This window comes from Euleptes europaea, chromosome 2, assembly GCF_029931775.1.
Source record: "Euleptes europaea isolate rEulEur1 chromosome 2, rEulEur1.hap1, whole genome shotgun sequence".
Classification (NCBI taxonomy): Eukaryota; Metazoa; Chordata; class Lepidosauria; order Squamata; family Sphaerodactylidae; genus Euleptes; species Euleptes europaea.
The window spans coordinates 29,061,538-29,133,626 of record NC_079313.1 but is presented as its reverse complement, the minus strand read 5'-3'; positions in this window follow the sequence as shown (position 1 = coordinate 29,133,626).

Sequence of the window (72,089 nt, the reverse complement as noted above, 5' to 3'; positions counted from 1 at the left end):
TATAAGAGAGGGAAGGTGCAGTGGCATTAAGTACTGCTGTCGCCATACAGGAGACGGAAGGAGACATGCTGGCTTAAGGCTGATGCGTACACAGCAGTTTTCCATGGAAAACAGCTGTAAGAGAAAAAAAGGGCAGTGGCTCTGAAGCACAGGCAACTGCTCTAAGAGGTGTTGCTAAGACAGGCTAGTTCATTTATATAACCTGTACCATGCTTTTCTGCATATAGAACCAATTTAAGGAGGTTTACAAAAATTTAAACGCACACCATTACACTGCTGCATAATATCAACAGCACAAAAAAATTAATCAGGGCTGCCAGATCCAGGGATCAAAGCAATCCTATTTCACGGCCTTTCAAAATAGGAGCATCTTTGGAAGCTGCCTGTATTGAAGCAATACAGCAAAGTTCTTATCCGTAAGTGATGGGACACCAGTGGGTTTTGACTAGAGAAAAGTAGAACCTCACTGGTAAGTCTTAAAGCCTTGGTGTGTTGGAGGAACGATTCACAATTGGGTCTCTTCCCTGCTCTTGACAACACCTTGATATTATGGTCTATTTTTAAAAATATCTATATTTCTCCTTATCCTGTGTTGGATATAAAATCCACAGAAAACACACAGGTCATTTATGCAGGGGAAATTTGCATTTGGTTTGCTGCACAGTTTTCTGCTCCAAATTCTCAAACATCATATGCATGGGGGTTCCCCCCCACATACACACAAATTTCAGGAGTACCTTGTGATTAATTAGGCATCCCCAGTGAATCATGGAGCTTCTGAGTCCCCTTGAGAACGCGGCCTTGTTGCACTTTACTTGGAGGGGGCGTGTCAGCTCTTAAAGGACTGCGTGTGCTTTTGCTGGGTATTCCTCCCAACCTTTCTTCAACACCTCCCTGCCGGGAGCTGCCTTCCAGCCTTTGAAGCCTTCTTCAGTGTCTTCCTGCACGTTTCATGAAGGTTTAACTCCCTCTTTTGTGCTTTGCTTTGAGGGAAGGGGTTGGATGGGAGGGACAAACCCGTGGGAGGGAGAAGCCAAAGTGGGCATGGGGAGAGAAACCCAAAGTTAAGAGCTATGCAAGAAACTGGGGGGAATTTGCATTGCTCTTGCCTCAAAGCAGTATGTAAATTTGTTCTAAAACAGGATCCTAGTACTGTGGGGAAAGAACGAGGCCAGAGTGAAGTCACATTTGAAGGTCGGTAAAATGATGAATCAAGCAAATGAAGCCTCAAAGCAGTCCAGCAGGGACTGCGAACTAAATACCCCTACGAAACGGCCACAGTGTGCTAAAAGTAGCCTTTAAAAACATTGTTTATAAGTTTTATAAGCAACTTTAAAACTACCTGACAGATTTTTTTTTAAAGTTACATATGTATGATTCCTAGGCAGTTCCCCCCTAGGGTTGCCAGCTCAGGGTCAGGAAGTACCTGAAGATTTTCAGGGTGGAGCCTAAGGAAGGCAGGGTTTGGGGAGGGGAGGGACTTCCAGGGGGTATAATGCCATCTAGTCCACCTTCCAAAGCAACCATTTTCTCCAGGGGAACTGATTTCTGTCAGTTGTAATAGTGGGAGATCTCCAGCCACCACCTGCTTGACTTCTTATTTATTTATTTATTATTTACAGCTTTTGCCAGAACATAGTATACAACTACAATCTTTAAAAGGTTTTTAAAAGGGTAGGTATCAAATCAAAAGTATCTCCATAGCTTAACATAAATACATTAAAATGCTAAAATAGTAGCAATAAATATATTGTACTAAAATTGACCTAAAAGTTAGTTGTGACCAATATTGACATTACCATTAGTGGTCTCTCTCAAACAGACCTTAATAGCCACTGAGCAAAATTTAGTAACTTGGGAAAGACTCAAGGTCTTCCCTTCCCACAGCAGAAATTTCATTTCCTCTTCTTCTGAATCAGACTCCCTTAGGTTCACCAGTGGATGTATCAACTTTTGTCTAATGTCCTTATAATAATTACATCTAAGAATAACATGGCCAGAGTCTTCCATTTCTCTGGACCCACAAGGACATTCCCACTGAGCTCTTGGGAGTTTTCTAAATTTTCCATCCAAAGCTGCTGAGGAAAGTATGGAACCTCTAGCAAGGGTTAGAGCTCTCCTTTGCTTGATTACTTCTATAGTATGAATATACTGAGCAGGAGCCAGCTGGTATCTTACCTTGGAAGGAGCAAGGTAAGTTGGGGAGCACCTAAGATCCGTTTGTCTTTCAGTGTCATATAATCTTTTCCTCACTATCAACTTTGCTTGTTCTTTATTGAGTATTATTAATAATTGGGGGAGAGACCCAATAGTTCCAATCTTTTAACCGATTCCATCCACCGTTTAAACTGGTCCAAACAAAGCAAGGGAAGTAAGCCTTCTGAAGCTTCGTGGGTCTTCAGCCATAGTAAAGTTGAGGCTAGGGTAATTCTTGCCTCTACTTTCAGCATGCCTAATTCCAAGCAGATCCACGAATTTGAAACACAGCATGGGCCTTGCAGAAGAGCTCTAAGAAATTTTGATTGCACTTTCTCCAATGGTCTATAGCTTGATTTGGGGAAGCCTAAAATTGTGCCATAGGACATTTGGCTTACTGATTTTGCCAGAAATAATTTAAGGGCTGCAGGAATATAAAAGGCTCCTCTTGTCCTATGAAATTTAAGAATGTTAAATGAAGATCTCTCTGCTGCCAAGGCCACTTGCTTATGATGCTCATTACAAAGGCCATTTGCCTGAAAGGACACCCCCAAATATTTAAAAGATCTCACCTGCTCTATGTTGTTTCCATCAATCCTCCATTTACTTGTTTTCCTATGTTTCCCAAACTCAAGGACTTTAGTTTTGTTGTAATTTATAGAAAGTGATTCATTTTTGCAAAATTTAGCTAATCTTCTTAGAGCTCTTTTCAAGCCCACCTTTGTTCTGGAGAGGATCACCACATCATCTGTATACAATAACAGCGGAATATTGTGCTGTGCAATTTTCGGGGGATGCAGATCCTCTGATTTTAAATAGTCCGCAATGTTGTTGATATAAAAGGAGAACAAGGCAGGAGCCAAAAGGCAACACACCTTTGTTTGTTGAAATGGATTCCGTAAGACATCCAATTCTATTATATCTAACTCTGATGGATGTCTGTCTGTGTAGCGCCTGAATGAGATGTAAAAGCCTCCTGTCTATGGAGGATTCCCCCCAACTTACACCAAAGCCTAGAAACAGAGTCAAAGGCTGCTTTGAAATCAACAAAGGTTGCATAAAGAAAGGTGGCACTTTTTGAGCTGTACTTTTCAATGAGGTGTTGCAATACTAAACAGTGCTCCCCCGTACCTCTTCCTTCTAAATCCTGCCTGGCCTTGCACAATTATTTGTTCTTGATTTAACCATTGTAGAAGCTTTTCAAGTAGATGCCTAGCATACACCTTCCCAATTATATTGAGTAAACTAATTGGTCTGTAATTACAAGGATCTTTTCTATTTCCTTTCTTATAGAAAGGAAAAATTATTGCACTGTTCCACTCCCTAGGAATATAACCTGTTGAATCAATATAGGTAAATAACGCAGCCAGCATCTTGTGTTCTGGACTCTTCCCCTATCTCATCACTTTTTTCTAAATAGGTACTTTGTACATCAGAAAATGAAAAGAGGGTTGTGCTCAGACCCTTCAGGAAGCTCTGCTCCTACCCTGCCTCCCTGTCACACCATCATTGCCATCCTAAGCAGGTCTGCTCAGCATCCTACTCAGGTCTATTCAATGAGGCTTACTCCCAGGATAGTGTTCTTAGATTGCACTGTACATTTGGATCAGCTTTTGTTTGGTTCATCTGCCTCTGTTACATTTGCCACTTCCTTTTTATTTCAAGGGATTCTTCCTTATTAATTTGCTTACCTAACTTTGATTTTAATCCAGAGCTGATTTTGTATGGAAATAAAACGTGATTGATTGATATTTATTGGCTTCAGAAATATTTGTGGAAAATACGATATACACCCTAACTTCAAAAAGCAACTTCAATTTAATACATTCTGATAAAGTACTGGTAGCATTCGGACACGCCAAGGACATCATTTCCTTACAATCTCACAATGTGTTCTTAATTTCGGAGTACCATTGGTGGCAAGCCTTCCCCTGGTATGGTAGGGTTGCCAAACTACTTGCTGTGAAGGCTGGTCATGCACATACCCGGGACTGGAGGTATACCACAGTATAGCAACTGCTGCAAAACAACAACAACAACAAAAACCTTTTTGTGTAGGTGAAAACAGAATTCCAGTAAACTTAATATAAGATGAATATGGATATTCTACAACATACACACATGGAGATATTTGGAAAAGGTGAGAAGAAGAAATCTAAACAAAGGGATTGTCCCACTTTGCAGCATTGGAGCTGCTACACCATTATGTACCGGCAACATAGGTACCCAAGATCAAATAATAAAGTTTAGCACAGTTACTTTATACCATGGGGAGCTGGGATAGCAATTTAGCCATGCAGCTGAGTCATCCCATATGACCTTGAGGTTATGCATAACCATAGCAGAGTAGAATACATCCCCCTGCAGCATATCTCACACTTCTGAGATAACCCTGAAGCAGGCCTAACTTTTAGGAATCACAGGAGACCACAGCTTAATGTTGCTTACACCCAATCTGGACTGTGAGAACATTAGTTTTGACACCAATCAGAGTGGTTCCCATGCTACTAAGGTAACTATGGAACAGACCCTTTGTTGAGATTTCCTCCCACCCTTATCTTAGTGTTTGGGTTGCAGAATATCCTCATCCATCTTGGACCAGGAAAAATAAGGTGCACAAATAAATATTGTAATTTATATGTTAAAATACCTATTCGAACATATGAATCCTTTATACTGAGTGAAACCATTGGTCCACCTAACTGACTACTGACTGGCAGTAGCTTTCCAAGGTGTCAAGTAGGACAACTGTGAAGGACTTCTGCTTGAGATAGGTCTTCTGAGGACAGGAGATGCTAGGAAGTGAAATTAGGACTTTCCGCATGCAAAGCACACACTCCACTACGAAGCTATGACCCCTTCCAAAGTTTCCTTATTTGAATAAGAAAATATCCATCCAGCCTGCTGTGTTGGTGTTTAGTTTGTTTTCCTGTACTGATGTTTGAAGTGTATTTCCCTCCTTGTAACCAGGTGTATCTCCTTCTTTTGGACTTGTAAGAGCATAGGTGTGTCCTCCTTCATTGTTCAGACATGTTTTGTTGGCTGATAATTTTTAACACCCATTCATTTTCTTTCTTTTATTGTTATTTTCCACATTCCATTGAATGTGTAGGGAATGCTGCACCCTTTCCCCTCTACTACAGCAGGAAAAAGTGGGTTTCCTAGCAGCAACTATAAAAAAAGTGAAAAATAACTTTAATCTGATACTTCATCTCAGAATTATTTATGTGCCCCTGGCTCCCACAATGATTGCACACAAGGCCAGCTACACAATGACTGGTGACTCAGAATCAAATTCCTCAACCCTCGGATGCCAGCTAAGAGGCAAGGGTACCCAAAGAAAATGGCCATATGACACAGGAACAGCATGCACAATTATTCTAGTGCACTGACTTAAATATGCCATGGTTCACACTTGAATTACTGGCAACTCTTCACCTCTATCATTTCCCTTTCTGTAAAACATCTGTAAGAGTCCCATAAAAATTATTGCTTGCTGCTCCCTTCACCTGCTGGATATTTTGGCATCCCATGAAGTCATGATTTTCTTTTTCTTAAGCCCCATTTGATTCAATACTATGTTATATTTGGCTCAAGAGCATAGTACTCACTCACTTTATGGCTTACAAAGAGCCACATCAACAAACCCTATCATAAGGCCTGCATAGGGTTGCCAACCTCCAGGTACTACCTGGAGATCGCCTGCTATTACAACTGATCTCCAGCTGATAGAGATCAGTTCCCCTGGAGAAAATGGCCGCTTTGGCAATTGGACTCTATGGCATTGAAGTCCCTCCCCAAACCCCACCCTCTTCAGACTCCACCCCCAAAAACCCTCCCGCCTGTGGCGAAGAGGGACCTGGCAACCCTAGGCCTGCACTTTAGGGAGGCTTGCAGCTTTTCTGTTCCTGCAGCGGTGGTTGTTTCAAGGCAGAAACCACCTGCCAATCACTGTCCCCACCAGGAAAGGGAATTGCCCACTTTCTTAAAACACGGGACACGGTCTACATTGGGGGATGGTGTACAGAAGAGCCACAGCTGACATGTCAAAGAGCCGCATGTGGCTCTTGAGCTCCTGAGTATCACTCCTCTGTAGTCACAGGTTGCAAACCTGTGGGCTAGAGTGGCAGGCTAGGCCGTCAGTGTTCAAACCCCCACTCTTCCATAAAACTTGCTGGGTGACTTTGAGTCAGGCACTCTCACAGCCTCACCTATCACACAGGGTTTTGTGAAAATAAAATGGGGAAGGGAACTGTATTTGAGCGCCTTGAAGGAAGGATGGGATAAAAAGATACTAGACACATCTTTCTAAAATAACCCTTCAGTGAACATACGTGCTAACCACGACCCAAGGAACACAGTGTCAATGGTTTGATATGGGAGCCAGCATGGTGTAGTGGTCAAGAGCGGTGGACTCTAATCTGGAGAAGTGGGTTTGATTCCCCACTCTTCCACATGAGCAGCAGACTCTAATCTGATGAACCGTGTTTGTTTCCCCACTCCTCCACGTGAAGCCTGCTGGGTGACTTTAGGCTAGTCACAGTTATCTCAGAACTCTCTCAGCCCCACTTACCTCACAAGGTGTCTGTTGTGAGGAGAGGAACAGAAGGTGATTGCAAGCCGGTTTGATTCTCCTTAAAAAAGGGAGAGAAAGTTAGCATACAAAAACCAACTCCTCCTCCTCCTCTTCTTAATAGAAAGAGTAGCACCTCTTCTCCAGGAGTATTGGTTTACTATGAAAATGTGTGTGCTGCTTTCTGCCCAATAGGCATGGAGTGTAACTCATAAAATAATAGAAACATCATTTTATCTCCTACCATTTTAGTCATAGCCACTTCCATTGGAGGAAGGCTCCTTGGGCTGGAAGAAGGCTTCAAATTTGTCTGATCAGAGTGGAAAGACACAAGTTATGTTCAGTGAAAAGAACTGAAGCTACAAATCATACAAATCCTATCATTCCACTAAGCAAAGTTTGAGGTCTTCCTCTAGTTTAAGGAACATTCCTCCTACTTAAGTGGCTCTTCCATTGGAGGAAATCTCCTTAGGCTGGAGGAAGTTCCTCCAGCCTACAGTAAGAAACCACTCAAGAGTAGCAATTGAAACATCTTTCAACAGCAGCACAATAAAGTAATTCACAGCACAGGGTAAATAAAGCCATAATGCAAATTAAAATCTAAGGAGTGGGGAGAGAAAGCAAAGAGAGAGAAGATCAATCACTGACAGCACAAAGAACCAGGTCAAACTTCATTTGCCCCCTACAAGGATGATAAAGATACTTTGTTCCTATGTCTCATAACACAACTTAGGGCTGCTTCACATTCTGTGTGGCTAGCAGTTGGGTTTCCTGATGGTTTGTGCAGGTGTCACGTAAGAATGGAAGAGAAGGTGTTCTCAGGGTCATGCAGCAAATGCACAATGAGGAGCTGCCACTGACTATAGCTTTCAAATGCCCATTATTATTTTCTCCTCATGGGTCAGGATCCAGAGGACCACAAGTGGCATTCTGCTCCTGATCATAGTTTTCCTGCATCCCTACCTGAACACATAAAGCTGCCTTATACTGAACCAGACCACTGGTCCATCAAGGTCAATATTGTCTCCTCACTGGCAGTGGCTTTCCAGAGTCTCAGATTGAGACTCTGTCACCTGATACCTGAACCTTTTCACTGGAGATGCCAGAGATTGAACCTGGGACCTTTTGCATGCCAAGCAGAGGCTCTGCCACTGAGCCATGCCCCCACCCCCATTATAACTCCTCGCAACCCCACCCCAATGCATTCCTGAAGGGTAGGGGACCCTTAGATAAGAACATGGGATATGGTGCGAAAGGCCAACAGAGGGAAAGTGAATCCATTGAAAGCGTACACACATACATTTGCATGAGCGGTGGTACCTTCTGGCTTTGGAATTTGGAACTAATCTCCAGTGTACTAGTTCACTGAAGGAAACTTTGGTTTAATAGCTTCCCCACAAAGTATGAAATATATTTTAAAAACAGCTTCTATTCCAAATACGTAGGCCAAATGCCTGATTTGGTTGCAGCCAAGAAACCCATATGGAGCCACCTCAAGAGAGAGGGTTTGGAACAACACAAAGGGCCAAAAGGAAGGAATGTCCTTTCTCTCTCAGTCTGGCCTATCTTAACATACCTCCTTTTCCATGATATGGTAATCTGCTGTTGCAAATAGTGCAGACAGTAATATTCACAGGAGTCCCATTTCAATATGTGGGAAAGAAATTTCATGAGAGCTAGGCAAGATTCTCAGCCAAGAGCAATGTGACTTAGTGGTTAGACAGCCAGTCAAGGAGATCTGAGTTAAAATCTTCATTCTGCTAAGATACTTGCTGAGGAACCTTTAGCCAATCACTCTTGATCAGCCCAACCTACCTCACAGGGATGTTGTGGGGATAAAATAGAAGGAAGGGAAAGCAAACACACAACCCTGAATTCCTTGGATGGGAGGATAAAACTCTACTAGATAGTACTGACTAAATCAAACCTGTCTGATTGCAAAAAAATTCCCCAAAAATAACACATGTGATTTTTATTAAGCAAAGAGATTTGTACCTTCAGTTTGTACGCCTTGCATGGAAGCCTACTTTATTATTTTATAGGGAGAGTCACTCAATGTATGGAACCAGTGCATTGGTCAGAAATATAGGTGTCCCTGAGGAATCACTACACATGGCCTGAACCACACCCTGCGCTTTCCCTGTGGCACCCCTGAATCTTCCATATTTCAGGATGCTCATATTAAATAGGAGCATATACACCAAACACCTAAAAGTCCTCAGATGAGCTGTTCTCAATGGCTTTCCTGTTTGCTTCAAGATAAAATCTTAACCTCTTAATTGCTGACGTGCTACTGGAAATTCTGAAACAATAATGCATCTTTGATGTTAACATATCCTAGACAGCAGTGTGCTTACCCCTCAGGGCAGACACAATTGCGTGAATAACAGTGCCATCCTAGCAGCATCACACCTGTCCAAGCATGTTAAAGTCAATGGGCTTAGAAGGGTGTAACTCTCCTTAGGATGACACTGTAGGGCATGGGGGGGGGACTGCTTAAAAGTGGAGCCATTCCTTCTTTAAAGGGGATGCTCTTTTGAAAACCCAACAGTTTTGTAACTCAATAGTCCCCAGTGTTGGGCCCAGATTGCCCCCAGCTACCTGGTATGTCATAAAAGAATATAGGACCAAGGCTAACACTTAAAGCAGGGCACTGCTGCACAAGGGTGAACCAGACTTCCAGGGACCATGGAATCCGTCTTTGTGTTTTTTTGTGACACCTTGGAGCTGACAGGCAGGGGCAGGTCACTTTGCACTTTCCCAGGCCCAGGGCATGATAATGGGAGACAATGGGAGTACCGCATATACTCGCGTATAAGCCGAGTTTTTCAGCCCCAAAAAAGGGCTGAAAAAGCCGAACTCGGCTTATACGCGGGTCAATACGGTAGGGGAGGGGAGGGGGGAGGAGGGAGGAGGGAGGGGGGAACTTACTGCCGCCGCCGGGCCCACGCCGCTTCCTGCTGCCAAGAGCAGCCTGGGGCGGCCTCCTGCAGCTGCAGGGAGGCTGCCCCGGCCCTCGCCCGGCCGCGCCGCCACTTCTGGCGGCCGAGAGCGGCCTGGGGCGGCTGCAGGGAGGCTGCCCCGGCCCTCACCCGGCTGCGCCGCCGCTTCTCGCGGCCGAGAGCGGCCTGGGGCGGCCTTCTGCAGCTGCAGGGAGGCTGCCCCGGCCCTCGCCCGGCCGTGCCGCCGCCGCTGCCAGGCCCGCGCCGCTTGCTGCCGGGAGCCCAGGTAAGCCTGCGTGGGGGAGGGGTTATAAGCCGACCCTCGGCTTATACGCGGGTGCCTAATTTTTCCCCATTTTTGGGGAGAAATTAGGCACCTCGGCTTATACGCGGGTCGGCTTATACACGGGTATATACGGTAAGCAAAGCCTCCCTCGCATGCTAAATAGAGCGACTCCTAGCAGACACCTGGGCGATAGAGAGAACTCTTCATCCCATCAGCAATCAGGGCCATTCAGCAAAAGTCTGACTAGTCACTTACATATCTGATACCTCTCCAGCACCATCAGGAATTCCAAGGAGACTGAATTAAGCATCTCCTGCATGACCAACACCCATGGGGGGGGGGGAATTCTCATGGACACTTCCTCACATCTCAATATCTATACTAAAGCAATCACCAGTACTAAATCAAGCAAACACAGGTATTCTCTCACTCTGACATTACTTCATACTTTCTCATACTCTATTGTATGGACTACTGGAGAAGTAATTAAGCTCTTTGGCTAAAGTTACTCTTTTGCCAGTTACCTCATGCGCCTCAGGGCTCATTTTTACTATAAACATTGGCTCCTCGCCATTCATAGCATGTGTGTGTTTCTGGAACTGACCACATACCCCTTACTTACATATAAGTAAGTAAGAAGAGGAACATTGTGTATGCAATCTAGTTCTGGTACACAGCATGTTTGGCTAACTGAATGCAGCTAGAATATATAAATTAAAAGCAGTGCTGCCTCTCATGAAACATATGCAGTGTCACCCTCGATGCTGTCAAATTCTATGCTTATGGAAACTGCAAACACTGGTAGAGCTACAGATCTACCAGTTCTCTCCACCTCCAGCCTGTTTAGGAGTTCTGGAGAACCTGAAAGCTTGAATACTTTTTGTGTTGTTTTGGTAAGTCCTACCAAAAGCTATCACACACCTTTTGTTTTTGGAATTGTTCTGTGGACCAAGGCACCGCACCTGGCAGAAGATACAGCACAATTCTGGCCAAATCCAGAAAGGATATGTAATGTGCTGTAGGCTGTGGTGTGCATGAATACACAGATGTCTTGTGTATTCATGCACACCACTAGGACTGGGAAGAATGGGTTCCAATTGCCACTCAGCTATGAAGATAACTAGATAACTCTCTCTCTCTCTCTCTCTCCCCCCCCCCCCGCTCCCCCTAGGGCTGTCGATTTGGTTCATCCGAACCAAACAAACAGCCGAATTTCCCCCGATTCGGTGGTTTTCAGTTTGGATGGAACCAAACTCAAAAAAAGGCAGGAAAACGACGTGCCGAATTCGGCGAGTTCAGGCGATCACCGGATAAATTCGAACCTGCCTTTTCCTGCCTTTAACCCCCCCCCCCCGCCTGGTTTCCTGGGATTCCCTTGAAACTGGGCGGGGGGTCTTTAAACTGCTCCATGCTGGGCAGGCAGCGCGGAGCAGTCTAACCCCCCCCCTGCCTGCTTTCCTGGGACTCCCGGAAAGGGGGGCAGTGGGTTATTCGGCCAAATTTATTCGGGAACGTGGAATTCCAAGCCGAATTCTGCATTCCCAAATAGGGGGAATTCGGAGTTTGGCATTTCCTGAATAAAAACTGGACAAATTTTGCCAAATCCGAATTTTCCTGAATTTTTTTTTTCAACAGACCTAGCTCCCCCCTCCCCGTGTGGCTTGTTGTGAAGTCTCAGGAGCACTGCATAATAACAAGCAGAAATCCAGAAACATCTGAGTCCTTGCCCCCTTGAAAATGCTGCTTTGTAATTGGGTGTAGTGCTTACTGTGATAACGGCACCCCACCCCTCCACCCCGCGAGTGGCCATTTCACAGCCCATTTCTCAAAATAGAGTACTGTAGAATAACCAGCCCAAATCCATAAGCGTCTGAGTCCCCACACATTGAAAATGCAGCTCAACTCAAAGAAGGAAAATGGGGGGAGGGAGATTCTCCGCACGTGTGTGATTCTGTGAACACAACTTGAAACTGACAGGAGAAGATTCTATTGCGGGGGAGGGAGTTCTTCTCTGAGAGCATTTTTTTCCTGCTGGTCTGATGGCACATCAATATAATATTAAATCACCTAAAACGCTAATTGCAGAGAGAGGCAGCAGAGGCTGGGATGGGTCGCTTGCTGCCCCCCCCCACATTTGGGCGATGAGTTACCAAGGGGGGAGTTGAGTGAGCAAATGATCCTCACCTCCGTTGCCTCTCTCTGTGATTTTGATTAATATTTTAGATGATTTAATGATATATCGATATGCCTGGAAAGTTGCTCAGACCAAGTTGGCTCCAATTACACGATTCCCATCTCAAAAGGGCCCCAACTATGGGGCCCTCACAAAACCAGTCAAAAGAAAAGAAAATGGAGAGAAAACACAGAGCCATGCCTCAGAGCAAAGGTGAATAGCCAAACCTCAAAAGCCAAATATCTATTTGGCTTTTTCGGGAATCGCCTATTAGGCTTTGGCTTTATACCAGGTTTTGGCATTTAGTAAACCCAAATCCCGAAATTTACTGAAATGGCTAATTCGGGTTTATTTTCGGTTCGGGTTTATCCATATGCACAACCCTAGTTGTATCTTCCTGTTGCAAATTCAGTTTATTTTCAGTCCGCATTCAGTTCTTTCTGCCAACCACTGGGCCAAATCACTGGGTGGACTCAGAGAAATTAGGGATGAAAAAATTATTCCATCATGCGGTTCATCCTCCCACATGGGCATGATCATACTGGCTCATATAATGGTGGTTTGTTCAGCCTAGTAGTAAAGTGACTCAAGGAAAGGGATTTCTGCTATCACCTTTGGAATACTTTTTTTACAACTGTCTAACAGGTTCATCCATTAGTCCTTTATGAGGCTATTAAATTTTCTGAATGCCACTGAATCACTCCTAATCCTTCATACCCCAAGGGCTCCTTTGAAAAAAAATACCACTGTAGTACTGTGGCTTCTTCCCATGTTGCCACGGCAATGGTTTAAAGACCAGAACCTGGCAATCATGCAGACCCTCTCTCCCAGTCAGGTAACAATTGGATGGAAAGGAACTATATAGTTGGATGCATTGCACGGTGTGTTAAATAGTTGCCATAGGATACCATGGTAGTCTGTGCATGGGAGTTTTACCTAGGGCTCAAAGGTTGCTCAACCCACACTTTTCTGTTGTGAATCCATGCACCTGCAGTCACCAAGCTCAAATCAGGAAGCATTTGACTCCCTGCCCCTTGAAATGCTGCTTTGTAATTGGCTGTAGTGCTTTCTGTGAGAGAAACGTCCCGTCCCCCCAACTCCCCTGTCACACGCTTTGGCTTATGCATGGAGATTTCACCTGGGCTAATCTCAGGAGAGATTGAAGAATTGGGATTTCACAGCAACAGGAAGACCTGGGCTTTGCGAGGGCTGGCTGCAAGGTCATCTCTAACGGACAGAAAACTCATGCATAACACCTAGAAACAACCGAGTCAGACCGGTGGCAAATGTGAACGAAAGTACCCATGCATAAATGACCCATTATTTGGATTGCCTATCACCCAGGGGGACAGGGATTGAAGCTTTCCCTGCATGCTGTTTTTCTGTCCTGAAATAACCCTCATGGGCCTCAAATTTACCTGTATCAGAACCAGCATGTTTGTTCAATGGTGAAAACTGCAGTCCTCCATGATCAAATAATTCAGCCTTGTAGATAAGATAGGGTTATTTGTCAATATAGTTTTGCTCCTGCAAGAATTGTAATAGCTAAAGTTTAGAAGCAAGTGAATAAACCTTCAATTTGTGACTGGAGAGAGAAATTATGGATGTATATGAGGATGGCCAAATTAACTGAATTCCTACATGGAAAAGATATGGAAGAATTTAAAAAAACTTGGGCAAAGGCCGTCACATATTGGGCTAAACTGGCAAAAATGGATTTTACTACTTTAATTAGTGAGTTATAGAAACTAATTTTAATATTCTTATATTTTACGGTTAATGGATATTTTTAAAACTGTTAAGACACTTCTTCGGAAGTCGGGTGATGGGTCACTTTTTTAAGGTGGGTGGAGGGCGAAGGGGTATCTTTTTGGTCTTTATAATTTTGTAACTACGAATCTATTAATAAGTATATATAGATACTCTTTTGTATTTTCTGTTGTTATTTTTTATATATTATTTATATTGTATTTGTTTGTTTTTGTTTTATGTGTTATGTTATAAAAATTAATAAAAAATTATATATATAAAAAAGATAAGATAGTCCTCACATATAAAGAGGAGACCGACAGCCAAGTCACAAGAACATTTACTTAAAGTCCCATCAACTTCAAATAAATTTACTATCACATCAGTGTGTTTAGGATTGAAACCTCCACTGGAACAATTTCTTTGAAAAACAATGTTTATGAATGCATATTGCTGGAGTTACTTAGTGCAGAAAGAAACACTTAGAAAACATAAGCATTACGAGTTTCTCATTGATATAAAAAAAGATTAACAAACAAATTTACCTTATTTCAGAGCAGGTGTTTTGCTTACACATCATCCATGTAGACTTCATTCCCTCCTTCACCCAGGGTATGGGAGTGTCCTCTTGTTCCTTTAATTATGGGTGTGACTTAATTTCTCAAAGCACATTTCTGCTCAAAGCGTTATTTACATTTTGTTTACTTTCTGTTCTTTCCTGGCTACCATTTCAAGAATTGTGTTATTTCATCAGTTTCCTATTCTACATCCTGTCATTCTCTCTGATTCTCAGTAAATATCTCTGTTACAGTTTGGGGCAAATAAATGAACACATAGATAGCTAGGGGGGGTTCAACGTCATTTTCTTACTTTCTACCTCACTTTTCTCCCCAAAGCAGACCCAAAGCAGCTCATAGCATCATTCTCCTTTCCTCCATTTTATCCTCACAACAACACTGTGAAGTGGATTATCCTGAGAGTGTGTGACTTGACCAAGGACATCTAGCGAGCTTCCATGGCCAAATGGGAATTTGAACCTGGTAAATCTCCCCAACCCTAGTCCAACACTTGAACCCAGCCTCACATTTGAATGTTCCTCCTCTCCTTTCCCCTTTACTCCCCCTACTCTTGCACAGGATGATTCAGTTAGTTGCTTCCTGTTTAGCACAATCAGCAATTTGCTGTTACATCCAAACGGTCCAACTATGGTCTGTACTTACCTTCCAAACCAAGGTTGCAAATTCCAGTTTGAAGCTGCTTCTCAGTCCTCGTACAGTGGGCAAGCAAAAGCCATAGTTTGTCACTTTGGATGGAACTGTCAATTACGGGTTGCATTAAACAATACATAATTCATTGAATCTGCATATGCAAAGGGAGGACAATGGGCAGAGAGGAGCATCACACCTAGCACAGCAAGCAGGAGCCACTTTACACACTTTAACAGTTGTCCTGTATGGAAAGGCAGGGCAGTAGTTAGAGTGTCAGACCCATACTTGGCTTCAAAGCTCCACTGAGCCATAAAGCTCACTTGGATAGCCCTTGGCTAGTCAGTCTCTGAGCCTAGGCTACATCATAGGTTGTGAGGATTAAATGGGGAGGGAATTATATACGCCAGTCAGAGATTCTTGGGAAAAGAGCAGGATAAAAATAAAATAAACGAGAAACCTTCTACCAGGGGTCCCCTGCCTTTTTGAGCCTGCAGGCGCCTTTGGAATTCTGACACAGCATGGTGAGCGTAGCCTAGGGTTGCCAGCCTCCAGGTATCTGTTGGAGATCTCCTGCTATTACAAGTGATCTCCAGCCAATAGAGATCAGATCACCTGGAGAAAAATGGCTGCTTTGGCCATTGAACTCTATGGCATTGAAGTCCCTCCCCTCCCAAACCCCGCCCTCCTCAGGCTCCACCTCCAATGGAGGTGGCGAAGAGGGACCTGGCAACCCTAGCGCAGCCACAAAATGGCTGCCATAAAAAAGTCTGCTGCAGAAGGCAGAGGCCAGCCACAAAATTGCCGCCACGTATGGTTGCCAGATCTCTCCGGGCCACTGGTGGGGGGGGGGGGGATAGGATTGCCAGATCCAGGTTGGGAAACTCCTGGAAATTTAGGGGTGGAGCCTAGGGAGGACAGGGACTTCGGTGCAGGTACAATGCCATAGAGTCCACCACCCTCCAAAGCATCCATTTTCTCCAGGGGAACTGTCAGGCCTTGCTCCCTCCTGCAGGAGTAAAGCCTCTTGACATGAGTTAGGTCAGTTTCTGGCTACATGTCAAGTCCTGGTTCTCATGCCTGTAGGCGTCTGCGTACGGTTTCGCTCGTCCTGTTTCCCACAGCTGTGCTGATGTTTAGTCTCCCTTCCTGGGAACTGCTTATCACGGGGCTGCTTGGCCATGTTTACTTTCACAGCCTGTATTGCTTTTAAACATGTAACCTGCCTATGTTTCCTCATTACTAGCCTCACCTGCCTCTAGGCAGTCAGTCCTTTAATCTGTCTTTTTGCTCCTAATAAAGTATTACTGCTTCAGGAATACCTGCCTGGATGGGTTTGCTTATGGGATGGGATCAGACGCCTGATCCTGACAGGAACTGATCTCTGTAGTCTGGAGATGAGGTGTAATTCTAGGGGATCCCCAGGTCCCACCAGGAGTGTGGTATCCCTACTAACACCGCTTACCTCCAGTGACCCAGTGGAGAACCTTGTGCTGTGGTGACAGATGCTGCCAAAGCAACTTTTAAAGAAAATCTGCACAGCTAGTCTAATCTCCAATAGGCTTTGCTGGGCAGAGCCCCACATTGCTTCACCCACTTTCAAAAAACACTTGGTGGGTGCCAAGAAAGGTTTTGACCAGCAACATGGCACCCATGGGTACCACTAGGGTTGCCAGGTCCCTCTTCACCACCAGTGGGAGGTTTTTGGGTCAGAGCCTGAGAAGGGCAGGGTTTGGGGAGGGGAGGGACTTCAATGCCATAGAGTCCAATTGCCAAAGTGGCCATTTTTTCCAGGGGAACTGATCTCTATCAACTGGAGATCAGTTGTAATAGCAGGAGATCTCCAGCTAGTACCTGGAGGTTGGCAACCCTAGGCACCACATTGGGGACCCCTGCCTTATGCAATACTGAGCTACTTGCATTGTGTAATTTTCTCAAAGAGAGAGAAATAGACTGGAACAAAAAGCAGAACCAGAGTTGGAATATTATAGAATATGCTGCCAGCTCTGGGATTCAAGACTTTACTGGGTTCCAAAGCGAACCATCTTTTCACTTTCCTCTCTCTGCAAAGAAAATTTCAGCACATCTATAGCACAATACCAGGAAGAGTGACACTTGAGTCCATCAACATAAATTGGCTTAGACTTGCATTTTACTTTGCATTGACTGCTGTGCTTGCCATCTCTCCCTTTTCTTCCACTGCATCTGGAGGTGCTCAGCTCAGCAAAATTCATCTCATCAGCCGTAAACACCGAGCTTGCTCCACCCTGCCTATTATCTCTTTTATGGCAATCTCTTTTTATTGTTGAGTTGGTGGCTCATTTTACTTTTGCTTAGCCATTTCCTAAGTGCCTGCGAGATGAATATTGGATGAGCAGAAGTGACTATGTGAGGCCCTTTTACATTTACCAAAAGGCTAGCTCAGTTACTTCTACTGTAATAGTGTTAACAAGAAACTCAGGGCTGCTGCCAAAAATGGCAAACCTGTGTTTGCCTCCCTGTAATGCCTAGTAAGCTCATTGCAGTTCCTGATGTCACTACACTGTGTATATTTCCTACCCTGAATCCCACATGATTACCAACTCCTGGTAACAGCAGGGAAATGCATCGTACAGTGACATCAGAACATGGAGTAGGACCAGGCTTACATTACTGGTGACTCATCAAGCTGAACTCAGTTCACCCACCTACCAGGCACTCAACTATTTCCTGCTTTTGCAGTGTCAGGCACGCAACAAAAACAGGAGGTTTCAGTCCCTGATAGATCACCATACCCAGTTGCTAGGCTAAATTTGGATTGCACAAATTTATATAAGATGCTAGAATGGGGAAGGGAAAGGAGTCAACATGATGCTTCTGCCTTTTTAAAAATATAGCCTTCCTCCTCTAAATCATCATCCTAACCAAAGTAACACCCTTGTAAGGCCTCTGAAACCAATCAGCTTATAATGGCATAATTCTGTTTAGGATTGCCTCTCTAGTGTCTTGCATCAAAAACAATGCATGTTCTGGCACCTCAAAGGGTGTGAGATTTGGCACAATGATTTCCACTTTAGTCAGGAAATTTGTCACTGAGGCACAATAACTTACCTAAAATCGAAGTGAGACCACAGCCCATCTGAAATATGAATACAAGACTGATCCCTGGATTCCTCTTTTATGTTTCGTACATAACAAGGTGTCACATTTGTTTTTCTGATGCATAGTTTGAAAGAAAATTGCTTACTAAAGGGTTTCTTGGTGTGATCAATTTATTCTTCCCTTTTCAGCTTGCTTCCTTTTTCTATTACATTTGACCAAGCCTTTCCCTAGAACTAAGGGGCATAACATTCCAGGGGCACCAGTGCAGAGCAGAAGCAAACAGGAAAGCAATTTCTCTGCTCAAAATGTCAAAGGGACATAAAAATTAACAGGCCCCCTCAAGTACTCTGGAGACGTTTGGCACCTGTGAAAGAGAGTTTGCATGGGAGTCTCCAACACCTATTTTAAAAAACAACCTTGTGCCTAAGCTAAAAAAAAGTAGGCTCTGCAGGCGCCCAATTAAGAATTATAATTCTTAATTATAATTCTATTATAATCCCAACCTTGGTGCATGTAGTGGTATGAAGTTAGTCTTATACACTGGTACAGGGCACTACTGACATTCAAGGCACAATGTCTTTCCCATTCTGTTTGAAGCAGCACTTGGGCACTCAAGGTGACATGAAAAGGACCATCAGGGGCGTTCCTTCATTGGACTTGGATATGATCACACAATTTATTTATTCATTTATTCATTTACTTACTTGCTTATTTTATCTATCACATTTATAATCCACCCTCCCCAGCCAAACCCGGGCTCAGGGCGACTCACATAAAATAGATTATAAGGTAAAAATCATGTTGAAACAAGTTAAAACCAGAGTTAAAAACCAGCCCGTACAAACACTAACATCCAAAAAGGTACCACTAATGTGAAATATGGCCACAGCAAAAAAAAAAAAAACAACCCTGCTGTATTCCACATCCCCCACAAATAAGATGATTTGCAGGGGGGGGGAGAGGGGTAGGGGGCCAGCATTGATGGAAACCAACCATAGCTGGCCTCAACCATAGGAAGGCAATGAATGGAAGACGGGATCACAGTACAATGTACCAAAATAAAGCAGAAGTCTCGTGGCAATTTACAAGACTAGCAACATTTATTCCAGCATGAGCTTTCACAAACCAGAGTAAAAAAATTTCAGATGCTATGGAGAGGAAATCATTTTGAATATATTTATAAGACAAATAACAGCAGGAGGAGAAAGAGAAGATGGAGCAGACAGGCTTGGTGTGAATAGTGTCATTGCCAGCTAAAAAGCAGGAAGAACTTCTCTAGTTAATTTAAAAAACAACCTTGTGCCTAAGCTAAAAAAAAGTAGGCTCTGCAGGAGCCCAATTAAGAATTCCCGGTTTGAAATTAACTCAGATTCCCAGTGATGAACAAATGCAGACTCCCAGGTGAATCAGAGTTTGTTTGCTCCCCCTAAACTGGAATTACAAATCAAGATTAAACTGTGGCTTAGACTCGTGGCTTGCAGAATCCTGTTCACCCAGTCACCTACATTCACAAGTCAGAGAGAACCATGTTTGCTTCAAACCAGGGATCCTGTGTTGGACTAGGATCTAGGAGACGTAGGTTCAGATCCGCACTCTGTCATGGAAGCAGAGTTGCTATCCCTGGGTTGGGAAATTCCTAGAGACTTGGGGGAGGACTCTGGAAGGGGAGGGGTTTGGAAAAGGAGCTCAGTGCAGATGTGATGCCATCATATCCAGGGGAACTGATCTCTGATCTCTGTAGTCTGCAGATAAACTGTAATTCCAGGAGAACTCCAGGTTCCACTTGGAGGGGGGCAAGGCTACATGGAGGCACAGAAGCTTGCCCGGTGACCTTGGGGCAGTCACATACTCTCAACCTAGCCTACCTCACAGTGTTGCTGCAAGGATAGATTAGAGAAGGGGAAAATGTTGTACACCACTTTGGGTCCCCCTTGGGGAGAAAAGGGGTGAAAACGGAATAAATAAATGGCAGGAGAGAGGTGAGCACACAACATGGATAGAAGAAGCTGCATGGATAGAAGAAGCGGCAGCAGCAAATAACAGCATACCCCCACTCCCCCCTGCTCCTGATTCTGGGCTGCGGGGCCTTCCAATCCACGCCGCTTGTCGGCTGGGACCTCCACATGGAGGTCCATGCCAGCAGGCAGTGGGGATTGGAAGGCGGGGGTTCCAACCCAGTGCTTATATCACCCTCCCTGCCACCCTCAAAGTTGGGGGTGGCGATGTATGTGCTGGGCTTGCTAGTCAAGGAAGCCACACCCCCACTTCTGATCTAGGCTGTTGAGCCCACTGCGAGTTCACTAGCTTCGGTAGAGACCCCCCCCCTCAATCCCAATCTGGGCCGGTGAGCCTACTTTGGGCTGGTACACATGGCGGATCTGGGCTGGTACACCTGGCCTGGCCTGACCAAATGACATTTATGTCATATCTGGCACTCGTAACAAATGAGTTCAACACCCCTGCTATAAGGAATCCAGTAGCATGCCCAGCCTAGGGAATGGATATAGTGAGACCTGAGAGCCAAGGGGCCATTTCTCAGCCACCTTTCATTTGATCCCTGCCAAGGAGGCTAGTACTGGCAGAAAACAGCGAAGACTTGAAACAACTACTGATAAAGGTTAAAGCAGAAAGTGCCAAAGTAAGATTACAGTTGAACATCCAGAAGACAAAAGCAATGACTACTGAGGAATTGCACACCTTTAAGGCGGATGATGAAAAAACTGAAACTGTTCATGATTTTCTATTCCTTGACTCCATCATCAACAAAAAGGGGGACCGCAACAAAGAAATCAGAAGGAGATTGAGACTGGGAAGGGCAGCCATGAAGGAGCTAGAAAAGATTCTTAAGTGTAAGGATGTGTTGCTGGCAACCAAGATCAAGTTAATTCATGCCATAGTATTCCCAATTACTATGCATGGGTATGAAAGTTGGACAATGAAGAAAGCTGACAGGAAGAAAGTTGATTCATTTGAAATGATCTGAAATTAAATGATTCATTTGAAATTATGCATACCTATTCTCTCCAGGATCAGAGGAGCATTCCTATTATATTAGGTGCTGTGGAACACAGGCAGGACAATGTTGCTGCAGTTGTCTTGTTTGGGGGCTTCCTAGAGGCACCTGGTTGGCCACTGTGTGAACAGACTGCTGGACTTGATGGGCCTTGGTCTGATCCAGCAGGACCTTTCTTATGTTCTTATGAAATGTGGTGTTGGAGGAGAGTTTTACGGATACCATGGACTGCCAAAAAGACAAATCAGTGGGCTCTAGATCCAATCAAGCCTGAACTCTCCATAGAAGCTAAAATGACTAAACTGAGGTTATCATACTTTGGTCACATTATGAGAAGACAAGAGTCACTGGAAAAGACAGTAATGCTAAGAAAAGTTGAAGGCAGCATAAAAAGAGGAAGACCCAACATGAGATGGATTGACTCTATAAAGAAAGAGGATAGTTTAGAGGTTATTAATTCACAGGGTCACCATAGGTCGGAAGTGACTTGGCAGCACTTAACACATGCACACACACACACAAGGAGGGTATTCTGGAAAGAAACAGAATCAGTGGTGGATGGAAAGTAATGAAACAGGTAGGACAGAAGGAAAAGGGAACAGTAGGAGGTGGGTGGGAAGATAAAAATGGGAATAAATAATTCCAGAATTGCTGGTCAGAAACTTTTTAAAAGGGCACAGGGCCAACCTTTGTCAAGCCGAGCAACATTTCCAGGGGCCTATCCTACCTTCGGAAAGGAAGGCAGCATGGTATAGCCTGATCTCATCAGATCTTGAAAGCTAAGCAGAGTACTTGGAAGGGATGCCTCCAAGGAAGGTTCTGCAGAGGAAGGCAATGCCAAACCACCTCTGCTTCATGCTTACCTTGAAAGCCCCTTCCTGGGACATCCGTGAATCAGTTATGACTTAATGGCATGTCCATATACTGTACAAAAGCTGTAGTCTTAATGAATTCAGTGGCACTAAACTTGTTGGTGATCATTTAAAATACCAACCATCTACTAAAAGCAAAGATAAAGAATAAAACTACAAAATTGGTTTGCGATAACAGTAACAGTAATCTGAGCCAACTAGTCCAAAGTCAACATAATTCAAAATAAATAAAACTGGGCAGGGAGGCTGAAAATTTCCCTTCTGCCATGGGTCTAATACGGACTGCTTTTTAAAGGGGGGGGGACTGCTGGGAGCGCCATTCACTCCATTGAATCCCCACTCCTTTACTGAAGCCTGCTGGGTGACCCTGGGTCAGTCACAGTTCTCTCAGACCTCTCTCAGCCCTACCTACCTCACAAGCTGCCTGTTGTGGGTAGAGGAAAGGAATGGGATTGTAAGCTCCTTTGAGACACCTTAAGGTAGAGAAAAGAGGGATATAAAAACCTACTCTTCTTCATCTCTCAGCATCACATTTGGTTTGGTCCTATTCCCCTGGACCACGTCCTTGTCCTTAAAATGTCCCTGTGTGCTGTTTTCATGTTGCAAGACAGGAGTGCCAACCCTTTAGTTCACTGAGCTGATGAACACTCTGAACAACTGTGCCAGCTCAGTGCCACCAGGGCAAATTCAACATAAACATCCGAGAAAGAACACATCTCATAGTGGTAGTTGAATGGTACCATAAAGGTACCACACTGGCTATACGAATGGAGCTCCCACTGTTTTCTTTAAATAACAAGTATACGGGGAGCTGATTCAGATCAAAAGAGCCATTGTGCTGTATTGGTTTGAATGTCAGATTCAGATCTGAAAGACCAACGTTCAAATTCCCACTTTGCCTTTGAAGCCCGTTGGGTGACCATTGGCGAATCACCAACCTAACCTACCTCAAAGGGTTCTTGTTGTGAGAAAACAATGCAGGAGGAGAGAATGATATTGTAAGTCATGTTTTTTGGGGAGGGGGGAGCAGCGCATAAATATCTAAGCAAATAAATACCTGCAAATATTTAACTTACTTAGTATTAGTTTCCCTAGCACTTTTTGTAGTTTATAAGGGATATCTTATTGTGATTTATCAGCTAAGGTTGGTATTATTTTAATCTTTCATTATGAAACCTCAAGGAATGAGCAAGAATTAGTAATGTTATGGGACACTTGCTTTGCTTGCTATATATGGCAAAGGAGGTTTCCTGCTCTGGGGCTTCATATTGCAACTGCAACATGAATAAACATGACTCAAAGCCTAATCTTCAGATAGGCTGGCCTGATGGCATGGTTGCCCCAGAGGAATCTGCTCATGCCATTTTCCAGGGATGGTCTTAGTGATTCTGAGTTCCCGGGCAAAAGTCCAAGATGGGGCCCAAGAATCACTGCTGCCCCCATTGCCCACTTACTGGGGTGAAGCAAGGGATAGCTGTCACCCCATGCAAGGTGGCTGGGAGCTGTACATGGCAGGGACAAGCAGCTGTTGTCAGCAGGAGGCCCGACACTAGGGTTGCCTATCTCCAGGTACTAGCTGGAGATCTCCTGCTATTACAACTGATCTCCAGCCAATAGAGATTAGTTCCCCTGGTGAAAATGACTGCTTTGGCAATTGGACTCTATGGCATTGAAGTCCCTCCCCTCCCTAAACCCCGCCCTCCTCAGGCTTTGCCCCAAAAACCTCCCGCCGGTGGGGAAGAGGGACCTGGCAACCCTACCCGAGACCCAGATGAGGCTGGCACAAGTGACAGTAGAGGGAGCCTACTCATTTTCCTCTTCCCCCTACTCTGTTGGGGGTAGGGTTGCCAACCTCCAGGTGGTAACTGAGCTAATGAGCAGCACGTGGGCTCAGACTAATCAGTGAGTAAAAAAGGAACTGTGTGATATTGATGGCAATTTATTGAAATGCTCTGTTAAGAATATGCCTGAAAAAATATCAAATTAAACTAAGTCTACCCGACTTAAACATTGTCTATAATGCTAGGCATAAGGCATTAGCAAGCACAATTTTACAGACCAAAGAACATTGTCTATAATGCTGAGCATAAAGCGTTTACAAGCTCAATTTTACAGGTATCTCATTATCTTAGTAACCTCCAGGTGGTGGCTGGAGATCTCCTGCTATTACAACTGATCTCCAGCCGATAGAGATCAGTTCCCCTGGAGAAAATGACTGCTTTGGCAATTGGACTCTATGGCATTGAAGTTCCTCCCCTCCTCAAACCCCACCCTCCTCAGGCTCCGCCCCCAAAACCTCCTGCCGGTGGCGAAGAGGGACCTGGCAATCCTACCCGAGACCCATATGAGGCTGGCACAAGTGACAGTACTGGGAGCCTACTCGTTTTCCTCCTCCCCCACTCCATTGGGGGTAGGGTTGCCAACCTCCAGGTGGTGGCTGGAGATCGCCTGCTATTACAACTGACCTCCAGCCGATAGAGATCAGTTCCCCTGGAGAAAATGGCCATGTTGGCAATTGGACTCTATGGCATTGAAGTCCCTCCCCTCGCCAAACCCCGCCCTCTTCAGGCTCCGCCCCAAAAATATCCAGGTAATTCCCAACCTGGGGCTGGCAACCCCAGTTGGGGAGCAGGGCCATGAGTGGTTGAGGCCTCCCAGTGCCAACACATATCAGCCAAACCTAAATTCAAGATTCATAGATTCCTATCAAGCAGGTTGTTTTCAGTGTCCTGAAGTCAGTGTCAAGCCTATTTGCCTATCTAATGGCATTCATGAATACACCATCATTAAATACTACATACTAATTGTGTAATACACTCATTATTTTGATATTTCATGTACTTAAATGCTCTTTGTTATCTACTGACAGCACCAAGGGGTGTACAGCAGGACACCTCCCCAAGACTATGTTGAGCCCCAAATGACACCTCTGTGGCCTTGTTGGGGCAATTTTCCATTTCAGTTATTCGTTTGAAACATTTATATGCTGCCTCTTCAGAGAATTGCCCAAGGCAGCTCAAAAAATAAGGCAAGATAAAATCATGTAAAAAAACATTAAATTTGACAACCATTAAAACTCAACCCCCCAAACACCCAAAACATAAAAATTAAGAAAATTGTTTATGTGTTTGGTAAAATTTGTCTGCCGCAGACCGGCTCAAGGTGGCTCACAACTCAAGCAATTGAGTGAACGGTAAAAACAATTAACACTCCAATAAAAATGAGACAACAAAACCAAGCCAGGGAATAAAAGCACATAAAAGAAAGCAGCCTAAAATAGGCTTACCAGGTCCTGTTGGTCCATGGGCGGGAGGTTTCTTGGAGCGTGCAGTGCACGCGCGCCCCTGGTACAATGTGCCTGCGTGTCTACATCACTTCCGGTTTACTTGGAAGTGATGCGGACGCTCTATCAATCTCAGCCGAAACTCTATGGAAACCATAAAATTTCAGCCAAAGTTGCTAGAGCGTCCACGTAGCTTCTGGGTAAACCCTGAAGCGACGTAGGCTCGTTGTGCGTGCGCGTGTGCCCGCGGTGCCCGCTGGCCCTCAGCTGTCAGCGGGAAGCCCGGTGGATTGGCGGGATTTTACCCACCACCACTGGGCACATGGCAACCCTAGCCTAAAATGATGTTGATAAAGCAGTCCTCAAGCTAGGAGCATACCACAAAACATTTAAAAAATTGAATCCTTAGTTATAAGACTGGGTAAAGGAGAGTAACGTAGGCACCAGGCAAGGCTCAAGAGGGAGGGCATTCCAAAGATGAGGTGCCACCAAAGAGAAAGTCTTCTGGTTGCCACCCATGCTGCCTCCACTACATAAAAACCCAGAACATGAAGCATTTGTGAGTCTAAAATGATCCTCATAACAGTCAGGAATGCCAAGGTCCAAGTGGAGCCTGATGTTCTCCTGGAAATACAACAGATATCCAGACCACAGGAATCAGTTCCCTTGGAGGAAGCGACAAAGAGTGGACTTTATGGTATGGTATCACATCCCTGCTGAACTCCCTCCCTTCCCTAAGCTCCACCCTCCCCAGACTTCAAGAATTTCCCTACCTGGAGTTGGCAACACTAAAATCTTCCTCAGGGTAGATGCAGATTATAAAAACGATGAATAGGTCAACCCTGCAGTTGAAAGCCTAGGCCAAAAGAAATCTCTTGGCCTGTCGACTAAAACCCAGTAGAGTAGGCACCGTACAAACTTCAAGGGACACCTGTTTCACAGGAGAGGTGCCATCACTGGAAAAGCCTGGTCTCCAGTCACACTCACCTCACCTCTCTACAAGTAGGGGCACAGACAGCAAGGATTGTGAGAAGAATCTTAAATGGACGGGCAGTGCAGGAGGAGGCGTCCCCTTTTAAGCTGAGAAAGGTAAGTAGGGGAGGAGAGTTTGACCCTTACATGCTTTGAGTCTTAGAAGAGTTGACAGGAAAGGAGAGTGGTACACAATGTGGCAGCATTCTTAGCAGTGGCTCACTGCTAGGCATCTTGCCTAGAGTCCCCCTCCCTCCAAAAAACCTGCCCCAAGAACCTTTTTTGCTAGCAGTCCCAGCTAGTTCTAAATTTTAATTTTTTTTGGTCAAAATCAAAACCATCCTTTGTTTCCTTAGATCAATGTTCATACCTGTTTTATCTGCCATGTAGGTAGCGTTGCCAGCTCCGAGTTGGGAATTACCTGGAGATTTTGGGGGTGGGGACTGAGGAGGGCAGGGTTTGGTGAGGGGAGGGACTTCAATGCCATAGAGTCCAAGGGCCAAAGCAGCCATGTTCTCCAGGGGAACTGATCTCTATCACCTGGAGATCAGTTGTAATAGTGGGAGATCTCCAGCCACCACCTGGAGGTTGGCAACCCTACATGTAGGTATGTGGTAGGGTTGCCAGCACCAGGTTAGGAAATTCCTGGAGATTTGGGGGGTGAAGTCTGGGGACGGCAGGGTTTGAGGAGGGGCAGGGCATCAGCAGGGTATAATGCTACAGAGTCCACCTTCCAGAGCAGCCATTTCCTTTCCTATGACCGAACTGATCTCTGTCATCTGCGAATCAGTTGTAATTCTGAGAGATCCCCAGGCCACACCTGGAGGTTGGCAACCCTAGTGTGTGGGTATGATATCCCAAGCTGGCCTTTAAACACCAAGGGCAGCATGCTACCCCATTTACACTGTCAAGAGAAAAAGCCACTTTGGGTGTTCAAAGGACTCATTTACAACAGTGAGAGTATACTTGATGCAAAAAGGAACCATATTATACAGTCCTGGTACTCAAAATATTGCATTTTTACAGCACAATTATATAAAGCAATAGTGGTAGGGTTACCAGGTCCCTCTTCGCCACCGGTGGGAGGTTTTTGGGGTGGAGCCTGAGGAGGACAGGGTTGAGGGAGGGGAATGACGTAAGTGCCGTAGAGTCCAATGGCCAAAGCGGATATTTTCTCCAGGTGAACTGATCTCTATCGGCTGGAGACTTCAAGAATTTCTCTACCTGGAATTGACAACACTAAAAAATCCTCAGGGTAGATGCAGATTATAGGTTTGCCAGGTCCTTCTTCGCCACCAGCAGGAGGCTCTTGGGGCGGAGCCTGAGGAGGGCGGGGTTTGGGGAATGGAATGATTTAAATGCCATAGAGTCCAATGGCCAAAGCGGCCATTTTCTCCAGGTGAACTGATCTCTGTTGGCTGGAGATCTGTTGTAATAGCAGGAGATTTTCAGCTAGTACCTGACGATTGGCAACCCTAAACAGTGGGGTGCAAAAATCCAGTAACCACTGGGACTTAAAAGTTCACCCTAGCAAATGGTCACTGGGCTGTTGAAGGCTATTACCTCCAGGTACTTTTGAGCGCTGGCACTTCTCAATTACCCACTGTCTAAAATAAGGGGTACCGAGCCCTGTGGCGCAGTGTTAAGCTGCAGTACTGCAGTCAAAAGCTCTGCTCACGACCTGAGTTCGATCCCAATGGAAGTTGGTTTCAGGTAGCCGGCTCAAGGTTGACTCAGCCTTCCGTCCTTCCGAGGTCGGTGAAATGAGTACCCAGCTTGCTGGGGGTAAAGGGAAGATGACTGGGGAAGGCACTGGCAAACCACCCCGCAAACAAAGTCTGCCTTGGAAACGTCGGGATGTGACGTCACCCCATGGGTCAGGAATGACCTGGTGCTTGCACAGGGGACCTTTACCTTTTTAAAATAAGGGGTAGAGACTAGAATTTATCAACGAGAACAGGATCTCTCCTCCCACAGGTGTGCTCAAATCCACAAGCCTCTCACCCTCCACCCCGGCTCCTCCAAAAACATTGCCGGAAACTTTTCCATGGAAACATAATGGTGCTAACTGAGTTTGCGTCAAGCCAAGTACCTGTCAGTACAGACTTCATTCATTAAAACTACTCATGTGTTGAATTCTGCAGCTGTAAATACATGTATCAGGGAGGCGATCATTCTTGGCTATTAATGTGTAACTTCAAGACATACAAACGTCACGCTGTGGAATTTAAACAGCTGCCGTGAAAGGCTAATGCCTTCCTCAATAAAGAGTACAAAATCTCTGCAATACTTTTTTATTACTGTTGAGTATGTTGTCAGCCCCCCCGCCCACACACACACTATTGCTATTCAGTACTTCAGTTATTATTCTCTATTGGTAAATATTCTGTTAAATTGATTCTACAAATAAGAGGGTAGGGACAAGAGCATGGCCCTTTCAGAACTCAGTGTTAATGTTTGGTCTTGACTCAATTGCCGTGGGCACTGCTGCTAAATAATTTTACAATGAGAGACAAACCCCCTTCAATGAACTTTATTTATTTATTTGTTTGTTTCATTTAAACCCTGCTTTTATCCCCAATGGAGATCCAAAGCCACAACATCTTTCCCCTCTCCTCCATTTTATCCTCACAACAATCCTGTAAGATCACCCAGCAAGCTCCTGACAGAGTGGAGATTTGAACCTGGGTCTCCCGGATCCTGATACAATCACTACTCCGCACTAGAAGGGTGCAATCCTGTTTAAGATTGCACCAGCATCTCATGTATAAAGATAGATAAAGATAGAGATAGAGATCGGGAAACATTTCTAAAGGAAAATAATGTTTTGCCTTCTTTACTTCATTTATAGCCCACCCTTCTCATTGAGACTCAAGGCAGATTGTGTGTGTGTGTGTTTGTTAAGAGCCTAAGGAAAGTGGGGGTTGGGGAGGGACTTCAATGCCATGGAGTCTAATTGCCAAAGAGGCCATTTTCTCCAGGTGAACTGATCTCTGTTAGCTGGAGATTAGTTGTAACCTCAGTTCCTTGGAGGTTTTTAATAATACGTTACATGGCCATCTGTCAGCAATGCTGATTCTGTGACCTTAGACAGATGATGAGAGGGAAGGCATCTTGGCCATCTTCTGGTCACTGGGGGGGGGGGGAGGTAGTTGTGAATTTCCTGCATTGTGCAGGGGGTTGGTGTATATGACCCTGGTGGTCCCTTCCAACTCTATGATTCAATGATTCTATGTAATAGCAGGAGATCTCCAGCTGTTACCTGAAAGTTGGCAACCCTGCTGATCTTGTAAGATCTCAGAAGCTAAGCAGGGTTGTTACTTGGATGGGAAAGGAAGACTCTGTAGAGGAATACAATGGCGAACCACTTTCTTAGTTACTACATATTCACCCTCACTTCCTCTGTGGAGCTAAGGTCCCTCTTCGCCACTGGTGGGAGATTTTTGGGGCAGAGCTTGAGGAAGGTGGGGTTTAGGGAGGGGGGACTTCAATGCCATAGAGTTCAATTGCCAAAGCGGCCATTTTTGTCCAAGTGATCTGATCTCTATCGGCTGGAGATCAGTTGAATTAGCAGGAGATCTCCTGCTACTACCTGGCAGTTGGCAAACCTAGGTATCCCACCCATGGACTATCCAAACCCAGATCTAGCAAAGTTGCCTTCCAATCCTGCCTATTATATGCTAGGAAGAGCATCTATTTTTTAAAAAGTTGTATCTGTTGATCAGGAGCTGAACATCAAAGTATTGCAAATTAAGTTGCTAAGATAATTTGCAAACAAACAGGTGTCTTCCTACAAGGACAACCAGCTACAACCCGCCTCAAACTCCTACCCTGTGGCCTCAAAAACACAGGTTTCTTATGAACTACCAGCTCTTATACCATTATGAACTCCTCTTTGATGTGGGAAAAGCTCATTATTAAGACATTATTGAACAGCAGCGACTGAAATAGCTGCATCAATCGCTATCTCTTCATCTGTGTAATTAGGCACAGACTGTAGCTGCTTCAAGAACAACACTTTATTTATTGCTTTAATTTCTGCTTTAAGAAAGGCCTAAAATAGCATGCGTTTATATTTTCAAAGTAGACAGAGGTTGCGGGTAGACATGGTGGTCTGATCAACTGCTAATTTTCATGTTGTGCATTTTCAGTTGGGAGTTGCCACAGTCTCTTCTTCTTCCTGGATGGCCAAAGGCGCAACCTAATACCAGCTCCACTTTATTTATTTATGGCTGGCAGGATGCAGACAAGAGGCTTTAAGATCATGGCCTGAAACATCTTTCCTCCTCCCACCCCACCCCCTTTCTTTTTCAAAATCCACTCTGAATAAGAATTCTGGAGAACTTGCAAGCATTTGCAGTGTTTTGTAGTATTCTGGTTGGGCTTAATGAGAAATATTTATTTACACCATAGACCCCAAGATATTCCTCCTCGGCTAAGGCTACCCCAAAGCTCTTCCAAACAATTCTGTCAAGCAGCTTGACGGGAAAGCCAGGAGAGTAGAAGACCCCCTTACTTCTTCCAAGAGGTTGTTCTGCTGTAAGGGGAAGCCACTGAAAAAAACCTGAGCCTGGACTGTTGCAGAGTATGCCTTTGACTAATGTGGGTTCTGACAATAAACTTTGTTGGGAAGGATGAAGCTGCTGCACTGGAACATGCTGGGAGAGCAGTCACGTGGCTTTTGGTCTTGGATTACACTCGTTTGTTTCTCGGCAAACTATAAGCCTGGAACGACAGAACACGTTTGCCTATTTAGAGGTCTATTGGAGAAAGCTAGCTTCTGTTCCCTTTCTTGTGTAATATATAAAACCTTGTGGAACTCGTGGCGGGGTTTTCTTTGTGAAATTTTAGATGGTTGGCTTTCATGTTGGGAAAGCTTAAAATGGGCTGCCTTGCATTTGGGATTTATAATGTGGCTTTATTCATCGTTGGTAAACCGCCTTGAGCTTGCTGTAAGCAAAGAATGTAGTGTGATCAAAGAATGTAGTGTTATTAATAAATAGGGGCATCACGGCTTTGGGATCTGCTGGAGCTGCCAGTGAAGCAGGTCCTCTAGCAACGTTTGACTGAGAATCCACTGCAGGATGGAAACAATGAAAACACCAAATGCAGCTGCCATCTTTGTTGGGCCTTGTTCAGATGACTTCATCAATAAGGAGTGAACAGTGTTGGCAGCATTTTTTTAAATGTAGGAAACAGCCAGCACTGCTTTGTGCCTGACCTTGCCCTGTTCGGAAGCCCAGCAAACCATTCATTGCCCAAAGTTCTCCAGACCTGGAGGTGCTGCAGAATCTTTGCAAGGCAGCCAAGCTCTACAACAGCTATCCTACCACTCACCAGCACCAGCCTTCTGCTGCCACTCAGTTAAAAACTGGCCTGTACTGCCGAAGCTTTAGTTGATTAGGCTACTGCAGGGGTCTCCAACAAGTTGCTCATAAATTACCAGTAGCTTGCCGGCTGCGGCAGAGTAGCTTGTGCATCCCCTAGAAGGTTGAGGAAAAGATCATGAGAAGATCTTCTTCAGGCTTTTTGTGTGTTTGAAGTGCTGTCAAGTCACAGCGGATTTATGGCAACCCAGTAGAGTTTTCAAGGCAGAAGACTGACAGTCCGTTCCTGAGATGAAATGCTGCATCGGTGACAGGAGGCAGCACAGCTGCGCTGCCTCCAAAGGAGGTTTCACCCCCACACTGAGGCTGAAACCTTCCCCTTCCCACAAAAACCAGTGCAGCCACTCCATAGGGTTGCATGGGGATACACCACCTAAAAAGGTGGCGTATCTCGGGAAAAAGGGGTGCTCCCGGGCCAAAAGGGCTTTGGAGCCTGCCTAAAGGTGGCTCCTCCCTTGGCCGTGCCGGAATGCCCTGGGAACACCCTGGGAACGCCCCAAGGAGGACAGTGCATGGAAAGGCACTGTCCGGACGCTGGTGTGAGGCTGTGCCGGCATCCCTGAACATTGCTGCCGTGGCAGCTCCGGGAGAACAGCATCCAGGCCTCCCCGCGGGCATCCGTGCCAACCTGGTGCAGGGGGCATGAACATTGGCACAGCCCCTTCCTGGCCTCCAAAGGACTTTCGACCTTTCGGGACAGGAATGGGCTGTAACTGATGTGGATTGTCATTGCCTTCCTCTGCATAGGGCCCCTGGTATTCTTTGGTGGTCTCCCATCCATGTACTAGCCAGGACCAACCCTGCTTAGCTCCTGAGATCTGATGAGATCAGTCTAGCCTGGGCCATTCAGATCAGGGCCCAGGGTTGTTTAAAGCAGCTTTTATTTCATAGGATTTTTCTCAGTGCTGCTTAGCTGATAGTTTCATTTCTGAGGCTCTTCCTTGTCTACGTTCTGTTTCTAGGACAGAACAAAACTTGGTTACATTCCAGGGGAGGATATTTTTCATTACTCAGAAGTAGCTCTAATTAAAGAAAAGGTTGGTGGCCTCTGGTCTATTCATTACAATGACTGACAATGATCAAATTGATTGACAGTGCAAGCCTATGCAAAGTGTATCCAGTTTAAGCCATGGGCTAAGTCTGGCATTACCCTCCATAGGCTTGCATTGCAAAGACTGCAGTCCTAATTCTAACTATGGGCATGAGTCTTCCAAAGTTGAGCACTTTGAAGTCCCATTGACTTTAACATGAAAGTTAACATGTATTGGACTCTCTCCCATTGAAATCGATGAGACTCCAGCATGCCTGTCCTGGCTGGATCATCCCCCAAGCATTGACAAAAATGATGACAAAAAGGAAAAAAGTCCACAATTGTCCCTTTAAAAAAAACCAGCTAGAAATATACTCCCAAATAGTGGTGTTCTAAAAATACTTCTAAGGTCTAGCTCAAAAAAAAGAAAAGAAAAGCTCCTAGCAGCGTGATTAGAATAATTCATCATTTCATTTTTATTGCCATGATATGGGCTGTTGGTTTTATTTTTTTAGATTTCTTTGGATTCACCTTACATAGCCCAGACACAGGAAATTATCTAGAAGTGTTTCCAATAAAGATATAATCATCGGGCTTGCTCTTTCAAAGGCTTTGAAATTGGAACATGCTAATTACCTTTGCTACCTGGGGATGATTCTCTGTTATGCACTTGTGGCTGCAAATGCAGAGGCGTTGCAAGTGGCAGTGGTGTTTCCACATGGGGGTAATCTCTGTACTATCCCGTCTTGCCCGCCATCTCACACATGCCCCATTCTGCCGGAGTTCTTTTTGCCATCTTAAAAAATAATAATTCAGTAGTACGTACATCACTGCAGTGGTATGAAGCTCTAGCAATATAGCTGTTTTCAAAAAACAGCAAAATGCCCACGGGACGGGGGGATGCAAGTGGATAACAGAGGGAAAACAGCACTGAATGCAGGCAGGGAAGTTCAAAAATGTGTACCTTCCCGTGCACATGGTGGCCAAATGTGCTTTTACCACCATCTTTCTGGACACTGTGATGTGTCACTGAGTTGGTCCTAAGAAAGGGTATTACATGGATTATAGTCTTCGCTTTTTGCATCTTACTTTTGGCTGTAAACAGGTTGTCTTTCTGGAGCAAAATAGGTTTAGGGGACATTGGGGAAAACCAGGCAAAACCACAGATGGAGAATGATTGGAAGGCAACATTGTGTGAATGCTATAAGTGTCAGTAAGAGCTGGTGGTGTGGAATAGTTTTTTTTTTGGGGGGGGTGTTTGTCGTCAAGTCAACTCTGACTTATGGCGACCTCTGGGGAGGTTTCAAGGCAAGAGACGTTTAAAGGTGGTTTGTCATTGCCTGCCTCCACATCATGCCCCTATTATTCCTTGGAGGTCTCCCATCCAAGTATTTGCCAGAATCGACCCTGCTTAGCTTCTGAGGTTTGATGAGATCTAGCCAGCCTAGGCTACCCAGGTCAGGGCGTGGAATAGTATTTTTACTATATGTGATAGTTTTCATGCATGTTGGTTTTTTTTTTTTTACATGTATAAGATCCTATGTATGTCAAAACCCACTGACATTATTAAATGTCGAGGAAAATCCCCATATTCTAACTTCAAATTTGAATGGTAAAATTGGAAACCCTTTTGAATTTCAAAACCTTTGTGAGATTTCATCATTAATCCCAGTGAAATTTTGTGTTTACAAACAAAAGAAATCGCTGTGACCTTAGAAGGTTGTCTTCTGTGGAACCACCATCCCATGAGACTTGATGATACCATTACGTTTGTTCCTATTTACTTCTTTGTGGGAAACAGAAAGTGATGTAAGCACCAGCCTCAAAAGCAACAGTAGGCAATTGTACAAGGGTGGCAGAGGTGGGGTGCCTACTGTCTGCTCTGCCCTAATTGAATATCTGCATGCAATTAGCCACTGTCCGTTTTCTTGTCAAATGAACCAAAAACATTTAAATTCCACAGAGACTAGGTCATGCATGACAGACAGGACTAATCTGATGTGGCGGGGAGAGTCATGCGTAGGTTTCCATTCTTTCAGAGTGAGAGACCATCTCTTGCCTTGGTTACAAACAAACAAGTCCATCCAGATTGTCTCGCACACCACCAACTCCTCTTGATTTCAACTTTGCTGGGAACAAAAGGCATGAACATCTCAAGAAAAAAGCAAAAACAAATTCACACAGTGTCTAAAGTTACAGTGTGTTTTGATGAAGTCTGCATTGTTCTGTCTGAATTATTTTACAATGGTCATGATTCCAGGGTTTCAATCAGCTAAATGTTAGGGCTGAATGAATACGTACTTATTTTTCTTTCTTTCTCTTCATTTCTGTGTATCTAAATTTTCATTCCACCTATTTAAAGGCTGTTTTCTTTTTCTTTTTATGGCATCTTTATACCATTTTAATGTTGCCTTGCACCATGTATCCATATTTATCTGCTACGGAGGCAGACAATCATCAGTGATCAGAGTGGATCTGGAAGACCCCCCAGTCTGCATTATTTTACAGTGGTCATGATTCCAGGGTTTCAATCAGCTTAATGTTAGGGCTAAATGAATATGTACTTCTTTTTCTTTCTTTTCATTTCTGTGTATCTAAATTTTCATTCCACCTGTTTAAAGGCTGTTTTTCTTTTTATGGCATCTTTATACCATTTTAATGTTGCCTTGCACCATGTATCCATATTTATCTGCTACGGATGCAGACAATCATCAGTGATCAGAGTGGATCTGGGAGACCCCCAGACTTGAATCCCTACTCTGCCCTGGAGGCTTGCTGGGCGACCTCGGGCCTCTTGCACCTCTCAGCCCAACCTACCTGACAGGACTATTGGGAAGAAAGATAGGGGTATGGTCAGGAAAAAATGCAGTTTCATCTGACAAGTAGGAAAAGGACCAGAATTGACCAGACATTCAGGAAAGTCCCTTCTTTAATCTCCCTCTTTGGTCTGCGTCAAGGGCAGTGGGGCCCATCGTGAATGGCTGCTGTGGGTCACAAGCTTGCCTCCCTTCACCTTAACTCTCAGTTCTGCTGGATGAGGTTTATGTATGTGAACTGCTCTGTGCCGTCGGTATACACTGGCAGTGTGAGGACAGCATTCATGCCCAATCCTTGTTCTCTGTTGGGTTTGGGGGCCCCACCGGTCTGTAGTGATCCCCTCCAGCAAATATACGAGGTTCCGGCTCCAAACAGGAAGTTTCTCTTGAAGGAACGGTCCTGCCTCCCCACCCCCAAACATGGAAACAAAGAAAGCAATCACAAATGGTTATCTGCAGGACTTGCTATACTTTCTGCAACATCTCCTCTTTATCTTATCCAAGATCCCGATTACACACAAAGCACCAGCGTTTAGTACAATGTGTCCATGGGAAAGAAAATGTTTGTGCTGCTCCATTAAAACAATTCAAGCGTGAGGCAGTGTTATGCTACCCAGAACACATTAAATGCAGACCGTCTATTATAGCGTTGGCAGTGGCTGCTTCTGTTACGTGGTTCTAAGGTACGGTCACCCCACGAGTGATGTTTGTATCAAATCTTGGCCTAAACGTTTAATGATGAAGCTGTATTTTGGCTGGTTAATTTAGAGGCGAGACAAAGGCTAACAATCCCACAACAGTCAGGGCTGAACTAAGGCTATTTATAGGGTTGAGTGCCTGCAGCTACAGCAGTAGCGAGTCTGCAGGCATTCCTAGCTGGGCATTATTCAGCATTCTGCAAAGCCTTACTGTGGGTCTCGGTCACCTTGCGGTCACAGAGAGGCCTCAGGCAGCCAGTCACGCACTCCACCATCAAAGTACTAGTCATGACGCATACCTATTCTCTCCAGGATCAGAGGAGCATGCCTATTATCTTAGGTGTGGTGGAACACAGGCAGGATGGTGCTGCTGCAGTTGTCTTGTTTGGGGGCTTCCTAGAGGCAACTGGTTGGCCACTGTGTGAACAGACTGCTGGACGTGATGGGCCTTGGTCTGATCCAGCAGGGCCTTTCTTATGTTCTTACGTTCTAAAGCTGTGCTGCTGCCTGGGCTTTCCGTCTCCTCTGCTCTTGGGATCCTGCGAGTGACCATGGGCTCCCTGGCAATAGGGCACACTCCTTCCTGGGTCCCTCAGCAATCCCACATTCTGATGCTGGCTCTTGCTACAGAGCCTCCTGTGTTTCTCGTCTGGTAGCCGCAGCTGGTCACAAGTCCCCTGGTGGCTTCTAGGGATCAGAGGGCCCAGGCACCTTGGGGTTTGTCATAGTTTTGCCCTTCATGGATAAAGACAATAGTACCATCATCCTTCAATGAGTAATGTTCAGGCCGAGTCCTGACCATAGACAAAATAGGAGCTAAAATATTGGTTTTAAAATAACTTGGACTAAATTAGAAAGTCTTGTGACTTCATCCTATAAGCCACTCTATGTACATGATTGTAAATAAGGTGTTATGTACCACGGCAGAAGGGGTCACCTGCAAATTGTTTTCTGTTTGCTTTGAGGCCCCTCGAAGAGCAAATAATACAGATTTGCCCTACTTGCTAACACATCAATGGCAGTAGCACAAATCCTTGTTTATGCTGCTACAGTTAGATATTGCAAACCTAAGGAAACACAGATGTTTATCAGAGCATATGGCACAGTTGACTCCTGATACGCTATGGCCATTTATGCTTGGTTATTAGCCGTGCGATCCCTGCAGAACTGCCCCACGTCTTTTTTTGAGTTATTCATGCATTTTCCATCCTTCAGGGGTCACTGTGCAGCCGCCCCACATTTGTCCCGTGGTTTTCAGGAACATCTTTTATCATGATTTTAAATTTTGCCTTAATCCCAAAGCGAAGCTGATCAAGGCAAAAACCGTGAATAGTTGTAATTTCAGGTTTATCTCTCTGCCCCTCCTGCCCCCATTCTCGTTTCTCCTCCCACTACTCCTCACCCAAGCCTCCCTCCCACCCCTCCTCTTGCACCCACTAAACACCATCTTTTTTTGTATTTTCGTGGTTGTTGTTTTTAATAAACACAAGGAGCCCGGGTGAGTCTCAGGCTTTGGCTGTGCTGTCCCAGACCAGAGCAGCAGAGGACAGGAAAGACAAAATGCACCTCAAACTTCCTGCCACTGCCTGCAGGCACTGCAGGAATTTGCCTCCCAATTGCACTGGGGGGGAAGGGAATGTAGAGCGCAAGATCTTTCACTGGGAAGATTTTTGTCTTTATATTAACTGCATTAGCAATTTATCTCTAAAAATGCACTCATTAGAAAAAGCTGAATACACACGCTGGTGTAGTGAACTCGGGTGTGATCTTTCCGCTTGAGGAACAAAATGGCCATTCTGATTTTGCCAAAAATCATGTCAACCTGACATGAACGGCATGGATCTTGCAGTAAGAGGGGTTATTGTGTCAAGGTTGTGTCCGCTATGGCTGGTTTATACAACATCATGTAAGACCTGGTGGTCAGAGAGGTGGGGGCTCATTGTTCTATCAAAATATCTCCCTGCTCAGGAACCTAGTCCAGAATTCTTCCAATTTCAAGCGCACATGTTTCACATTGGGCTCACAAGTCAAGTAAAGGATTCTGTTGGTGGCACCCACCCCAGGCCTGAGCCAAGATGGTTTTAGTGCTGGAGGCCCCTCAAGTTATAAAATTGGAGAACTTCAACATCCATGCTGAATCCCCAAAGTCAGGCTTAGGATTTCATGGCCCACCACAGGGCTGTCTGAATCCAAATCAAAGTGCTACATTTGGTATTTATTCTGGACACGAGTTTGATGACATGGGGATGGAAGAGTTTAAGGTCACTTCATAGTACACGGATAGTAGTGGATTTAAAGACTTTTCAGGACTCCCGGTCTCTGCAGGAGAGGGGAGGATCTGATAAAATAGTTCATCCGTTGAGGAAAAAGGCCTCCTAATGGGTTTTAATGGCTCCTGTTCTCTTAACATCAATCTACACAAAATAAATATATGAAATTTTCCTATCACTTGACCTCCATGCTAGGAAAGGGTGCCTTTAAGCCAACTTACAGTTAATAATATACATATGATTCAGGTCTATATTGCAAAACAAAACAAAACATTTGCAAATACTGCACATCCCTAAACTACAGTGCCAGCACACAGGCAATATCTGTTGAAATAAAGAGACAGGGTTTGCACATACCTACATTTCATCACAACTGCTCAGAGCACAAGACAATCCAATTTTTTTATTACTAGGAAAAAAAGGTAGTTAAGAAAAAGAAATTGGAGTTCAGAAACTGGAGATCCAGTTGCTAAAAATGAAGGTGAAAGTGCTCATGTTTGCACTGTGTGCACTTGGCTAGCAATCCTCTTGCCTTAGTGGGTGAGAGGGCATGAACACACCCTGCTCCCATACATATAATATAGTATAATATAGTATTGTATAGACTAATTCCATTTTATTTGACTGTATAAATAGGGTAACTGCACATAAAAGCATGGTGTGCCATCTCCATTTATGCTATCGGCTATTGTGTATTACGGACACACTACAAACAATAACAGAAGTAGATCACTTTAAATTCTGTTTTAGAAGAGAAACAGACTGAGCTCTAAGACGTAATACCATGAGTCTCATAGTATGTGGTTGAGGAAGAGGAAGCTAAAATTCCTCTTTCAAACCGAAAAACATTGTCAGTAACCACTGAACGTGATGCAAGTTGTCTGACTCATATCTTCATAAAGATGCTAACATTGGACACTTGAAGCCACACTCACGCAGATACAAGATTTTCCAGTCTGATTGGAGAAGGTGAAGAAGCCCACACGCTTTTGTCTTCATTATTTGTCAACTCGAGACAAATAACTATAATCTAATTTGATAGGGCTGGCCCTCGAGCAGACTGCAAAACATATGCAACAGTGAAAACTGCAGCCATGGCTTGAAACTTCTCCAAACTCAGGAAAAACCCCAGGTTTGCAGGGGGGGGAAACCTAACCTTGTAAATAAATAAATAAATAATTTTGAAGTAACTTCTCCTTCCAAATCTCCATAAACATACCAGTGATCAATGTGTCTGCGGCAATGTTTTAAATAAATAAATAAAAGGGCCGCACCAGTAACAGGAAATAAAAATAAGGCCAAGGCCAATGGTGCAAAATAGGTAAAAAGAATTTTTATTACTCAGAGTAAAAATTCCTACATGTTTCGCCACAGAATTTATGCCATAGCTCATAAGGACTACCGCAATAATTACATATTCCCCTGAAGAAACCCCTTGGGCGAAATGTTAGGGAATTTCTATTCTGAGTAATAAAAAAAATATTTTTACCTATTTTGCACCACTGTCCATGGCCTTATTTTTATTTCCAGCAATCTTTTAAAACAAGCAAAGCAAGCAGAGTTTGGCCACTATTTTTGGTTGCTGTAGCACTCACAATACATGATGAAATTTCCATCTCAGGATTTGGTGACAGATTGATTGTATTTTATTCAATTGGACAAATTGTAAATATTTTTTTTAAAGGGATGGTAGGGAAGAGTGATGGTAGGGAACAGGAAGAAGTAGTAAGGAGGCAAAAGGGATCTTCTCTTCCCCACAAATCATGGCCATGTCTCCACTTGCAAATAAACAAAGCTGTCCCAAGAACTGAACAATAATTTACAATAAATAACATGCCAAGCAATATCTTAAAATCACCTTCATCTACAATATTAAACTCACTAAAAACCTTTCAAAGTTGTTGTGAATCTTCCGCAACAGATCACCATCCTTCACTACTCACATTAACCTGTTCTATAGTTACCTTTCCTCACTGTCTCCATTCGTTCAAATCAATAAATGCACATTCACCTCTATATAAGGAGTTCACCCATTCCATTCTACATTCTATACAGAATATAAAAGACACATAAGTACATTGTAAAAATCCAAAATACATGCAAGGTCATTCAACACTTTAACCTAATGAGTCAGTTTTTCCATAACAACAATGCCCATATGTTCAAAAATCCTTGATACCCAATTTACTTGGAGTCATCTATATGTCTCATTATATTTTAGGAGATGTCTCCGCCAGAATCTTTTTGGCCCAAAATAATTAATTATGATAAAGTCCATTTTTAAAACGTATAAAAGGATTAAGCGTTAAGCAGAGGACAGGCAAGAGAGGAAGGCTTGCTAGCTTCTCTTGTATAGGAATTCAGCCGATTATATGATTTTGGTCTTTCTTAGCTTCAAAAAGGCTGGCAGCCTTCTTTTAATATCTTTGTATCATGCCAATCTCAACAGTTGAAAAAGGTGCAGCAGAGAAGTTAGATATCTCAGGGTTCTGTCCAGAACCCAGTGTTATTCAGTGTATTTTATTTTATTTTAATGACACATTAACTTTTAGTACATACGACTTTCTAATGCCTTGGTAGGCATGTGGGTGATGGAGAAAAAAGCAATTGGCAGATGTACTAAATTTACAATTGCATGTATTTCTCTCTTATCAAAGAGCTCAGGGTGGTATATATGGTTTCTTACCATGTGAGGTAGATTTGGCTGATAGAAAGTGACTGGCCCTTGGTCACCCAATGGGTTTCTATCTAATAAACCGAAATAGGATGCTACCTAATAAAGTAAAGTACAAGGTCATGCAATAAGGGACCACTTGGGTAATTAACATGGCAGGAAGAACCCTGGGAGGCATAGTGGTTGCCAAGCTGAATATGACTCAGCAAAGTAGTGTGACTTCAAAAGCCATCGTTGTATTAATAAGGGTATTGCAACTGTGACATGGGAAATACTCTTTCCACTGCCCCTTCAGATCTTGCTTGTTTATTGGGATCATTTATGGTTACCCTGCCAAGAAAGAAATATAGAAGCTGAAAAAAAATCAAGTGAAGACCAACAAAACTGCTTGGAAATCTGACAAATGGGCCAAAGATTATGTTCTATCAATGGTGGAGTCTTCTACTGGACCAAGACTTCTTGTAGCAGTGGAAGTCCCTTTGCATAGAAGGAAGGCTTGGTTTTTAGATGACCAGATGACCTTGTCTCCCCCCCTTGTACCTTGTCAAGTGCCAAAACAGCAGGGAGGGGGAGGGCTGTTTTGGCACTTGGAAAGGAATGGGGGGGATTGTGAGTCACAACTTGTGACATTTTTAAATGGATGAGTTCAGCTCAAAAAAGGCACTGTCATCAACATGTCCACCCCATGGACGTTGTAATGTTCAGTTTGACCCTTGGGGCTTTTCCACTTGGGTTGCCCCCCCAATTGGTTCTGGCCCCATACTACTTCGGTTTATCCCAATTTCTGCATGCATTTTTGCACTTTTAGTTTCCACTTTGTTGTTTTTTTCTGGGTCATTTAAGAGAACATTTGTTTACTTCCAAACAAGCATGCAAAAGATTGCAGCCTCGGTAAAATATATTTTGGCAGAACTGTCACTTATTCTAACAACTGTTTTGTTTCTACAGTAACCATTCCAAATATATAAGTGCTGTTCAGTATAGAATTTAATAAGCTGAGCTGATATTCACTTTTTTTTGTTCCTAGTTTGGATAGAGTTCAATAAAAATAGACGTTTCTTTTTCTTTCATTATCTTTATCTTGCTTTGGTGTGTATCCTTGTTCAAAGAATATTGAAGGAAATGTTTTAGGAGAGGCAGAAACTAGGGCTGTTGAAAAAAAATTCGGTAAAATTTGGATTCGGCGAAATTTGGCCTGTTTTAATTCGGGAAATGTCAAAGTCCGAACTCCCCTGATTTGGATCCGTGGAATTCGGCGCCTAGTTCGAGTTCGGGGAAAAATTCGGCTGAATAAAGTCATTAAAAACTCATTCGCATCTTACCGCGGCTCCGGGGGGGGGCATTTTTGGGGTAGAGGTCTCAAACTTTCAGGGTAGCTTGAGAGGACGCTTCTTGCAAGAACCCCCAAGTTTTGTAAAGATTGGGTCAGGGGATCCCTAGATATGGGGCCCGGAAAAGGTTGCCCCCCCAAAAAATCGCCCACAGGAATAAAGCCACTTAAAGCACATTGGCGCTTTTCTGTGGCTCCGGGGGGGGCATTTTTGGGGCTAGAGGTCTCAAACATTTAGGGTAGTTCTGAGGGACCCTACTTGCAAGGACCCTCAAGTTTTGTAAAGATGGGATCGAGGGTAAAATATGGGGTCCCCCCTTTTCCCTATTGGAATGAATGGGATCAGGAAATCCTATGCATCTCGAGAGCGGCAAATCCAAGGCAAAATCTCCTGTGCTAACTATTGCAATTCAAAGCAACACACGAGCAAATGTATTGTGAGAGTCAGATTTTGCAAAAACATTTTTAAGCGAGCAGCAAAACAGACAGTGCAAAAAACAACAACCCAGAGTTTGTATTTTCTGCCCTGCTCCTTCTTCTCATGGTGGAGGGACGCTCCCCCTTATGCAAACGACCCCACCAAACTCAAGCAAGTCTCACCAGCACCACCCCCCACCTCTCCAACCAATATGGCGCCGCGGTGCACCCCCCAAATGGGGAAAAAATCCAAGACACAGGGGATCTCACGCAAGCCGCCCCGTTGCACTCAACCCCAGACTAGGGGCAAAAACGGAAAAACACCAAGGAGGAGGCACAGCCTGGGTGCCGAGCGGAGAGAGACTCACTAACCACCACACAGACTCAACTTTAAAAGCAGTACACACACTCCCGCAGAGGTGAGCGGTCACACCCCACTCGGCAGAACGGGTGAAAGCCTCCTTTGGCTTCCCCCCCACAGAAACTGCCCCCCCACACACTCTGCTTCCCCCCCCCACATACATACGGGATTAAAGCCCCAAAAGGGGTCTTACTGTGGATGTCTTCTGTTCCATCAGGAGGGACTGGGAGGAGTGGGTAATCCAATACGATTCCATTTAAGCACGGGAGGTTTTGCCTTGGATTTGCCGCTCTCGAGATGCACACAGGATCGGCTGATCCCATTCATCCCAATAGGGAAAAGGAGGGACCCCATATTTCACCCCGCCCTGATCCCATCTTTACAAAACTTGGGGGTTCTTACAAGAAGACTCCTCTGAAGCTATGCTGAATGTTTGGGGGCTGTACCCCCAAAAATGCACCCCCTGCAGCCACTGAATGGCTCGAATGTGTGCTGTAACTGGAATAAAAATGCACATGGGGGGCCCTTTCGGAGCCCATATCTCGGGACCCCCTGACCCAATCTTTACAAAACTTGAGGGTTCTTGCAAGAAGCGTCCCCTTAAGCTACCCTGAAAGTTTGAGACCTCTAACCCCAAAAATGCGCCCCCTGCAGCCATGGAAAGGAGCGAATGTGCACACGCACCCGCCACGAGGATTTCTCTCTCACACAAACAGGTACTCTCTCTTTCTCTTTCCAGGCCTCGCAGCAGCTGGGCTCACATGCTCAATCACGACTGATTGGCCAGAAGAAGACCCTGCTTGGCCACCGATTGGCCGCGGGAGAATGCTACTTACTAACTGACAGTTATGCTGCTGCGCTGAACCCCGAATTTGCTGAATTTATTCGCTGAACACCCCGAACTCACCGAATTCAGCTCCCCGTTTTCCTGCCTTTTTTGAGTTCGGTTCCATCCGAACTAAAAACCACCAAATCGGGGAAAATTCGGCAGTTTTTAGGTTTGGGACGAACCGAATTGACAGCCCTAGCAGGAACAATCCCTTCTTTTTACAATGGGATTTTCTCTATAGGGAAAGTCACAGGTGGGGTGTGTTTGCTTCCAATGAGTCAGTACAAAAGGGATATGAATGAATAACGTGTTTAAGCCACATTCCCACCAAAGGGAGGGAAAGGTAAACATAAAGTTTTGAAAGATTTCCATTCTTAAGTAAAATCATTTTAATTATAGCTACATATCACCTTTTTATATCTATATCATAGTCACTGACTCACTTCAGACATAATGAGAAACCAATGCTTATTTTAACTATGGTTAGTTTGTGAAACCCAGGATTCGGCTGACAATCATTCAAACCCTGGTATAATAGATTTATAGTTTTAAAGTTTCTGTATGTATTTTAATGTTATCATATCCTGTATATTGTATTTATTGTTGTTGGAAACCACCCTGAACCCGGCTGAGAGAGAGAGAGAGAGAGAGAGAGAGAGAGAGAGAGAGGTCACCAGCTGGTATCTCAGCCTGAGATGTAATAACAGCGACCCTCAGGAACAAGCTTAATCCTATGTCATACAAAACCACAGTTAAGAGTAACTGTGGTTAATGAACCAATTCTTAAACATATGAAATTTTAAACATCTGGGACTGCTGGGTGGTTTCAGGTCTGGGTTTGATACACCTTAATTTACCACAGTTAGTGGCGTGGCATGTGGTTGGGCAGTCACACAAACCACAATACATTTAAACTATGATTTCATCATGTCACAATTTTTCATCATATGATTTTGTATGCTACCACCATCGCGCTTTTACACAGGAAGAATCAAGAGCTGAAATACCAAGGATTTGCCAAAGATGGAATTAGAGCACAAATATAAACAACTGTATATTTCACTAGATACAAGAGAGAGAGAGAGAGAGAGAGAGAGAGAGAGAGAGAGAGAGAGAGAGAGGTCACCAACCTTGTTGAAACTTATGGGCACTTTTAGAATGTAGAGGATAGGTAACAAAGGCTACAACAATCACTGCTATGGAGGAGACTAATCACAAAATGTTGGGGATGTTCAATACAAGCCAAGCCTCCTTCCTATGACAGAGACATGTATTTCCAAATGGGTGCTCCTTGTAGACCTAAAGGTTTATACATCCTGGATTCTTCTGAAGCATCTGCAACTCCAATGATGTTGTGGTATCCTGAGAGCCCTAGGCTACCCTGGTACACCAGGCAAGGGGTTCAGAACTGGAGCAAGTGTGCAGGGATGGAACACTGCTGTGTAGCCAGAGACAAAAGGGGTCTCCTGGAATCCATCTTGTGTGCCAAGCTACAGAGCCGACTGGGCAAGTTCAGGCTTGTTTACCTGTTTCCCCTTGGGAGGACATCTGGTGTCACTTGGAAACAAAGGACAAAAGACAGACTTCTTCAGTCTTTTTTTTAGCTCTCTCCTGCAGCAGTTAAGACACACTCCACTAAATCTCATCAGAGACAGAACTCCATTCAGAGAATCAGGATGGACACAAATAAACTCATAAGGTTGCTAACCAAGCCCTCTGACTCACCCTGGCAGATAGTTTCCCAGACCTCACCTTCATCTCAAACGCTATAGTCAATGCTCAGGGGTACTTACCCAAAAGTACCTAGGTATTGTTCCTGATCCAATAGGTTGAAATTAAATCAAAAGAGTTTCCGTCTAAACATTACGAAGAACTTTCTAACAGAGTGGTTCCTCAGTGGAACAGGCTTCCTTGGGAGGTGGTACTTCCTTCCCTGGAGATTTTTAAGCAGAGGCTAGATGGCCATCTGTCATCAATGCTGATTCTATTACCTTAGGCAGATCATGAGAGGGAGGGCATCTTGGTCATCTTCTGGGTGTGGAGGTCACTGGGGGTGTGGTGGGGAGGTAGTTGTGAATTTCCTACATTGTGCAGGGGTTTGGACTAGATGACCCTGGTGGTCCCTTACAACTCTATGATTCTATGATACCTCACCTCCTGTTTCTATTCTTCCTCCTACTCCTAATCTCATCATGAGCAATGAGACCTTTTGCCAATGGCAATGACAGGCTATTACCAGATATTACCAGGCTCAGTGAAAACCATACCTCTTACTCCTTTTAGGGGGATAAACAGTTCTCCACAGCAAATTGTGAGTGTTTTCCTTGGATCCAAAACGCAAAGCCTGCACTTGCGTGTACAGTTCCTCTTCTCTTTCCCTTCTTGTAGCTGCCTCTCTGGATCAGGTAAATATAATTTCCCCCTGGGAACTTCTTATCCATGTGTCCACCCCTTCATACCTTTATTTTCCTAGTTCTTGAATGTAACAGGATTTGTATGTTTTGCTGTGTGTAAGTTTAGAAGTAGAAAAGAGCAAGAGTCCAGCAGCACCTTAAAGACTAACAAAAATATTTTCTGGCAGGGTATGAGCTTTCGTGAGCCACAGCTCACTTCTTCAGATACAACTAGAATGTGAATCCATCTGTCTTTAAGTAGGGGAGAGTGAATTCAGAAAAGCATTAATATGTAAATGTTAACAGTATGTAAATGTGAATAGCAGGTGTGATGGGATTAGGTGTGGTATGCAGAAGAGTCTGTGATGTCCAGGGGAGAGATGGGTGTGGAGAAATCAGCATTGGTAATGAGCCATGAATGCAAGGTCTTTATTTATCCCAGGTAAATGCATTGTCTTCAGTTTGAATATCAACTGTAATTCAGCAGTTTCTCTTTCCAATCTCCCTTTGAAATTGCTTTGTAAGAGAACTGCTACTCTTAAATCAGCAACAGAATGTCCTGGAAGGTTGAAATGTTCTCCCACTGGTTTTTGAATATTGTGGTTTCTGATGTCAGACTTATGTCCATTTAATCTTTGTCTAAGAGACTGACCTGTTTGTCCAATGTAGATTGTGGAAGGGCATTGCTGGCATGCAATGGCATAAATCACATTAGAAGATGAGCAGGAGTATGAACCTGAGATAGTATGGCTGACATTGGTGGGTCCAGAGATGATGTTCCTAGAATCTATATGAGGGCAAAGTTGGCACCTTAGTTTGTTGCAGGCCTTGTTATACTTGTTGAAGGTATAAGTCCTTACCAAACCGGAAGTAGTTGTGAGTGAGAACAACTCTGCAGGTTTGTTCTCATTCACAACTACTTCCGGTTTGGTAAGGACTTATACCTTCAAATCAATGGCACTGCCATGGGCACTCGCATGGCTCCACAATATGCCAGCATTTTCATGGCAGATCTAGAATGTTTTCTGAACTCATGCCCACTGGCACCTCTCCTTTACTTGAGATTAATTGATGACATTTTCTTTGTCTGGACTCATGGCAAAGAAGCCCTTGAAAGATTTCACCAGGCTTTCAACGACTTCCACCCCACCATCAATCTAACTATGAATTATTCTGAACAAGAAATCAACTTCCTAGAAACCACAGTACGGATACACGGGGGGGACACAAGCACCACATTGTACCGGAAACCGACAGATCAGCAAATGTATCTACATGCGTCCAGCCACCACCCCAACCATATCAGACAATCCATTGTCCATAGCCAAGCCCTACGCTATAGTCGCATCTGCTCCAATCCTTCATACAGAGATACACACTTGAGAGACAGCAAACGTTTTTGCAACTACAATATCCTGCTGATATGGTGAGAAAGATGATTGAGAAGGCCAGAATGATACCCAGGCACAACTTACTACAAGATAAGCCCAGAGAGAATGACAACAGAACACCTCTGGTTGTCACTTATAGCTCCCAACTAAAACCAGTCCAACGTATTATTAAGGACCTACAACCAATGCTGGATTGTGACACTTCCCTTGCTGAAGCACTGGGGGGGGGGGTCCCTTTCTTGCTTACAGGCAGCCGGCTAACCTAAAACAACTTCTCACCCATGATGATAAACTACTTAACAGGAACATGGACTCTGGCACTAGGGCTGTCGATTCGGTTTGGCCTGAACCGAAAAACAGCCGAATTTCCCCTGATTCGGTGGTTTTTAGTTCAGGACAAATTGAACTAAAAAATGGCGGGAAACCGGGGGAGCCGAATTCAGCGAGTTCGGGAGTTCACAAATAAATTCGGCAAATTCGGGGTGTCAGTAAGCAGCATAACCGTCAGTAAGCAGCATTCTCCTCCCCCGGCCAATCGGTGGCCAAGCTGGGTCTTCTTCTGGCCAATCAGTCAGGATTGAGTACTGGAGGAATCAGCTTCTGCGCGGCCGGGCCGGGGAGAGAGAGAGAGTGAGAGAAATCCTTGGGGGGGGTGCTTGTGCACATTCGCTCCTTTCCATGGCTGCAGGGGGTGCATTTTTTGGGGTAGAGACCCCAAACTTTCAGCGGAGCTTCAAAGAAGCCTTCTAAAGAGACCCCCCAAGTTTTGTAAACATTGGGTCAGGGGGTCCCGAGATATGGGCTCCACCCCTTTTCCCTCCCCCCTTTTCCATTTCCGTGGCTGCAGGGGGCCTTTTTTGGGGGTGCAGCCCCCAAACTTTCAGCATAGCTTCAGACGAGCCTTCTTAAGAAACCCCCCAAGTTTTGTAAAGATGGGTTCAGTGGGGGCAGAAATATGCCCCCCCTTTTCTCTTTCCGTGGCTACAGGGGGTGCTTTTTTGGTGGTGCAGCCCCCAAAGCATAGCTTCAGAAGAGTGGGGGGGAAGCCAAAGGGGGCTTTCGCCCGTCCTGCCTAAGGTGTGTGTGCCCCCTCGAGTCTCTCTCTCCCTGGTTTGAGGGGGGGGCTTCAGTTGTGTGTCCTCAGGTTTTCCCTCATTCATAAGATCGGTTAGGTCTATTTTGATGCTTGCTCAAAACTGGTTTTCAAATGGTTACTTAAAGAATGCATTTGCCTGGTCTTGGGTCCGATGCAAAAGGGGAAATTCCACCCCCTCCTGCTCATTATGCATAGCTAGCTGCCTCTGTTGCTTTCCATGGTTTGCAAACTCCCAGGTGTCAGGTGTTGCTTTGCATGGTTGCAAAGGTGTTGCTTTGCAGTTGTGGGTGTTGCTTTGCAGTTGTGTTGCTTTGCAGTGTTGCTTTGCAGTTGTGTTGCTTTGCAAACTTCTTAGCACCTGCCCCGCCCTTGCTCTCAGCTGTTTGTCGGGGCTGGGAGCTTTGTGCATGGGCGGCAAGCTCTGCTCAGAGATGCACATTAAGGGTGGGGGGACCCCTTTCGGGGCCCATATCTCAGCCCCCCCTGACCCAATCTTTACAAAACTAAGGGGGTCTTGAAAGAAGCGTCCTTTGAAGCTCTGCTGAAAGTTTGGGACCTCTACCCCCAAATATGCCCCCCCTGGAGCCACGGAAAGGCGCGGTTGTGTTTTTAATGGCTTTATTCGGCCGAATTTTTTCCCCGAACTTTGAATTTGCGCTGAATTGCACGGACCCAAAGTGGGGGAGTTCGGACTTCGGCATATCCCGAATGCAGACGGGCTGAATTCGGCTGAATCCGAACTATCTGGCACCAAGGCCTGCAACAAACTGCTGAATTACAGTTGATATTCAACTAAAGACAATGCATTTACCTGGGCTGAATAAAGACCTTGCATTCATGGCTCATTACCAATGCTGATTTCTCCACACCCATCTCTCCCCTGGACATCACAGACTCTTCTGCATACCACACCTAATCCCATCATGCCTGCTATTCACATTTACATACTGTTAACATTTACATACTAATACTTGTCTGAATTCACTCTCCTCTACTTAAATACAGATGGATTCACATTGTAGCTGTATCTGAAGAAGTGAGCTGTGGCTCACGAAAGCTCATACCCTGCCAGAAAATATTTTTGTTAGTCTTTAAGGTGCTACTGGATTCTTGCTTTTTTCTACTACTGCAGACAGACTATCACGGCTACCCACTGTGAATTAAGTTTAGAAGGTTATTTTTACAATGAAAACCAATTCATAAAACCATTCTTAAAACAAATCTCCTCTTTATTAAGAGATTTCCACCGGGATTTGATCTCTGTATACATAGGGAAAAGATTCCGGTTACCCCTGCCTCTTGCAAAATATAGTCTCCCCAGCTAATTCCCCAACCAAAAAGGGGAGACTATGTAATTTGCGTAACAATGAAAGCCAAAATTGGTTCTTTGCTTTGGAGAATAAGAAAGTGGGTGTCAGGAACACACTGGCAAGCACAACAACACCCACAGGCACCATGTTGTGGACCACTGGTATAGGGGCTCCAGTTATATCAATGGCAGTCTAGAAATATTTCAGAAAGTGTTACAGAACCATCAGAAATACTGAATGTTCTAAACTTGCATAGGAATACCACATTACTCTACTTTTGAAAATCCATACTCCCTTATTGATCTCATTATGATAGTCAGTGTTTTATTTAAAGGCCCATGTGGAGGTTTGTGGTGATATGAGACTAGAGACTATTTCAAACAACCATTTGAACATTCATCATATGCATGGCTCCAGGACAAGGAGTAGGAAGCATATTCATTAGCTCAAGAGGATCCTGTGCAGCTTTTGCGCCAAGAGCAGTCCAACATACACCCAAATAGCAAGCTTGTCTGGGTCTAAGCGCTGCACCCTGCTGTTTCATGTGGAAGAGGTGATCGTGATGGCGTTTTCTACATTTGGAGGTCTCAACAATTCACTTCATTCCAGTGATGATGACACTGACTCTAATGTTGCCCCTAAAGAAACCTGGCTAGCAAAATCTCAGGTGACTTCATAAAGGTGGAGAAAGATCTTCCTTCTAAGGATGGTCTTCAAAGAGTTATCCTAGTTATCTCCCCTGCGCTTTCAGGAAAGGTAGGTTAGATTTTTAAAAACAAACAAAAATATGGGGAGGGTATTTTAATCTATTTAGGCTTACTTTTCATTATTAATCATAAACCTTTTGTTTTAAATACTGTTTTGTGTTATGTTTTAAATACTGTTTTGTGTTGCCCTAAGTCAAGTTGCCAACCATCGGGTAGTGGGCTGGAGTTCTCCTGGCATCACAACAATCTCCATGTTACAGAGATAGTCCCCTGGGGGGAAAAGTAGCAGCTTGAGATGGTAGACTTTGTGGGATCACATCCCTGCTGAGCTCTCTCCCATCTTCAACCTCCACCCTCTCAGGTTCCACCCCTAAATCTCCAGGAATTTCCCAGCCTATATTGGGCAGCCCTAACCCTAAGGGCCTTCCTGGACTTGAGACAAGATAAATAACCAATTTTTAAAAAGGTAAAGGTCCCCTGTGCAAGCACCGAGTCATTCCTGATCCATAGGGTGACGTCACATCCCGACGTTTCCTAGGCAGCCTTTGTTTACAGGGTGGTTTGCCATTGCCTTCCCCAGTCATCTTCCCTTTACCCCCAGCAAGCTGGGTACTCATTTTACCGACCACGGAAGGATGGAAGGCTGAGTCAACCTTGAGCCGGCTACCTGAATTGACTTCCAATTAAAGGAAGTGAAATAAATGAAATGAACAAAATAAATTGCACTGGGTCTAACCACTTTTCTGTTTTGGGGCCTGAACACCTGACACAAAGAGATCAGCCTGTTGTGAATGATGTACGTACAATTCTGTTCAGGCATAGTGAGAAACCATGGCTTATTTTAACTATGGTTAGCTTGTAAAACCAAGGATGATCACTCAGCTCCTAACATTTCAACAAATGCAGATTTAATTAACTTTTGCACTTGTCAGGTATCTCTCTAGTTGGGAACTGTATGAGGGCATTGCCAGGGTACAAGCCAAGATGCTCACATTTGTATATCAAGCAAAACCATAGTTAAGACTACCCGTGGTTAATAAATCAACTTCAAGCCATGGGATAGATCCTGGTTTGATAGTCCCTATCTAACTGTAACTAACCATATTCAGACAATCACTTACGCATGGTTTTGTATTATGTCTGATCCAATAGGCACTAAAATTGAATTGCTATAATTTTCTGTTTTCCATCATCGGTCTCAATGTTCCTCCTCCCAAATCTATATCTAGTTGTTAGTTGTCGACCAGAACCTTCTGGAAATAAATAGCAACTAATGCTTGCACTGGAAATATCTAGGTAGGAGACAGAATGAAGCAGGGTTTAACAGGTTTCCATTACGCAGTCACTCCTCCCACCAAAATATTTTCTTTTATAAAACCTGAAAGGAAGTTCGATATTACTACAGAAATACGCAGGCACAGGAAAAAAATAATCCACAGTTTTAGCTCTTGGAACTGGTTTTCAGTTGAAACTGATAAGGAAATCCAAGTATATCTCTGAGTAGCAAAAAATGAACCATTGAAGGAAGATACATATCACTTAAGCATTTGGTTACTCAAACTATCTCAGTTATCTGTGCTTTTTAAAAACCCAAACAAAAAAGCACCTAAATATCTTTCTGAACACATAAAGTTGCCTAATATGGAGTCAGAACATTGATCAATGAAGGTCAGTGTTATTTACCCTGAGTGTCAGCAGCTCCATAGGGTCTCAGGCTAGGGTTGCCAGATTCCCGCTTTGGTTTGGCCCTTCCTGTTGCCACTCAGCTGGGTGGCAGGAGAAAAATGGGGAAATGGGGCATTCTGACATGATAATTCTGGCTTTCTGATACGTCATCACGTCACTGGCGACACTAGCATTCAGTCAAACTCTGTGGTTAAACCATAGCTGAATGCTACAGCATTGCCAACAGCACAGTGACATCACCTCTGTTCATGGTGGAAGTGATGTCATCACATCGCCTGCAACATCATCACACTGCCGGCGAGACCCCATCCTCCAAACAAGCCAGTTTCCCACTGGTTGTAGCCTCATGCTGGCAGGCCTATCTCAAGCAGATGTCGTTCATATCACCAGTGTTATAACAGAAACTTAGGAAGATCAGGTTCCACAAAGAACTGATTCCAGCCACTTGTGAAGAAAACCAAACAGGTTTCATTGACGTGTATACAACTGGGGCCTAGAGGTCCTAGCTGCAACAACTACAGCTACCATCTTAACAACACCTTTTCCCCAGGTGCCACCAGGAAGCAGATGGCCTTGTCAGAGTATCAAGTTGATTGTAATAATCTGACAATAACAGCTGTGTGAGAGCTGTCAGATCTTGGAGATCTGAGAGGCCAAGGATGATGTCAGCAGAAGCAATAGCCTTGATGGTACCAAAGGGAACTGCAGTAATCCAGATCTGGGCAGTTTGCTGATGCAATGCTTGGGAAGGTCCACAGGTGGCCTAATGCAGATCAGGTGCAGTGGGTGTATATAAGGCTGTGTAACTGTGCTTCTGTAACACTCAAATACAAATCAATTACAGCCTGGAAGTAGTAGTGGAGAAGTGTACGTGATGGTATGTTTTATCTGTGCACTGTAAATAAAAGACACTGTTTCTTATAAAGCAAGACTGCTGGTGGTTATGTCCTGGAGGAACTCCTAATCCACTTGCTTTCATGTCAGGCCTCTCCTCCAAACATTAATTCTTTCTTAACTGTAACCTGACCCTTTTAACTAAAGATGCTGAGGATGGGACTTAGGAACTTCTGCATGTAACGCAGATGGCTCACCTCTGAGTCACAGCACCACCCCGACTGAAATATGAAACACCTAATCAGTGGCTGCCTGGTTATTGAAGTCACTGGGGAAATTCCTAATGGGTTGCTGCCCTAGAGGGCCACCTTCTGCTCCCCTCCTCCACATGGGGGCTTGGTAGCACCCCATCTGCTGCTGGCACTGCCTCAGCCTCACTCTGCCCCAACATCAGCCCAGTTGCCGGGTTGCAGAAGCTCTCTCCGACTGGCTCGTTGAGCACCAGCCCTGGCACTGCTGCTCCTGATTGAGCTGCCAGCACTGCCTGCCTCCAGTTGACCTCATCATTCCCCAGCCATGGAAGGCCTAGGCAGTTTTGGCTGCACTGCACCTGCCAGGGTTAATGGCCCGTGGCTGCAAGAGGTGACGTGAGGCAGGTAGTGTGACCAGCTGAAGCAGGAGTTTCAGTGCTTTGTCATAGAATTGCCTTCCTGGGGTTTTAGAGTTGCCAACCTCTAGATACTTAAGTTTTTTGTGCTTTGGAGGCTCAGAGGCAAACGCTTTGATAGAAGAGACACAGAGAGACTACTCAGGCAGAAAGAGGCATATTTCATACATCTGTTTAATTCCTTAGAGCCATATGGCTTAAATCTGGAAAATGATTTATCGTGTTTTATTTGAAAATGATACTGTCTCTTTAAGGAATGCCTGCTGTTGTATCACACCAGAAGATACTTAAGCTACTCCATTTGGGGGCTTTGGCTGCTACAACTTGTATCCCATTTGGGAATGTGGAAACTGTAAACTGTAAAAAAAAAAAAAAACCCCGCGTGCAGGTAGCGCAGGTCGCGAGCGCCAACAACCTGAAACTTTGAAGGCATCACTGAAACTCTGGCAAGGATTTCATGGGGCGCTTGCAGAAGAAAAGGGGAAGAGAAATATTGGGGGGGGGCTTCCCCCAGCATTATTATTTCTGTGTTTTGCCTGTATTATACACACAAAGGACGGTGGCCTGGGGATGTGCCCCCCCCCCCACATTCCTCCAGGCATTTCCTCTTGCTGCCCAGCTCAGTGGCAGGGGGCAATAGGAGCTAGGGGTTACTCTGTCCCCAGTGGGAAAATGGTAAGCCTACTACAAGGCCTTAGACAAACCATCTTCTGGCATGGAGTTGGGGTCACTGGGGGTGTATGGGGGAGGTAGTTGAGAATTTCCTGCATTGTGCAGGGGGTTGGACTAGATGACCCTGGTGGTCCCGTCCAACTCTATGATTCTATGAAATCGCTGTTATCTCAGCCTGGACACCTCTGCCCCCCCCCCCATACTCCCTGCACCTTGCAGAGGTGTTGCACAAATGACAGCAAATGTACAGGAAGCACTTGAAACACTCCAGGTTTGCCAGGTGCTCTGGGGAATCCCTGGGGATTCTTACAAACTTATCAAGCATTCCTCAACGATAAGGTCAATTCCAATGGGAAGGACCTCCTGAAAGAGAGTTGGCTCATCCCATCTGATCTGCTCCCACAACCTGCCGTGGCAGGGAGGCTTTGGGCGCAGTTCTCAGCTAACTTGGAACAACTATGTGAGAATACTTCCCAGAATCTTTCACAATACTCCGTTCCGTGGTAGACGTGGACCATTCCTTCAGAGCATTCTGTAAGTGCCAAGCACTATGACTATTTTGAGATTTATTAGCCCGATTGCTAGTTTGAAACAGGCAGTAGACGAGGACAACCTTTGAGCTCTGAACCCGCTCTCTCTCTCTCCCTCCCGTCAGGTCTTCCAACAGTTAGTATTTTGTCTGTGTTTGAAATTCTAAATTTTGAAATCTGGCATTTCATCTCTGTCAATCTGGAACAGCATCTGGAATTTCCATGCTGCTCATTCCTCGGGGGGGGGGATATTCTTCCCATGATGCGCAGGACTGTCTGTTGTTCACGGAGAAAGCACACACTGCCTTTTAGCAAGAGGGGCTTCTTTGTTTTCTTTGTGCCACCAGAGTGTGTTTTCTGATTGAAGACCATGGTCAGCACTCAGTGGTAAACATTGGGGATACCGGTACATTACTGACAGTTCCTTCATTACTGTATTTTCTTGCAGAAAACCTCCCCCATTCTACATACAAGGATGATAAAGCAGAAGAGACTAGCATACAAGATTCCTTTTAAACTAGAGGTAGTAAAATATGCTAAGGAGCATGGAAACAGAGCAGCAGAGTGTTGGGTATTAGAGAGCGAGCTTTGTTACATGTCAGACAGTTAAAGGGTTAATATTGTAACTGACCATTTGGTCAGTGTAGTGGCCATTGCAGTCGTGCCCCGAGGGTCACGTATACAACTACTTTGCATGTTCAACTGCTTTCGATTTCTTTGTTAGAAGAGAAAGTAGTTGATCACTTTTCTCCTTGCTTGACTGCTGAACAGGCAGGATGGAGAGAGGCTCTCCTTTTGCTAAGGGTGCCTACTCGTAAGTAAGCTTAGTGCCTTGCCAAAGGCTTTTGGCAAGTATAGGAAACATAGAATGTAGACAGATATTATTTGTTTTGTATCCCAGTGACTTTTTCCCTACCCTGAGTTAGAGTAAAGATTGTTTTACTTCAAGACAAATGCGTCTTGCCTCTTTTGTGCGTGTGTGTGATCTCAATTCTCATAGTTCAAGAGGAACGATCCATTCCCTCTGATTTGGTAGCAGATAAATTAAAGATCGGGGTTCCCTTTACAGGAACTGGGGCCCCGATCCCCCAATAAGTGGTAGCTGAGTACGCTTGGTTTTTATTTTGGCTATTGAGATAGGATCACACCGCACTCCTTTTTTTTTGCTTTTGGGATCTTCACTGGAGACGAAAGGATTTACAAACGCCCAGAGGGAATTTTCCTGTGACGGAGCCTGCAGCCTGGTCTGCAAAGGACGGCAGGAAACTTAACCCCGCGCGCCACGCTTGAATCCTGTGAGGAAGAAAGCAGCCCTGAGCCGCTGGAATGAGCAACGATAAGGAAAGTATGAATTCAAAACAACCCCAATCCGTTTCTGTCCCCCATATCACCCAAGCCTCCTTTCCAGTATGGAAGAGAATGGTGGAAAATGCTTTAACAGCAATTGGGGTGAATCACGTTTTGAATGAAGACCCGCCAGCTGACACAGATAGAGAAGCCCTTAAGAAATTTAAGATTTCAGATGCCCAGGCAATGAATTTGATTTCCAATGCGATTAATCCCGAAGAAACTGCAATAATTTTGAATAATGATAGCGCCAGGAAAATGCTAAATGCACTCAATGAGAAATTTGGAACTGTGTCAAAAACCCAGAAAATGATTTTAAAAACTAGACTGTATGCAAATAAAATGTCTGGAGATATGACCCTCTTGCAACACCTTAAGAAAATGCAAGATATGGAATCAGAGTTAAAGGCTGTAGGAGGGGAAATCGGTGAAGAAGAGTTTCTTGTACTATTTCTGGGAAGTTTGCATTTTAAATATAACGCTGAAAAAAGGAATCTTTTGGGTAGGGAGGACTTAACCCTTACTAAGCTGGTGACTGCACTTAAACAGTTTGAAGCAGACAGGAGCCAAGAGAGGGAATTATCTCGTGGAGTGTCTGTACTGCGTGTAAATGACAAATCCACAATCAGATGCTTCTTGTGTGGAAGGCATGGTCACCGGTCGTTTCAATGTGAGAGACGTGAAACAAAGGGAGAAATTCCCCCCCCCTCTCGCCGGGAAGAAAAGCCCGCCAAATCCTCACAAAGGGAGAGGGATGGAAATGGGAGGCAACAGCCCCAATCGTCCACAAGAGGGAGCCCAAGTACAAGCCAAGGGAAGCCCAGATGGCACAGTCACCCAAAGGCTTATCTAGTCTCGAATACAGCTTCAACCAAAGATTATTTAAGGAGTGTAAATACATTTGTTCTGGACAGTGGTGCAGATGTACATGTGTCTGGCTTGAGATCAGCTTTTGACTTTCTAGAGCCTTGTGATGAAACATTAGTTATGGCTTGTGGAGAAAGATTTCTATGCACTCAGAAAGGAGAAGTTTCTATTGCAATTCAAAGCTATTGTGGAAATGTAATGCATTTGACCTTACAAGACGTATTCCTAATGCCTAATTCAGATGAAAATTTACTGTCCGTGAATAAATTAGTGGATGCAGACTTTGAAGTGTCTATAAAAAGAGACAAATGTCGCTTATTTGATTCTAAAGGAAGAGAATACCCAGTGCTATCAGTAGGCTCGCACTATTGCCTGGAGAATGTTGCAAGTCAATTGGAGGAATATGCTTGTAGTGATTTTGAGAGCAATGTTGATTCTGATGAAAGTGATTTTGATGGAAATGAAGATAATGTTGAGGAAGAATCAAAATGCCTAGTTGCTTTTAATAAAGGATTGGCAGAGCAGAAGGCTGCAGAGTGTAACCACAAGGACTGTTTGTACCAATGGCACGTGAAACTAGCTCATAAAAACTTTAAGTCAGTGAAGCAACTGCTGATTGATTGTGGAATGCCAGTTAAGGAATGCTTTAAGGACAAAGAACGTTGTGAAGTGTGTCTCAGAGGAAAGGGAACAGCGCCTAAGCACGTGCAGAGGCCAAGCAGTGTTAAGGCAGAGATTTTGGAAGAAGTGCACTCAGACTTGATTGGCCCACTCAAGGCTTCAGCAGGAGGGGCAAAATATGTTCTGCATTTCATAGACAGCGCCTCAAGATTTGCATATGTGTATTTGTTGAAATCAAAGACTGAAGTAGCTGAAAAGTTTAAAGCTTATGTTGCCCTGATGAAGAATAAACATGACAGAGGTATACAGTTATTGTTCACTGACAATGGAAGTGAGTACCTTAATAAAGAAATGAAAGAAATTCTTGAATCTGAAGGAATAGAGCATGCAACCTCAGTTGCATATACCCCTAGGAACAATGGGTTGTCAGAAAGGTTTAACAGAACTCTGATGGAAAGTGCAAGATGTTTAATGCTACAGGCAGGCTTGCCTTACCCCTGCTGGGGAGAATGTGTAAATACAGCAGCTTACCTTTACAACAGGACAATTTCAAGTGCTATCAACATGACTCCATATGAAAGATGGAATGGCAGGAAGCCTAGTCTGAAACACTTGAAAGCATTTGGATCTCGTGTGTTTGCATACATCCCAAAGGAGAAAAGGGGAAAAATGGATCCTACTACAGAACTTGGAATTCTTGTGGGATACCATCCTTTCTCAAAAGGGTACAGGATAATGGACATTAAGACTTACAATTTACAAATATTGAATGCAGTATATATAGACGAAAGAAATGTTATTAATAATCAACAAATTAATAACTTTGATGATCCAGAGGTTTGTGAAAAGGAAACCATAGAGATTCCATTTACAGCATGGGATTGCAATCCACCTGCTCCTGCGGAACAGCAAGAGACTGCAGATTCAAAAGGGGTTGATCCCGGTGCTGATGGAACAGCGGAACCCTCTCAGACCTTAAGGAGATCTACAAGGACTACAAAAGGAATACCAGCAGAGAAACTGAGTCTTTTCACTAGAATTGACAGCCACGTGGAACCCTCAAGTTGGGACGAACTGCAAAAGTTGCCCGATGGGGAGCGGTCGAGATGGCTGAAGGCAATTCAAGAAGAATTAGACTCACTGCAGAAGAATAATACCTGGAAACTAACCAAACTCCCACCAAACAAAAGGACTGTGGGGTGTAAGTGGGTGTTCAAGGTCAAGAAGAATTCTGATGGAACTGTTGACAAATACAAAGCAAGACTAGTTGCAAAAGGATTTACCCAGAAGTATGGAACTGACTACACAGAAACCTACGCACCTGTGATTAGTCACACGGCTATAAGGACTTTGCTGAGTATAGCCGCCTCCAGGAATAAAGTGGTACTGCAACTCGACGTCAAAACAGCTTTCCTGAATGGAGACTTATCAGAAGAAATATACATGGAACTTCCACCAGGATTAAAGGACTGTGATACTAAAAATCAAGTTTGTAAACTTGAAAAGACTTTATATGGGCTCAAACAGTCAGCAAGAGCATGGAACCACAAACTAACCTCATTATTGAAAGCTCAAGGCTTTGAACAAGGAAATATAGAGAAATGTTTATTCAGAAGGAAGAAAGATGATGGATGGGACTTTGTTTTGGCCTTTGTAGATGATCTTCTGATTTGTTCTGACACTGAAGAAGCTGCAAAGGAAATTGCAAACAAACTGAATGAATCAGTAGAAGTGAAACTACTTGGAGAAGTAAAGAACTATCTTGGAATGGAGATTGAAAGAAACCAAGACAATGGATTTTCAATCAATCAAAGGAACAAGATACTGGAATTTCTACAATTCATGAATATGAAGGAGTGCAAGACCAAGAACACTCCACTTGACCCTTCATATATGGATCTAGACGGAGGTGAACTATTGCCTAACAATCACAAATACAGAGAAGCTATTGGAAAACTTCTATACTTGAGCAACGTTAGTAGACCGGATATAAGTGCAGCAGTTGGAATCCTAAGTAGAAGGACCAGCACACCTGCAGAACATGATTGGAATGCAATCAAACACCTCACACAATACTTAAAGAAAACTATTGATTTGAAGTTGAAGATAACTCCAAATACTGAGCTGAAACTGATAGGATACATGGACGCTAGTCTGGGTGGTACTAGAACAGACAGCAAATCTACAAGTGGATATCTGTTCTACTTTGGAGAAAACCTGATCTCCTGGACCAGCCAGAAACAGCAAGTTGTGTCAACATCTTCAACTGAAGCAGAATGCATAGCAGCCAAGTGTGCATGTACGGAGCTGGAAGAGATAATTGAACTGCTACGCGACTTTGGATTAGATGAACTGACACCTGCTACAATGTTTGAGGACAATCAATCGTGTATAGCACTACTGAATGGCGAGAACTCTAAGAAAGGGAAGAGACTTCTTCGACTCAAAATGGACTCAGTAAAGGACAAACAAGAAAGAGGTCTCGTAGTAGTGAAGTACTGTGAAAGTAAAGAGATGGTGGCCGACATCCTGACGAAGCCACTGCCTAGACAACAGTTTGAATACTTACGTGATGCATTGTGTTTATATGTCTGAATGTAACTAAACCTCGAAAAGGGGATTGTTGGGTATTAGAGAGCGAGCTTTGTTACATGTCAGACAGTTAAAGGGTTAATATTGTAACTGACCATTTGGTCAGTGTAGTGGCCATTGCAGTCGTGCCCCGAGGGTCACGTATACAACTACTTTGCATGTTCAACTGCTTTCGATTTCTTTGTTAGAAGAGAAAGTAGTTGATCACTTTTCTCCTTGCTTGACTGCTGAACAGGCAGGATGGAGAGAGGCTCTCCTTTTGCTAAGGGTGCCTACTCGTAAGTAAGCTTAGTGCCTTGCCAAAGGCTTTTGGCAAGTATAGGAAACATAGAATGTAGACAGATATTATTTGTTTTGTATCCCAGTGACTTTTTCCCTACCCTGAGTTAGAGTAAAGATTGTTTTACTTCAAGACAAATGCGTCTTGCCTCTTTTGTGCGTGTGTGTGATCTCAATTCTCATAGTTCAAGAGGAACGATCCATTCCCTCTGATTTGGTAGCAGATAAATTAAAGATCGGGGTTCCCTTTACAGGAACTGGGGCCCCGATCCCCCAATACAGAGAGACATTTTGGGCCACCTCCAACTGAAAAAATGATAAGAGAGTGGAGGAAACAGGAGGATAAGCTGCAAAAAGCAAATAAAAGTAAGCACACTCTTCGTGGAAATGCTGCAAAGTGGCCACAGTTAGACGTGGCCATGAAAGAATGGATCACACATCACCGGAACAATGGCCTCTCAGTCTCTACAAAAATGATAACATATGAAGCCAAACGCATTGCTGTAGAGAAAGGCATTCACGATTTTACTGGATCACCATCGTGGTGCTACAGGTTTATGAGGCGATGTGGCCTTGCTATGCGCACCAAAACTAGAATTGCGCAAAAAATGCCAAAAGAATATGAATCTAAGATTCTGTCTTTTCATAAATTTGTAATTGATGCTAGGAATAAATATGGGTTTGAAATTGGCCAGATTGGGAATATGGATGAAGTCCCGCTAACCTTTGATATGCCATCTAATAGGACTGTTGATCTGAAAGGTGCCAAAACTATCACCGTGAAAATCTCCGGACATGAGAAAACCCATTACACGGTTGTGTTGTCTTGCTCTGCAGATGGCACCAAATTGCCACCCATGCTAATTTTCAAAAGGAAAACATTTCCAAAAGAAGTGATTCCAAGAGGAGTTGTTGTACATGTTCATGAGAAAGGATGGATGGAAGAAAATGGAATGAGAGTATGGGTTGAAAAAGTGTGGTCCAAACGTCCTGGAGGGCTTCTGAAAAAACCTGCCTTATTAGTACTAGACCAGTTTAGGGCACATATTAGCGAAACTACAAAAAAGTGCTTTAGAGAAGTGAAGACTCATCTAGCTGTAATTCCTGGAGGTCTTACCAACCAGTTGCAACCTCTCGACGTTTCCCTCAACAAACCATTTAAGGTCTTTATGCAAGAAGAGTGGAACAAATGGATGGCTGCTGGTAATCATGATCTGACACCTAAAATGGATGAATGAAGAGGCCCACTATCACTCAAGTTTGTGAATGGGTGAAAACATCATGGCACTCGGTGAAGGAGGAAATCGTTGTCCAGTCATTCAAAAATGGTGGCATTAGCAATGCTTTGGATGGTCACGAAGATGATATCTTATATGAAGATAGCGACGAAAAGTGATGACAGTGATTGTGAGCAACTGAGCTTCTGGGTTCACAGAAGACTAGAAGAGTACATGAACCTTAAAGTCTCTCTTCATTTGTTAATGACATTGATGATGGTTCTTAATGCCACTGTTGACTGCTGTTCACTTTACATGGTTGAAATATTATTCTAATATACCGGTAGCTTATTAAATAGTTTAGAACACCATTTGTTTCAGAATATTTTTTGTTTTGTTTTCCTCCTCTAAAAACTAGGTGCGTCTTATGGTCAGGTGCGCTTATGGAGCGAAAAATACGGTATATCTATATTTATATTGCTTAAGTCACTTGAGAGAACATTTATAAGAGATTGTTTATTGTAATATATACAAATTTGTACAGAAACAGGACTGAGGAAGAATTGAAACGATCGTATCCCTTTCTACCCTTCTTCACTTGAAGACATCGACCTCGGATTGATTGTTACTGTACAAGGACTGAGAAATACTTTGTTGTACATATACAATTGGCTTGTTAGCACATTGTTATACACCCAGAACTGGGATATACTTTGTTGTATATATGCAATTGGCTTGGTAGCACATTATTACATTCAATATACTTTTGTCATTACATATTGTTATCAGCCTGTTTCTGTACTAATTTTCTAACCTTAGGCAATGGTGCAGAGGTGTTGATTTTTGATTGCTTAACCTCTAGATACTAGCAGGACATCTCCTGCTATTACAACTGATCTCCAGCTGACAGAGAAAATGGCAGCTGGAGAAAATGGCCGTTTTAGCAATTGGACTCTATGGCATTGAAGTCCCTCCCCTCCCCAAACCCCACCCTCTTCAGGCTATGCCCCCAAAACCTCCCGCCAGTGGCAACCCTACTTGGCCTGCAGGAGCTTGATGGGCCATGGGATGGGGCATTGCCAGATGGCTCCAGACAAAGCTCTCTCCCCAGCCTGGCTGGACTACAAAGTTCAACCTCCCTTCCTCAAAACACCTGCCCTCCCCATACTCTACCCCCAAATCTCCAGGAATTTCCCAACCTAGAGTTGGTGGCAACCCTACCATTATAGGCCTCCTTTCACTCCAGCCTGCTCTTTGGCTGCATTGACCATTCCTGGCCCAATCAGGGGCCCCATTTGTCTTAAATTTGTTGAGTCCTCAAGCGTGGGGATAAGGGGAGCCACTACCTTGCCTTTTTCCTGGGCTTCCCAGTCTGCCTCTGAGTCTATCACCAGTACTCTAATGCAGCTTATCAGTATATTCTGTTCCTTCTCTTACTGAGTGGTAGGAAAAAAGATAGGTGGAATGCTAACATGGATTATGTAGAATTTAATCAATTTCTATTATGGGACTGCCAGCATTAGTAACTATGCAAACTCTATGGAAGTTGGAGGATGTCATCCCAGCTCAATTTGTCATCATGTATTCTGACACAAACATCATTCACACTCCTACTTTTTAGGAATGTAATGACAGGAAAATCCCTCCTTAACAGCTTCTTCCTGAAATTCAATATGAAAGCCTCTCAGCAAGCCAGAAAAGTTCAGATTCTGTTTAGCTTCTTTTGAACTCTGTGGCCTTTATATGCAAAAATCACAATTACACAGCCTGAGATCATCCACATCCAATAATGAAAAATGAAAGTGGTACAATGAGACTGCATACTTCAACTGCTTCCTGAAAACAGACGTGTCAAGTAGGGTTCCCAGCAGCTCAGTAATGGGCCCAGCCATCCTAACCAGTTGATTTTCCAACACTGTGCACACTTGGGGAGAGAAGTCCTCCACTGATGAGATTATAACTCATGCTGTATGTAATACAATTGTGATGTCACATTACTTCCTGTCATGTACTTGTAGCTCAGCAAATCTCAAGTTGCTGCATATGGGTTAAAAGTGGGTCCCCACTCTGGAAAAGGTGGAGACCACTGGCCTAGTCCACATTTCCTCATTCAGGGGAGCTCCAGAACACATCTTTCTCTGCCATGGCCCTATCACTACAGTCTTCCAAAATGCTCCATAACTCCAGCCATCATCTCCTGCAAGACCTTTAGAGTGATAAACCTACTAAGATGCAGCATGATAGGTGACCTGATAAAGTAAGGACAGTCCACACTGGTTTCTCATGAATGTCAGCTTCACACTCAGAAATACTCATGCAAGGTGCAGAATTAGATTATACAAGTGGTGGCCCCACGAGGACTCATTATTTCCCCCTTCCTTCTTTCACTCTTGTGTTTCCTCTATGTCTCTCCCGGACAGTGCTTGCAGCTTCTCACCTTTTCTTCTCTCCCACCCAAATACCTATTGTTTTCTAGGCCATCTCCCTTGAGTTTTCCCTCCTCCACCCAGCCTCTCCCCTTTCCTTGTTTTCCTCCCGCAACTCCCTGCGTTTGCTTTTTCTGTTCCTGGCCACCTCCCCATCCCACTCACTCACTTTTTCTGTTCTCTTTCCCCATCTTCAATTTCCCCTATTTTGCTCCATCGTTCAGCTTGATCTTCTTCCTATCTTTTACCTTTTTTAGTGGCACCTTCCCACCACACTCACTGACACTAACCAAGGCTTGGAACCCTTAAAAATGTTGGTAACATAGCAACCCCCTAACTGTCAGCCAAGATTTCAAGACATGGTCTCATGAGAGTTCAGTGACATAGTTTTCTCAATTGAACTGACATTGTTTCCATTATTGCAGGGTTTTTAACTCCTGTCCCCAATTCTGTGTGTTTTTTACATTTCATATTTTTCTGCAAATTTAGGACTTCCACCAGGCTTGTAGAAAAATACACCCTATCTGTACATGGCTCCATTGTGTGGATTTTTTTATCCACACTCTGAGGCCATCACTTAGAATGAGATTAAATGATGATGTAAGTATGTAAAGTGGCATGTATTCAACATTTATTTGGAGGAAATTCCTCCAACTTAAGTGGTTTTTCCATTGGAGGAAGCACCGCTTAAACCAGAAGAGGGCTTCAAACTTTGCTCAGTGAAGTGAAAGGATACATGCCAATAAAGCCAGAAGCAACTTTCCTAAGTTTTAAACATAAGCTAAAGTAATTGTTTTTTCCCAGTCTGCCTGTCGTCATTCCCTGAAGGAAAACATCTGCAAAGCAATATATTATTTTTATTTACTGTCAAGAAATAGCTAGGATTTTAGCCTTCATCTTCCTACATTCCAACTTGTATGTTTTCTTATTTCCCAATCAGCTACTTTTGTTTATGGCAACCCAAAAAAAAAAACCTTCCACCAGCTTTCTTTCATTGTTATTAGATTGAAATACTTTGCTAACATTGCTTTTTCAAAAAACTGAACAGCTAGAATGGACCAGGCAGATATGTTTTATTCAGACTATTAACACAGATTGGTTATTTCTAAATGCAGACTGTTGATGGGTCACTTCCTATGGGACACAGAAATGTACTTTGCCACTGTTTCCAAAATTCACTAGTGATACATGGGCCATTAAAATGGCATGTTTGTACAACCTGCTCTTTGCCTGGTTGTAAGGAAATGCTAATCTAAAATGGGTTAATATAGATTCCTCATGGATAAAATGTTTTATAGGAGGATCCATCCAGAGATTCAACAAATTTCTGTACAATCCCTTATCAATCTGAAAGGCTTATGTTGTAAAAATTAGCAGAATGGAATGAATGCAGTGCGGGGGCAGGGGGAGGCTGGGTCCAGAATGGCCAGGGAATAGTACATAAAAATCCCTCCATCATCATTATGAATCGGACTCACTAATTGTCTTTCAATGAGAACGATATACTGGAATTCAGTATTTTGTGTCCCTGTGAGTTATTTTGAATATTAGAGCAAATAAAATAAACAAATTAACTCAAATCTTTCAAATGATAGAATAATATGAGTGGGGATCCATGAGATGCATGGTGGGATCCCATCCTCACCACTCATGCAATCAGTTGCCAGGCAGCTTACTGCTTCCCCCTCCCCTCACTCACCAAGAGAATCTCAAGGTTGATATTTCACTTGGCAGTCCCCCTCCTTGCCAGTCACCCTGTCCAACGTCCTTCCTGGGTCTGGTGATGGAGAAGGGATGGGGGCAGAGGTTCCCCTTCCTCCTCCCCAACCCCCTGTCTCCAGCACTGCTGCTTCAGCAGCAGTTTCAGCACCTGAAGGACAAATGGTGGAGAGGGATGGCAGAGACTCCAGTTTCTCCTTGCTCATTCCCAGAACTGCAGCCTCAGTGGTGGTTTCAGTGGTGGAGGCTCCCCCTGCCCACCCACAGCACTACCACCTCAGCAGAGATTTTAATGGTGGGGGGGCATTGGAGGCTTCCCCTTAGCCACCTGCCTGCCTCCAGCACTCCCACCTCAGCAATGGTTTCAGCAGCAGATGGGGGTGGCAGAGGCTCCTTTTCATTCTTGCCTACTGCCACTTCAGCTACAGTTTCAGTAGCAGAGAAATTGGCTGGTGACTGAAGGTTCCCTTCTCCTTGCCCACCCAACTCCAGTGTTGCTGCCTTACAGTGGTTTCAGCAGAAGCAGAGGGGCATCAAAGTGCATACTGGAGGCTTGCCCAGCCTACATGCTTCCAGCAATACCACCTCAGTGGGCTAGGTGGAGGAGGCTCCTAGGAGACAGTTGTCAGCACAAGTTCTTATTTAAAAAAAGATCTCATTTTTCAGCATGGCACCAATCTCTGAATTTAAGTATCCACCTATGGGGTCATGTTGACTATTAGATATATTGATGACCTTGATAAAAGAAAAAGTAGCACAGGGATTTGCGGATCAAATGCATCCAATTATTACACAGTAAATAGAGGAACCTGGAGAAAGGCCATATCACCAGATGTTAAAGGGCATTGAAGACAACACAAGAGTAAATATTCCATAAGGTGTTTCACAGATGCTCAAAGCCCAAAAACAAATCCTCATCCCATCCTCCCCTTTTAAGTTCAACACCAGAGGAACACAGCCATGGGTGCATTCATTCAGCATCAGGAGACGACAATCAGGAGTCATTCAAGATGACCATGGGGGTTACCACATTATGTATTCCCAGCGATGTATTAAGAGTTTGAAAATGTTATAAAAAAAAACATCGCTTTAAAAGGGTTTTTGGATGCCACGGCTAAAAAATGGTTGGAAGACGTCTTCACAGCTAAAGAGGCCAAACAAAGTGCAAACAGTATTTTTTATAACAGTTTCAAACTCTTAATACATCAGTGGGAATACATAGAAAGTGCGAACAGTATTTTTTATAACATTTTCAAACTCTTAATACATCGCTGGGAATACATAATGCGGTAACCCCCCATGGCTTTTTACACAAGACTCCCTGTAAACGCTGCATATTGGGCACAGGAAGACTTGTGGCATTTTGTGCTATTTTAAGATTATGCTACAGTAATATAGACAGTTCTGTGTAAAGCCATACTCAGTAATAAATATATAATAGGGAACCTTGAAAGACCAACCACCACATATGGACTCGAAAGACCAGCCACCACATATGTAACCATGGTATTTTCCACTGTGAGGCAAACAGCTCCAGGAAAGGGATTTCCATCAGGAAAATGGCACTAGAATCTCTCATCCCTCAGCACCATGGTACTGGTTTAGATTGGCTCTCCCCCAAAACATGTTGTTTTTAAGTGGAAGATCCAATCACATCTTGTGCAATCAAACCTAGATGCCTTTCATTTTGTGGGGAAGAAAGCAGCCTTGTGATCTATCAAATACATTTTTATCCCACATTTATCCCACATTTTTATCCCACTGTCCATTCAAGTTGCTCAGACTGGACCTCCATTGTGTTCTCACCGTAGCCTTGTGAGGCAGATTAGACTGTGAGATTAACTTGATCTTCATGGTAGAGCAGGAATTTGAACCCAAGTCTCCTAGATCCTAGTCGGACACTACACTACACTTTGTATATTAAGGGGATGTCTCTGCAAAAGGGCCCTCTCTTTGCCGATGTTTCAACTGTTACGAGAAATTGAAACTGATAGGACCAGTTTTGGGATTGGGAATTATGCTATGAGCCCAGTAGAAGAGATTGACTTCCTGAGCCACTGGGAGCCTGCTGTATTATCTCCAACTGGAAGAAAACAGAGAAATGACTCATGAGTGTAACCATTTCTTGGCATAACCTTAAGAAGTAAGGGAAGAGGTTAACAGCTATGGTTGAAAGCTGGAAACTTCATCAAAGGGCATTTCAGTTCCTCCACTTTTAAACATATGGTTTAGTTCAGCTTAAATTTCTTTCCAGGCTTCAATTCAAAAAGATCCACAACATTAGACCAGAAGGTCATGTAAGTTCAGCTTCTTCCACATTTACAAGGGGGGAAAATGAAGGTTGAGATTACAACTAAGGCCATTCCAAAAGTTCATAGTTCTCATAAATCTGGGCACCTGCATGAACAGAATTTCAGCGTGGTGTCCCTATCTAGGGATAAACGTGTTTTGAGACAGTTTTCAGATGTTTCCTTCCATAACATACTGTATTGCATTATATGCAGTGCCTATTTCTCCTTCTAGCTATAGCAGTAATCTTCAACTGCTAAACTGTAAGGAAAAGTGATGCCACAAATCCAAAGATCAGTTGGATTTGCACCAGAGAAGCACCCAGTCCTTGCAAACGCACCCCAGACCCCATGCTCAGTTTACTTCTATCTGCACTTTGGATGGGTCAGACCCCTGGTTAGACCCATGGACAACAACACCATTTTAAATCAATTCTAAAATGCCACAGTGTGACAGGCTGTGGTGCTCTTGCCCCTCCCTGGTGCCGTACTAAGTGCTGAAACAGCCATGGGTGTGTGCTGTTTTGGCGTTTGAAAAAGTGCATGGGGAGAACAGAAGAACTTCTGCCTGCCGTGGTGTAGGCTTCATCAGGCCCTCGCGGCATCTTTAAATCACTTTAAAATGGCAGTAGCATTCATGGGTCGGACCAATGGATGCTGTCACTATCTAGTCTGGCCCATAGAGTTAAGGTGAAGGGAAGTGTACAAGGCAAGTCAATGGTACTTTGTACATCCAGAGAAGAAACATTTTACATTGGCTTGCTTTGGTTTCCTCACTGGAAGTCAAAGCATATAAGGAAAGCCCAATGGCTTAAAAAAAGTGCAAAAAACCTACCTTCTTCTGTAGGAGAAGGTAACTTAAAACAGAAAAAATGGCAAAGGGAGGAGGTGCTTAACCCTTTTCCTGTCAAGCTGTTTTTTTTCCCATTCCGAATCACACATATCCCAGTAGCTTCAGCTTTCCACACAAGGCTCCAATTCCCATTTGGGAGGGTGACTATGCATCTGGAGTTCCTCCTGTCCCTAGGCTTAATGGGATGTTATTTACCAGGTGATATTATTTACCTCCATGCCACAAAAAGCTTCCATTTCTCATTTCCACACATTAAGCTTCTGTTTCTTCATGCCAGTTGGCAACCCTAGTGCTACTCTGAGTGCCTCCATCTTGTCCAAGGTAATGCTGCCCTAGAGTAACTGTTCTAGAAAACCTAGGCACAGGGTACATACTGTCCCTTTTGATCTGGCCAAGACCTCATGTCTAGAATCCACTGCTTGAAGTGCTTGTCTCCTCTTACCTCAGGGCAAGGCAGTCCCTTATTATATACTGCATTCCCATAAACATTGCACTTTGTGGTACAGAATCTCATAATACCTGACAAGAGATCAAATTCATCCTCTGTAGCTTCCAGGTTCCTATTAGTAACAGGAACCATTATGTAACTTCTCCAAATGATAGGAAGTTACAAAAGTTGTCACATTCAGGGTTATGAGAACGCTGGAAACTTAATGTCTTTGTAATATTTACAAATCTGCAAGCAGGGGATATTGGAAGCTAGCAGATGTCTAAAGCAGACAGTGCAACATCTAATTCTGCATCAGCCCCCTGCAACCGGTCTTCCCTACTGAGGTTGCATCCTTCTTAGCTAACTCTGAATTCCCACATCTCTATCTCTCTGCCCAAATTCAGTCTGATGTTTTGACTTCCATCTTACCTATTGAGCTTAATAATGATTGCAAGTTCTGCCTGCATATATATATTAACCCTTAGTTAAGGAAACATACTCCGTGATTGGCTTCCACCTATCTACACAGTTCTGGAGACTTAAGGGCACTTCTATCTTCAGAAGAGTGACAATTTCAGCTGACTCCCCTTCCCACTGTATAACCCTTACTTTGTTTTGCTGACTCCACAGGGGCAACATTTGTGAGGGTTCAGTGGGCTCCAGCAGGAACAGAGAGCCCTGTTCCACTAGCCTACTCCATCGATGGATCTTGTAGGTTCCCAACCTTTTTGGTATGGTGACCCACAAGTCCAAATATACTTGGTATGATAACTCATCCCGGGCTGGCCCAAGGTTTGTTTGTTTTTGGGCACCCTAGGCAAGCTATGGCCTTGGCGCCCATCTGTTTTAGCATTGCGTTTTCTACAGGGGCTAACCAGATGTTTTTGAGAAACCAACAAATGTTACACAAAGAGCACAGTTGCCCCCACTATGAACCCCAAGTAAGTGGCATTCCAACATAAACAGCGGTTGCATATGGAGGTCAGATTCCAGCCTTTGACTACCTTCTCCTTCTCCATTACTCCCTCTAACACAAACACACCCGGTAAGATTCTAAGAAACTCACTGTAGTAACAATCCGGACACATTTTACTTGATCAATACATATATGCAGTGAAGAAAAAATACCAACTAATGTATGACATGGAAGGTCATGTTTCCAGGGTCAGATCTTGATTTCCAAAATACAAAAGAGAACGATGGAAAGGGCAGGGACGGCCATTAGGGAGGGCTGGCCTGCCACCTACTTGCAGAGGCTTTGCGACCCACTGTTGGGTCCCAACCCACAGGTTGGGAAACACTGTTGCAGGATACATGCCACTAGCTCTCATTAAGGAACTATCAACTTGATCAACCAGTTGGTCAATCAACAGCCATTCCAGAATTAACAATGCCTCCTAAGAATGTGCTCCTAGCCCCCTCACTAGATGTAAATAGACTCACACATGCAGATCCCTCTATTCTGTATTATTATTTTTTATTTCTGGGGTTACCAAATACCTCCCTGCACACTCTGCAACACAGAATTTAAACTGCCTAGGTAGGGGAAAGCCTCCCTCTTTTCCCATGCAATTCCATTTCTCATGTGCAATTACAAATAGAATTCTCTCCCTGCTGGGAGTAATTTCTTTCCCCTTCCTCAAAGTAAGGTTTTGTTGCTCAGAAAGGAATGAAAAAGTGGATGTGGAATGGTTCCTTTATTTTCCTTCTGGGGTGTTTTTGGGAGGTAGAGGGGTTTTTGAGACCCCAATGAAGCATTCATAAAACATTTTGGGATTTTTGGAGGGCTTGACGGGAATTTGCCTGTCATTAATTCATGCCGAATAACCTCTTTGTCTTGTGGTAATGGAACATTTGCATTATGGCCGGTTACAAGTATATAAAACCAGAACGGCTGTTCCCATTGGAAACCTAGCCTAGTCTGAGAATAAAACAATTCTGTCTTAAGTTAACTGACGTGTAAGACTTCAACACATTCCCATTCCTTATTTCAGACACCTGACTACC